This window comes from Ochotona princeps, chromosome 27 (genome assembly GCF_030435755.1).
Source record: "Ochotona princeps isolate mOchPri1 chromosome 27, mOchPri1.hap1, whole genome shotgun sequence".
Lineage (NCBI taxonomy): Eukaryota > Metazoa > Chordata > Mammalia > Lagomorpha > Ochotonidae > Ochotona > Ochotona princeps.
In genome coordinates this window covers 19,251,449-19,322,000 of record NC_080858.1, presented here as the reverse complement: position 1 = coordinate 19,322,000, position 70,552 = coordinate 19,251,449, and the positions used below count along the sequence as shown (strand labels likewise).

Below are 70,552 nucleotides of genomic sequence, written 5' to 3'. Positions count from 1 at the left end.
TCTTCCTTCTGCTGACTCACTCAAATGCCTGCGACAGCAGTCCTGGACAGGCCAGGACCAGGCGCCTGGGACCTGATATCTGGATTTGCTGGGGTAGGGGGGCGGTGAGTGTGGGGTGGCAGGGAACCAAGATCTTGAGCATCACCTGTTGCCCCCCAGGGTGCACACTAGAAGAGGAACAATGACTTGAAGTGGGCATTCTGATACAGAGCACAGGCATTCCAAGTGGTAATGTAACTGCTGTGTCAAATGCTTGCCCTTGTTTTTATTATTTAATAGCTGTATAGCTGTTTGAATTTTGTTTGTGGTATAAGAAATCACCAAGACTTAGGGGGATAGGCAAATGTGAATATTTAATATTATTTATTGTTTTATAGTTTAGAGGTCTATGGATTTCACAGGGCTAAAACAAAAGTGCTGGCAGGGCTCTATAGGAGAATGGGTTGTAGAGAAGTATTTATTGCTTTCCCTGGCTCTTGGTCCCTGCCCCCTTCTTCAGTGCCAACAGGACAACATTTTCAAGTGCTTCCTTGGCCACAGTACCCTCCATCCTCCTAGCTGCCTGTGCTTCATTGGGAAGACCTAGACAATCAAGGCTGATTTCCTTGTCCCGAAATCCTTAATTTAACAACATCTTCAAAGTAGTTTTGGGCATGTAAGGTAATATTAACGGATTTCAGGGATTTAGACACAAGCGTCTTGGACTGGGGTGTTATGCAGTCAATGAATATATCTAGAGTTGAGAGAAAGAGGGGAGAGAGAGAGAGCGGTTCCATCTCCTAGTCCACAGCCCAGCTTTCTGCAACACCAGGGCTGGGCCAGACTGAAGTTGGTACCCAGGAGTTCACTCGCCTCGCAGGTGGCAGGGGCCTAATTACTCGCATAACCACCTGCTGCCTTTCAGGTGTGTAATATCAGAAAGTCATATTTGAAGTTGAGGAAATAGGACTCAAACCAGACACTACACTATGGGATGCGGGTTTCCCTAGTAATGTCTTAACTGCAGTACCGTAGTTTGTCCTTTAAAGATACATTTTGTGCCCGGTGTCATGGCATAGTTGGCTAAAGCCTCCTCCTTTGGGGGTTGGCATTCTGTAAGAGCCCCAGTTTGTGTCCCAGCTGCTCCACTTCCGACTCAGCTTCCAGCTGATGGCCTGGGAAAGCAGCAGAAGATGATTTGAGACCTTAGGACCCTGCACCCATGCAGGAGGCCCAGAACAAGCTCCTGGTTTCCCATCAGCTCAGTTTCTGCTGTTGTAGCCATTTGATGACTGATCCAGTGGATGGAGGATCTTTCCCTCTCTTTCTCTGTGTAAATATGACCTTCCAGCAAAAATAAATAAACCCTTAAAAAAGTTTGTATCTATTTTTTTCTCTGACTAGTGTTAGGTATATGAAAAAAAAATCACACATTCCTGACTTTTTATTCTTGGAGAATAAAGTAAATGGGAAAATTATTCCAAATGCCAAACTGTGTATTTAAAAGAGAATATTTTTGAATGAATTGTGTTCAAGTGACACTGAAAAGTGGAGCAAAGTGAGGTGGTTTTCTTGCTCACAGTAAAGAGCTTACCAGCTGTTTGTCCTTAACCCTCAAATGTTGCTGTGACACCTACACAAGCGTGAGAGGAGCATCCTATCAAATCTGTTAATTTTGCATTTTCCAATGTTTGTTAGCATGTCAGAGAGTTTAAGCGAAAGTTCCCCTTTTCCTCTGCTACGAAGTTAAAAAGTCCAAGTCTCAACAGTTCCTAACTCCCAATGTTGATTCCTTCTTCCCTTCAGTTTCATCTCATCACTACCTCATGCTCTTCTACTCTCTCTAACTCAATTTTAATGTCCCTATTCCATGTTTAGGAGCATGGCATGTTGTAATGGTGATTTTGTGTATTTCCTGCATGGGATTATTAGCAACATCCATCTTCTTGGGCGTCAAATGTAAGTACAAAAGTTTATCTTCCAAATAACCTAGTTCTCTACATATGTTAGTAACTACATCTAGCTGTATCTACAAGGTGAAATACTCATATCGCTATATTATATCTGCACAATCTATACATAGATGAGGAATAATTTAGGAAGTATCTGAGTGCTTATAGATGATATGGAATAATGGATTCCTAATTTAAATTACGAGACACTTAATTGCTGTAACTGAACACTTTGATGCCCTTAACAGCTTGCAACGATTAATTGCCTATTACTGAACTCTAACGCTCTAAGTCTCTTTGGAAAATACATCCCAAGTAACTAATTTTTTTCTGACTTAATTTTGTGAGTCATGTTAGAGCGCAGCTGTATACAATTTGAAAGACTTTTGATTATACTCTTCTGCTTTTAATTTACCTTTGTTTTAAACTTGACTTTACAGATCATTTTAATCTCACTTTGCATTAGGCAAGATCCAATTTAAATTATTTATTGCAACCTAGAGAGCTTTACTTGATCAGAGCACAACTGTAACATGGGGGGGGGAGGGAATCTAAGTACCATCACTCATGCTGATACTAAGCAAATGTGACTGTAAAGACAGAAATGGAAGTTATTGTCTGTGTACCTTTTTGTACTGCTTGGCAAGTCACATCGTGTCTGGGATCCATCAGCCTCAGAGGAGGACTATGACCCTTGTGAAGGAGGGAGGGAGGGTACAGATTTGCTCCCATAAAGGAAAGGAATCTTGACCTGACTCCCAGAATGCCAGAGCTTCGTTTCACTGGCGGTTCGCCAAGCAATGGTTGAAGAATTACTGAGAACTCAATCAGTAATTGTTAACCTTGTCCATCTTCTCCAGTGAAATTTCACAGCCTCCTCAGAAAGGCGAGAGCTTCCTGAAAGCTTTCTGCATCCCTCACTACATGCCCCAGCCATCTGATAGTTCACTCTCCAAAGGCTGGAGGCTGGACCAAGGAGAAGCCAGGGAACTCCATCAGGTGTCTCACAGGAGTGACAGGGAGCCGCTCACTGGAGCCATCACTGCTGCCTTCCTGCACACAAGCAGGAAGCTGGGACCAGGAGCAGAGCCGGGACTCCAACCCAGGCACTCAGTGTAGGATGTGGGCATCTTAACTACAAAAGCCAAACACTGGCTCCCAAACTGGAGCCTTTTCATGAATATTGCCAAGCTCCATCCACACTCCATAATATATAAATCCATATGTAAGGCACACTGCAAATAGTTGAAGACATGATTAAAATGTTAAGTTCTGTGTAATTAATTTCAGTGTTGTTTAACAGATATTAGCTCATCGAGGCAAGGAGATAAATAAATATTTAAAAATTTCACTTAAAAACAAAATTAAAGAGACAAAATTAACAGGAGAGGTGCCATCTTGAAGCACTAAGGCCAAGTAAATGTATAATTTTTTAATGTAAATGTAAATGTATAGTATTCAATTGCAAACTATTATATAGCCAGAAATTATGTAATACACACAAAAGATGTTTATAAGCTTATGATCATGCATTATCTATGTCCTCAAAAATACTTGCTGTTCAATGTGTACATATTTTGTCTTTTTTGTCTAGCACATGAACTCAGTTTGGTTAAACCATTAAGTCTGTCTGGATAAATGTGGTCTGTTTCTGTAACACTCTCAGTGATTTTGAGCTGGATTAATTAATTTTGACCCAGCAATACCACTTTCAGAAGTTTCTCCTTAAGATAAACTTACATGAGGAGCAGTACAAAAAGAAAAAAAGACTGGAAGAAACCCAAATGTCCTTCAATAGATCAGCTAGACAAGCAGTGGTTCAGTGGAAGGCCTTGAAGCTGAGAAGGAGGGGGAGAGGAAGGAGGATGGGTAGGGGAGGGTGGAGTTGGGTAGGGGGAGAGGAAGGAGGATGGGTAGGGGAGGGTGGAGTTGGGTAGGGGGAGAGGAAGGAGGATGGGTAGCGGGAGGGTGGAGTGGAGTGGAGTGGGAAAGCGGACGTTCTTTATGGACCTAGAAATGTCTTTGTTACATGCTGCTTAGTTAAAACAAAAACACTCAAAATAACATATACACTATACCAAAATTTCAGAGGGAATATTTTCTTGAATACACACAAAGAAATAACCAGAAATGAAGGCAGGAGGCATGATCTGGAGAGTAACAATGGTGAGAACAAAAATCTTAGGGTTCACTTTTTGTGGGTGATTTTGTAATTTAATCCCATGAATCTACGAAGTATTTTTTGCAATTATTTTATTTTGATAATCTTTGCTTAGTTGATTAGGGCACAAAGGGTCAAGGGCTACAGGAAAGTGGGTAAGACTATTGTTTCCACATTATTATTATTATTATTATTATTATTATTATTATTATTATTTCTGTACCTGGGGTAACGGGGAAGATAAAGGGAGAAGCCCCACCCAGCCTCCCACCCAGCCTCCCACCCAGCCTCCCACCCATCCCAGGTCCCCGATGTGGGGCACGTTTCAAGGGTCATGCTCAAGTGATTTTGATAGTTCAACAATTCTGAATTGCTGCTAGTCTCGCCATTCCAAGCACGATGAAATCGCTGCAGAATCCACTGGCTGACATAATCCATCTTAGAGTCTCCGTTTGCCCAGATTTTCACTGCCAACACATGGCTTTGGTAGTGGATTGATTTGTTCTGTCCTCCACCCTCTGTTGCGTCCTCCGCAGGTTCCATGGACTGCCATATCCTCCATGTGCACCTGGATATGCTGTCCACTGCTCTGTCTGAGCCTCTGAGGAGGCTTAACTTTGACACTTGAACTCCGTGGTTAGACCATGGAACCTGCACTTCTCTTCATGGTTGGGGTTCTGAGATCAGCACTTTGATTGGAGGGATCCCCAAAGACTTTGAGGTGATCCCAGACCAGATTCTCCTGTGTGCATGCCTGTACAGGGTCCGGCACAGTCCGTCGTGCCAATCAGCTTATGTATATGCTGGTGGTTGCAATTGCGGGTCAGCTCTGTTTCCAGCCCTGTCTTCCACAAGAACCAATGGGTGTTGCAGTCCAGCCTGATTCTGCCCCTCACACAAACCAGTGGGAGCTGCAGACTAGTCGGAGTGACCCACAATAACCCCCACCAGGCCCGCCCCTTGCCCTGGTTCCCATGCTTGCCAGTATGTATAGCAGATTTGTCTAGGATGTATTTTAAACATTCTAACTTACACAGCAAATAATTGTGAGGGAAAAAAGTGCTACTTTATGAGGGTAATTAGAACCTAGCTTTATTTTTAAATTTTTTTAAATTGTATTTTTGACAATCTTTACATAGTTAATTAGGGTAAAAAAGTTCAAGGGCTATAGGAAAGTGGGTAAGACTATTATTTCCATATTGATTGTTTCCAGAAACTAGCTTTAAAAGAATATGTTGGAGACAGTATTTTGGGGAAAATTATTACAAGTAAAAAATTCTGCTGTCTTTGTCTTAATAATATCTACACACATGTACTAATAAAATTTGAACATTGATATACAAATGTAAAATACTTCCTCCTGTAGTTTTACTGAAGTGTAGTGGCTTTTATATTGTGCTACGATTGTTATTACTTTCTCATTTATCTCAGTTTTTTTAAACACATTTTTTAGCACTTTGGCTCTAAAAAAAAATAATAACCTCATCACCATGACAAAACAGTTGTGTAAGCAAAAAGCAGCTTCATATATTCACCAGGTAACTATGTGCTTGTCCCCAGTTCCAGCCTCTGTCTTCTGTCTTTTCTACCATATTATTTATAACAATTGAGTTTTTACTTAAACAATTTTAGGGTGCAAAACAATTTCTATAAATTCACTTGTTTGTGCTCTACTGTTCATTTTCATTTGTAGTTCATCAAACAGATCTGACATGTATAACATAGTATGTGCATTTAGTTAGGGGACCTTAAAAGTATTTTACTAAATCTCCCTAGGTAATTATATTGCTTAGTTTTATTCCACACTTCTTGAAAATTGATTAAAGCCTTAACAGTATCCCCCCAAAAGAGACAGTATTTTACTCCTCATTTAGGGTGAAACTCTAAGGAGAGTTCTCACTTCCCTTCTTCAGTTTTGTTACAGATTTACATATTAAGATATAGTTAATCTGGAATAAGCTCATCTAAATGTAAAATTTAAATTTAGACTTCAAATACCAAAGAGGAAACATCATTTTTCAGTGTCTGAAGGTACCAGATTGTTAGTAGCATAAAAGGAATGTTTCTGGCCTGTTGCCTATTTCAACCTTTGGCTCAGAAGGAGCATGTTGGTAGCTTGGGTTTCGTAGGGGACGGGCAGAAACATCTGCTTTCTTTCATCTGTGTCTCTGGATTGTGGTCACATGTCACAACCCTCAACCCAGAACCAAGGTCTGTGGTCCACAACCTCACATGCTTGTGGATTGGAAAAGGCAACATTCAAGAGGTGTTATTTTCCTCAAATTACTATGCACATTAATGCAATTTCTATAAAGATTCCGGCAAGATTTACTCTAGAGACAAGATTACTAGAAGATTTGAAATAATTTTAAAAACAAGAATAAATTGGAAGGATTCAAACTACCTGATTTCAAAGCTTATAGCTATATGAACCATGGCTATGTGGGCAGATAAAGTAGTAAAATGTAGCAACATTGAAATAAACTTATACACAGGTATCACATTGATTTTTGACATAGATGCACAATTAATTCTAGGGAGAGAGTGGCTTTTTCAGTAAACAACGTTCAGAGAAATTAGACAGTTACAGTAAAAAGTTAGCTTACATCTCAGATCTCACCATAGCATTAGCATCCTACATGGGCACTGGTTAAACTCCTGGTTGCTCCTCTTCTAAGCCAGCTCCCTGCCGATGCACCAGAGAAAGCTGCAGAGGATTGTCCAAGTGCGTAGGTCCCTACATCCATGTGGGAGACCCAGAAGAAGCTTCTGGATTCAGACTGACCCAGTTCCTGCTGTTTTGATCATTTGGGGGAGTGAAGCAGGAGATGAAAGAACTGTCTATTTCACATTCTCTCTGTGTAATTCCTTCAAATAAATAAATAAACAAGCAAATAATGAAATAGTTTTGAAAAATCAACTCTACCTGGGTCACAGTCTTACATGTAAAACTGTATGTCGTTTAGGAAATGTAGGGAAAAGTTTTCAGCACCTCGTGGAGGGTAGGCTAGAGTTTGTGGCCTTGACACAAAAAGCAAAACCCGAAGATTAATAAAAGCAAAATAACAAAGCTTCAGGGATTCCGGTACAATGGTTAAGCTGCCAGCTGGGATGCCTGAATCCTGCATCAGAGTGTCTGGATTTGAATCGTGTCTCTGCTGCTGACCCCGCTTCTGGCTAACGCACATCCTTAAATATTCTGCCGGTCACATGGGAAACCCAGATGGAGTTCTTGGCTCCTGTCTTCCGCCTGGTCCGATCCCAACTGTTGAGGCTGTTTGGGGGAATAAACCAATGATCTCTCATTTCTGTCTCTCTCTCCTGGCTTTGGCCTAATTTGATTATTACAGCCATTTAGAGAGTAACCAGTGGAAGGAAGATCTCTCTCTCTCTCTCTGCTTTTTAAGTTAATACAGATAAATAAACAATAAAAATATTTAATTGTTTACTCTGTCAAAGACACCAAGAAGATGAAAAAGGTTATTGGTGAACTGGGAGTAAATACTCGCAAACTAACAACTGATGAGGAATTAAAATCTAGAATATGTAAAGAATTCTTAAAAGTCAACAGTTTAAAAAAATACCAAACCATTGAATCAGAAAATGGGAAAAATAAAGATATTTTACCAAGGAGAATTTAAATATACAAACTAAGTATAATAAAAGGTGCTCTATGTCTTTAGTCATTAAGGATCTGCAAGTCAATCACAGTGGGATACTGCAATGGCTGAAATGAAGGTGGTGACTTGAAATGCTTGTAGGACAACAGAGGAGTTGAATCACTCTTGTGTTCCTGATAAGAATATAAACACAGACCTACTCTGGAAAATAGTGTAGCAGTTTCTTTCAAAAAATTCTAAATGCCGTATTACAACAGGAATTACACCTATGTTCACACAAACACCTGCTGGTGGATATTTATGGAAGCTTCATCATTGAGAAAGAGAATATGAAAAAAAAATCCAGATATCTTTTTGTGAGTAAATAGTCAGCAAATTCTAATAGTCCATATCATAACAACAGAAAATGGATAAGCATGTTAGTTATACAACAATCTGGGAGCTAGTCTAATATGACCCTGCACCTATGTGGGGGACCCAGAAGAAGCTCCTGGCTGCTGGCTTTAGATTGGCTCAGTTCCAACCATCATTGCAGCCACTTGGGGAGTGAACCAGCAGATGGAAGGAAGATCTTTCTCTCTGTCCTTCTGTTTGTAAATCTGATCTGCCTTTCCAATTAAAAAAAAATCTTAAAAAATGTAATCAGGAACTTGTAGTTATCTTTGGTCTGTGTCAGGATCTCATGAGGGATGACTGTTGTGTTTGAAGTGTTCCAGGTATCCAGCATGGCTATGAAGCAGCAAGAAAAACTCAACCAGCAGGACAAAGCCCTGTTAAACTTCACTCGGTGGCAAAGGAACTATGTGCTTCAGACACGACATTGCCAGCCTTCGATGGCAACCTTTTCCAGCCCAGGTAACTGACAGAAAGCCAATTTCTAAGGTGCAGTTCCAAATGCATGTCCCTAATCCTTAATGGAGCAGTGGCATACACTTAAGTCTTTGCAAGTTTGTTGGGATTTTATAATAGGGGAGACTTAATTTTGGTATCCCTTCCGTCTTCTTTGTATTTCCTGACATGTGAGTAACAATGAGTTTCCCAAAATGAAGATTTTAAAAAAAGTTCCGTTAAATGCCAAGTGAAATGTGTTATCTGAAACTTATCATAAGTGACAGTTCTTGCACAATTTTAAGTCATTATGTGTCCTATATATAAGAGGAAAAGACATAACTGTTAATTAGCATTTGATAATATTTGCACACATAACTGAAATAATTCCCCTGTAGGGAATCATGAGAAAATACAGTTAAATACGCATCTCTGTAGACTTTGCATCTTTGTATTAAACCAATCACTAGTAGAAAATATTTGGAAAAATTCCAGGAAAGCTCAAAAATGCAAAACCTAAAATTAGCATCTGCTGGATACTAGGCGGAATCCATGTGAAGAAAGTGGAGTGTATGCACTGTATTAAGTACTAAACATAATTTACAGGTGATTTAAAGTATGCAGGAGGGCCTGTACCTTGGTGTGGCACACTAACCTCCTGCCTGAGGTGCTGGCATCCCATGTGGATGCTAGTTCATATCCCAGATGCTTGACTTCCAATCCAGCTCCCTGCTAATTACCTGGGAGGGCAGTAGAGGATGCCTCAAATCCTTGGGCCCCTGCATCTATGTGGGAGACCTGGAAGCAATTCCTGGCACCAGGCTTCAGTTTGGTCCAGCTCTGGTCATTGCAGTCATTTGGGGAGTGAACCAGTGAATGGAAGATCTCGGTCTCCCTTTCTCTGTAACTTGGCTTTCAAATAAAATAAAATAAAATAAATAAAATAAAATAAAATAAAATAATTTTTTCTTAAAGTATGTAGAAGGATGGGTGAAGGTCATGTGTAACTAGTATGTCATTTTATTGAAGGGATGGGGGATCTTTAGATTGCATTGTTTCTAGCGGTGCTGAAAGAAAAGGTTGAGGGGCCAACATTGTGGCATAGTGGGTTAAGTTGCCACCCATGATATCAGCGTCCCTGTTGTGGCTGCAGTTCCCTGCTTAGGGCCTGGGAAAGCAGTGGAGGACGGCCCCAGTGCTTGAGCCCCACGTGGGAGCACTGGATGAAGCTCCTGGCTTCTGGCTTTGGCCTTGCCCATCTCTGGCCACCATAGCCACTTGGGGAGCGAACCAGAGAATGGGAATTCCTTCTTTGTCTCTCTAACTCTGTCTTTTACAATAATTTTTTTGAAAGACTGATAAAACTGAAATCACCAGATGAGGTTTTATAAACGGGGAAGGAATTTGTAAACATGCCTCTAAATCAATTTTATCTTAAGTTGATTCTAACAGATCTACTGAAGGTAGAACTGATGAACTCAAGCTTTCAAAGTGTCACTGCTAAGCGTTGTGTTAGATGCGCTGCTGGGGTCGACTGTTCAGCTGGCCTGGGGATGAGGCAGGATTATTGGGAGGGGTATGCTTCTAATGCTTTACAATGATGATAATAAAGTAAAATTATTCAAAGATCATTATTGCAGACCTTGTCCAGACAACTGGATTCAGAATGGAGAAAGCTGTTACTATGTCTCTGATAAGTGGCAAACTTGGGATGCTGGTAAAGAGGCTTGTCTGAAGGAATGTTCCAGGCTCCTGCAGATAGACAGCCAAGAAGAGAGGGTAAGTACTATTTTATAGCCTCCCATCATTCCAGAAATACCATGTTTCTTATTAAAACAAAGATTCCCTATAAGATAACCACCTTTATTATTTTATAATGGTAGTATATTTGTTAAAATATAGGTTTTTTTAAAAAGGCAAAGAAGGACATGTATGATCTGTTTAAACAAACAGAAATACTCTTGGTTGATTATCCACATATGATGATCTCTCAGTTGTCTGCCCTTAATTTAAAAGGGGAGAGGGGCCTTGGTGTGATGACTGGATCCTTGCCTTGCCTGTGCCAGGATCCTGTGTTGGTGCCAGTTTGTGTGCCAGCTACTCCACTTCTTGTCCAGATCCCTGCTTGTGGCCTGGGAAGGCAGTAAAAGATGGCCCAGGGCCTTGGGACCCATGTGAGAGGTCTGGAGGAAGCTCCTGGCTCCTGGCTTCGGATCGGCTTAGCTCTTGTTGTGGCCACTTGGGGAATGAACCAGTGGATGGAAGATCTTTCTCTATGTATTTCTGTATCTCTGTAAAATTTCCTTTCCAATAGAAATAGAATGGATCTTTGAAAAAAAGAAAAAAGAAAAATAAAAAGTTTTCTCTGTCCATTTCTTAAGCTCCCTTTAATTTCCAGCTAGGCAAAATGCCATACTTGGTATTTCTCAGTAGATAAGTAGAATATTGAGTGTGTGTCTGCTTGCTTGTTCTTCTCCACTCACAGTTCAGGTCTTGTTTTTTTCACAGGATTTTATCATCAGCAGCTTGAGGAAGATCAAAAAGGACTATGATTACTGGGTGGGCCTGTCAAGGGATGAACTCAACAGAACTTGGCTTTGGCAGGATGGCTCCTCACCTTTCCCTGATCTGTAAGTTACAAGGCAAACAAACAAAACCTGGAAACATGAAAAACTTAGAAACTTTATTTTGTCTTATACCTTGGATTTCCTCTGGGAAACATACGCAATGCAATTGCATAAACTCCTGCTTGGAATGAAAGTTAATATAGTTAACAGTAGCTAGAAAGCTTTCGATTCTTCCTCCTTCTGAGCCCTGCTTTCTCTGCCCTGTGGAAACTCACAGCAAAATGTGAGTGCATGAACAATGGCATTGTTAAGTGCATTTCTTTGTGACACTTGATGTTTGAAGGATGCTATCAGGAAAAGCTATAATAGCTAAAGCAATTTCTACATTAAGGTTTTCAGATAGAACTGGGGAGAACTGTGAGTAGTTTGAGAAGTCAGCAGGGGAGAGTGTCTGGATTGTCTGGTTGAGTCTGGCTCTTCCGATTTCCAGCCCAGCTTCCTGCTAATGCACATGATGGGAGGCTGATGGTTGTTGGTGACTGAAATACTTCTGTTCCTGACACCCATGGGGAGGCCTGAACTGAACTTTGGGATCATGGCCTCAGCTCTGGCTGTTACATACATTTGGGAAGTGAACCAGCACATGGGAAATGTCTGTCTTTCTCTTTGCCTTTCAAAGAAAATAGGAATAAATAAATAAAAGAAATCTTAGAAAGATAGTCAGGAGAGAGCTTTGAATCTGGAAGCCATTTGTATATACACAGCATTGTTTTTTTTCTTAGGTGTTGTTCAAATTATATTAACATATTTTGTACTGACAGAAAACAGCTGTCCTTGAAGTAGAAATGAAACCACCACAGGAGGGTGCCATAGGAGAACAAAATAAGGCAAAACTCCACACACTTTGTGAGCATCATTGCATCATTGTAAACCTCCAGTCTAATCTTGGATATAATGACTTGCCTTTCCAGGTTGCCAGGAGAGACATCCCAATCAACCAGTCAGGTCTGTGGATACCTCAGAAATAAATCTCTTTTTTCAGCAAACTGCAGCAATTGGAAATTTTTTATCTGTGAGAAGTACGCATTAAGATCCTCCATCTGAAAGAAGTGGTACTTAAAATGACTTCTCTGTTTTATATTGAACCAGCCGTGGAAGAACCTGTTATCAAAATCTAAGAGCGAATAGAGAAGTGAGACCAGCTACCTGGGACCCAACATTTGCTCTTGCATTTGCACTTGGTGGTGTTCGTCAGTACCTTCCAGATTTCATTTGACAGTATTTCAATTACCAAGGATAAAATTAAGACAGAGCTATGGAGGGCAGAACCCTCTAGCCCTGAGGACAAATTGAGGAAATTCTTCCTACTTTAAAAATTTTTAAGTCTAAGTTGAGTGTAAACTCCGCCTAGAAGTCTGTAAGTCATTTGAGGAGCTGGTACTGTTATGGCTGACTGGCATTTTTTCAATAAATGAGTAAGCTTGGCCTTTTATGCTCATAGTCTACCAGGTATTCCAGGCCTTATGCTATTGGACTGACGGGATGGGAGAACAGAGATCCGGATTTGCCATCTGCAGCATGTGCAACAAGACTCTAGGGTTTGCAGAATTCAACTGGGGAAGTGAACTGCGAGAACTTCACGTAAGGGCAAGGGATGGTCGGGACATCTGTGTCAGTGTGTCCTCTGTGCAAGGGCCCTTGGGAGCTTTCTTCCTCCTCTCCTGGCCTTCCCTATCACTTCAAGTTGATAGACTCACAGTGGGGACCCTCATCTGTCGTACTTACTACTTGTGACTGAATCTCTCAAAACTTCAGTTTCCTCACTGCGAAAACAAGAAGAGGGCTTGCTTCAGAATGCTGTCTGCTTTCAGTCGTAGCTCAGTGCAAGCTGTTGGGGCGTGTCTTGCTTAGAATTGAACACTTTGTCAGTGCTTGCTATAGCTTCCTGGAATAAACTGCCATTCATCTTCGGGCAGGAAGCTTATTCATATGTTGCAGGTTGAAATGATCTCTTTTTTTTGTTCCTATTGCAAGAATATTGAGATAGCAAGATTCCTGCACAAAGTATCAATAACTCTGGAGACAAAATCAATTCTAAAGTTAAAAAGTCCTATAAATCTGTAGTCAATCTTTGCCCTGGTTGTTGATGCATGGACTCTGGTGTTCCCGGGAGAGTTTGTGCGAAGGTACCTTGTGATCTGTAGAAAGGGAATGTTCACCATCTTAACGTTACTTTTAACCATTTACCATTCCGGGACTGTCTTACCACACTGTAGTTCTCAATGCATGCTTGCTAAATTCAATAGAACTTCACACAATCCTTTATTTCTCACAGGAAGTAGGTAGGACTCATCAGATCCCCATCCTTTCTTCCTTTTAACACAGGCTTCATGTAAATAATAAAATAAGGTCTAGTTTGCTGAGGTGCTAGGAAGCACGTGGACTTAACTAAGATTGCGTTTACTGAAGGCTCTTTTACAATGGAGCACGGTCCCGGAAGGAAAGGAAGAGGGTGTCTTTGTTTCTGCTTTTCTATGTTCATCTTTGACCTGGACTTTAAATGGCAGGTGTTGCAACAGAAAACATCTTGTCCAGTCTTCCACTGAATCTGGAAAAGTAGAACAGCCAAGAAAACACAATTCAAGCTCTCTCCTGTGTTTGGCATTCACAGCTGGCAGCTGAATACAATAACCCGCGCTAGAGGAGACACAATGGCCATTCTCAGTAGTAGAGGCTGTTTGAGTCTTGAAAGTATTGTCAGGGAGCTATGTTTAGAGCAAGGATGGGAAGCCCGATAGTCCTGCTTAGGAAAAACACGAGGAGGCCGACCCCCAAACATCCTCCAGCTGATGGCATCCCCGCCCCGCCCCACCGTCCGTCACACTAGAACAACAGTGGCAGCTGACATCAACGCCTACCAATTTCCTCAGCAGTAAAACCGCCTTCCACACAGGTGCTTGGGGTGGGAGATTTGCTCTTACTGCCTGTTTTTAGTCCAGTACTAACTGTACTGACAGCCAACATTTTGATATACTGGAAGAACTGGATACCTGAGCCAACTCCTTGAGTTAAAAGTCAGTTTTATTTAAAAAGAATTATAAAATATTGCTCTACAGATGCTAAGGGGTTTTGTCCCATGAGATGATTAAAGTATAACACATAGACAAAAAAAATTAGGATAACGATATTGATGGGACAATAACAAATAGTATTTGAGTCAAAAAGATAAAAATCAACTCTTAGAGTGACTCTACCTGTGGAGTTTAAATCAGGTGATGTTGACTCTTGGATTCTGTAACACCACGTGAATCCCCAGTAGAGTGCTTGATTCCCAAATGTTAAGGGTGGCTCTGTTGCAATCTGATAGATTCTTGGACCTAGTTCATAATCTGCTGGCATTCCCCACCATGAGAGCTCCCCATTAGCTTCCTCACACTTCCTGCTATTACAGGGCCTATGACCTGCTTCCTGTTGATAAGTCCTTCGAGCTAGTTCAATATCCTCAGGAAAAGAAATAGCTCATTGTGTCCCCTGGGGAAATCGGCTCTACCAGGAAAGGCTGGTGCCTCTTCCAACTTGTCCTTAGAAAATCATATTGTCAAAATCAACTAGTGATTTTTTTTTTAAAATTACAAGAGCATTAACAGAATATTGCTTTTCTGCTCCCCAGCCCCAAAGATTTATCTATCTATCTGAAAATGTAGAATTACTGAGAGAGGGAGAGACAGAACGATCTTCTTTGAATTAGTTCACCCCCCCCCCAAATGGCCGTAACAATCGGGCTGGGCCAAGCACAAGTTGGGAGCTTCTTCTGGGTCTCCCATGTGGGTGTGGGACCCCAAGCACTTGGGCCATGGTCCACAGCTTTCCAGGTACATTAGCAGGGAGTTGGCTCTGAAGTGGAGCAGCGAGAACCCACATTGGCACCTCTCTGGGTGGCCTAACCCAATAAGCCACAATGCTAGCCGTTGATTATCTTCTATTTTTAAATTTTTAAAAATTTGTTTGTAGAGAAAATACTGTGCTATACTCATTTTCTGTTCTTCTGAAATGTGTGCTCAATGCTGCTTAACAATATTTTGAATTTTGTTACACACACAAAGGAATGAGGGAAAGAGGAAGAGAAATAAGCTCAAGACAAGGAAGCATATCGAAGGCTTTTTTTCTTTTCACTTTCTAAAGTGACTGTTGTCCTTAGGTCCCAGACTTGGAGTATAAGCACCAGTCAGCATACACTCTCCAGGCAGTGACTCCTTCAGGCAATGGCATTTGAAGAGAAACTTAACATCTATTCCTGAATATAGGATACCAAGTGTCAAAACTTCAATGTACCATTTCCTTGTTTTACAACTTCATCCAAAAAGTCATTTGGTTTTCTCACATCAACTGCATTTTCTTTCTGTAGTCACAAGGCTTCAAGAACAATTGCTTGTCTACAGGTTTAATCCTTTCTTCTTGTTATGTACCTGTAGTAACCACTTGAATTGAAAAGTGGCTTCATTATGGAAAAGATTTAGTGAAAATCTCCACCTCTGGGCCCAATATGGTAGCCTAGTTGTTAAAGTCCTCATCTTGCACATGCTGGGATCCCATATGGGTGCTGGCTCATGTCCTGGCTGCCCCACTTCCCATCCAGTTCCCTGCTTGTGGCCTGGGAAAGCAATTGAGAATTGGTCAAATACTTGGCCCATGTGAGAGATCCAAAAGGAACTCCTGGCTCTTGGCATCAGCTCAGCTCAGTTCTTGCAGCCATTTAGGGAGTGAATCAGTAGATGAAAGAGCTTTCTCAATATCTCTTTTTCTTTCTGTAAATCTGCCTTTCCAACAAAAATAAATAAATCTTTTCAAAAAAGAAATGAAACCACACGAAGACAGAGGTCTAATGCTATGATTTCACTGTCAGATAAATGTTTGCCGAAAAAACTGAAGTGCCCTAGCTATCACTGTTGAGAAATCAGGATTTGTAGCAGACGATCCCTAAACTGACTTTTCTGTAAGTCAACAATGATGTCAATGGGTATGTATTTTAAAAGATCCCTGTAGGATTTAGTCATCTTGAGAAAGAAGTGTATAATAGGAAATCCATGCAGCTGCTACTGCCTGCCATTCACTTCCCACGGCCTGACCAAAATTCCAAGAATCGCTCAACTGCAATTAAGTTTGCAAGCTTGTCTTCAAAGATCTCACTCTAGAAAGATGTTAGAACCATGATCTTGAAGACAACATGAATTCCAAAGACTTAGTCCTCTCAAATGATTACATAAGCAGCACTTGCCTATAGTTCTCACAAACCCTCAAGGAGGCACAACTAAGACAACAATGGCAGTTGTGTTGTGGAGCAACCTGCCAGGCCACATCCCATTCGGAAGCACTGGTTCGAGTCCCAGCTGTTCCTCTTCCCAATCAGCTCTCTGCTAATGCACCGGGAAAGCAGCAGAATGGAGTCCTAGTCCTTTGGCTCCTGCCACCCATGTGGGATTTTGGGATAGAATTCCATGCTTCCGGCTGCGTTCTGGACCAGCTCTGATCATCACAGCCATTTGGGGACTAAACCGGAAGATGAAAGACCTGTTTCTTGTCCTGTCTCTCTTGCTCTCTCTATTACTCTGCCTTTCAAGTAAATGAAATTTTAATGTCAGTAACAACCTTTACTACATTTTGAAAAGCATTTCCACACTGGATCACAGAATTTTTTTTTTCTCAAATTACAAATCCATTCCAAAGTCATATGCATGTCATGTTATTCACATTTATTATTAACTCTTCAGTACCTGCAAGATGAGAAATGGAAAGAGATGGGACCCAAAATCTTTTGTGCACAAAAAGATTGACAGGTTTTTTTTCCCCCCTGTTTTTCAACCTCTCCAAAGAGATGATCAGGAACTATAATTCTCATATGGAATTGAGTTGATCATATGTCCTGCCTGGGAAAAATCCTTGGGGGAAGGAGGCACTCTGGAATCTTGGTGGTCAGGGGAGGGATATTTACAAGAAGGTTGTCCTACGGAGAAGTGTCCCAGTTTGAAAGCAGGCCATGTGTGCACGTGGCAGGCAGTCTTTATTGAGAGGTAGAGAAAGAAAGAAGGCTGAACTGAAACAAAATCAGCACTTGACAGCTGGTAACAATGCGGAATGGACTCCTTTGGGGGCGAACAACGTTATTTCTGTTGAAATCTTCTACTTTGCTAGTTTTCTTCTTGCTTTGCAAAATACAAAAAGAACGTGGAAATAGGGAGATAGGAAATGCTCAGAAAGAAGAAAGCAAGAACCTTATCTCCAAGAAGGTCAATGATGGTTTTATGAGTTTCTAGGGCTGGGTGGTGGTTCATAAAGAGTCTTGTGACTGGTAAACACGTGACTAAAATGGCATTCAGAAATGCCGGTGACCCTGAGAAGGAAACATGAGGAGCCTCCTGGCGCTGGGCGGAGGGGCAGATTTTTCTGTTGTGTCTCTGCCAATGCTGCAAACCTCCCTTGCATTGCTTTTGCTTGGCTCATTTCTGATGCCCGTCATTGTGGCTGGAGGAAAGAGGGCCTCACTCCCGTCAGGTGCTCCAGGAATTCTGCAGCAGCTTCTCTGGCCTCACCACCTCGGCCGGCCTCTCGCACGCACAGCGCCTCAGCTCCCTGCAGTCCTTCGAGAATGCCTTCCCGTTGAGAATGGTCACGCAGTCCCTGCTCCTTAAGTTAGTCACGTCGATTGCAACCTCAAACCTGAGACAGAAAAGAAAACGTTTAGACACAGCTTATTTCTAAAATCCAATGTCAAGTAACCCCAAAGAACATAAGAGTTCTAGCATGATAAAATGATATGACAGCCCTTAGTAAATGAAATTTACAAAGTGAAATGAAGAGAGGCTTCTTTGCGTGTTAAAACCTTCTGAAATCCACACATGCTTTTTTCATAATACACGTTTTGCATAAACTTTACAAAGACCTCTGGTGCACACCAAGAACGAATTTAACTGGGAAGTAGGGGGTCCACTGAGCTCTTCATATTCCCCATTATACACATTCTTATTATACCCGTTCTTAAAAGCAGCAGGATACCCCCAAACCAACAAGAACTATTTCTAACTAAAACCAAGACACGTCTGCCAGTGTAAGCTTATTGTCTCATTTTACCACCATTTAGACTCTACTTTCTGTGACTCCATTTACTTACAAATGATTGAATTGAGTCTGTCCAGCTTCCTGGAAGAGTCAATTCTACAGAGTATTCATGGAAGAAAGGTATCTGCCCAAACGTGACTTTGAATATAACTTATTTTGACATAGAAACTACATTTTCCTATTCTAAATGATGCAGTGCATACCCTTAATGCTCACATAAAGCATTAGGATTGTCAGCAATCCTATTCCCAGAGTGTATTTGGCTAAAATTATTTTAATAGAAGTGTTCCCTACTTCACTGCCTGAAATACCAGGGCACTTCAAGTCTTATCCTGTATAGATGTGGGCTTCGGCAAGCTGTGTGACCCTAGGCAGCCACCCGGGCTCCCACAGTTGAGTTTATTCATCCAGAAAGTCTTCACTCTCCTGTCTCTCAGTCACAATGAGTCCCAGAAGCACCTTCTGAGAACGGCCAGGGCACCGCCCTGATAGTTACCCACGCTGTGCATGTCTCCCTCCCTGCTTCACAGTCGGGCACTGCGTGTCAAGCATGTTTGCTCCTACAAGCACTCTCCAGTAGGAAGGGACTTCGGATGGATGCCTGCTAAACCAAACTGCGGAACTGCATCGCGCGCTCTCTCTCTCTCTCTCTCTCTCTGAAATGCCTCTCCCATGTAATGAGGCAAAGAAGGCTTACAGTTGAAAGTTGAAAGGTGCTCCATCTGTCCACAGCCAGGCCTCGCCACTGCTGTTGCGGGAGAGCCCTGTCCAATAAGAGTAGAAAAACTCAGAGTAGCTCTGAGGCATGGCAAACTCCTGTGAAAGGCACACAAGAAAACCTTGAGCTTAGTGGTGTGATGACGTAGGCAGGGTCTCCACGAAGAGCAAGGAAGAAGTAAAGGGGAAAAAACTATGTCAAAAATGTGTAGTATGAGAACCTAGGCACGGGTATCAAACTTACCTTTTACCTCTATTTTCCACAAACTTTTTGGAGTATACACACACACATACGCACATGTAACATACATGACAATTCCTCCCCATAGTGAAATTTTAAAAGTTATTTATTTCCATCTAGTTTCACTCTACTTTCTTAGCATCTTTAACATGGAAATTGACTGAAATTAATGATTCATTTTTATACTCTTCCATTCTACCATGAGCGGAATGAGTTCTTTCAGAGCATGATCTTTGCCTTAGTGATAGTTACAAACTTAATTTTAATTGTTACAAACTTGCTTTTAATTGTTATCAACTTAATCTGTCAGATAATTAACGACACATATTGATTCACTAAGGGACTATTGGAAATACAAGGGCAACAACTGTAGCGCAGTAGTCAGAGCAAGCATATGAAAAGAACTGCGTTTAAACATACTGTTTCTAGGAAAATGGAGGCCCATTCAAATTAAAAACTATGAAAATCACTCAGATGAAAGTATTTTAAATATAGACAATGCATGACAGGTATTTATTTATAAAAATATGCTGCTCCTTTTTACTCAAAACCCAAAGAGACAAGAAATGAAAACATTTCCCATTTTCTATGTGGCTGAGAGCGTGGTTTGAAGAGACATCTCTGAGATTTCTATGGAGAGTGCGTTATTAGAGCCAGAACTCTTTTTATATTTTTCAGAGCATCATCTAAAGCAGTCGGAATTTGTGGCTTTGATTGCATCAGCTGAGACAGTTGGTGGATACCAGTTCCGACTCCGACTCCTCTCTTCCTGCTAGCTCACCTAAATGCCTCTACTTGAGGGGGTCTCAACTAGTGCAGTCAGGATCTTACCAGCACTTCTTGCGTGTTTATCTTCAGCATGGTAGAGTTCTCAGAGAAGCAGAAAGACTTGCAGCCCTGCCAGCTTCTGCCCTCTGTGTAGAACTGATAACATCTGTCCTCATGCCACCTCCATTTTTCTGGACAAGGGCTGCACCTGTGTCCTTGGGAAGAAATCAAACTTGACACGTCAATTCCTACCTGAGTCTGCTGAGTTTCCTCTCTTTAAATTATAAAGTATTTTGGGCCTGGCACAGAAGCCTAGCGGCTCAAGTCCTCTCTTTGCATGCTCTGGGATCCCATATGGGTGCTGGCTCATATAATGACAGCCCCGCTTCCCATCCAGCTCCCTGCTTGTGGCATGGGAAAGCAATGGAGGATGGCCCAAACTTTGGGATCCTATACCCATGTGGGAGACCCAGAAACTCCTGGCTCCTGGCTTTGGAACGGCTCAGTTCCAGTCACTGTGGCCACTTGGGGAGTGCATTACTGGACAGAAGATCTTCCTCTCTGTCTCTCCTCCTCTCTGTCTCTCCTCCTCTCTGACTTTCCAATAAAAATAAATATTTTAAAAAATTATACAGCATTTGATGTCACAAGATAGAATTAATTGCTTCCCTCCTAGATTCTTCATTGCTCAGTTAATGACAACTACAAATAGCTACTGAACACCTCCCATATGCTGGGAGTTAGAGTGAGAATTTGGAATCTGGTAATGATTGGAACTTCCTTGCCTCTTGTGTAGGCAACTCAGCACACAGACAGCATATTCACTCATGGGAAGCTGCTCATACATTCAGAGACTCAAAATGCATTGTATCCATAAAGCAAAGTTTCTATAAATATCACTCTTACACTTTTCTTATGTAATGGTGAAAGAATCATGTCTGTGTATATATACATTTATGTGTGTATAGATACACACACATACACACCAATATGACATAAGATGTTTTCTCACACTAAATCAAAATGAAGCATGGTGCAAGGGGGGAGTTACAACTGTGAATGCAGAATGGTAAATTTCCATGTATCATAAATCATGGTGGACCTTTATGCCAGAGAAGTAAGGATACAAGTTGAGGGTGAGCCAGACTACATGTGTGGTGTTTGCAAATACAGGTGTAGAAAGGCAGGCACCGAGAATCATGGTGTTAACACCTATCTGGATACTTGGCCTTGGGCCTTTAAGAGTCAGGGACTTGAAACTGAGCACCTTGAGGGTGTATGGTGGAGTGGCAATTTAATCCTATCCATAATCATTTAATTTAATAACCTTCTTGTGTCAAAACATTTTTAAAGCTTTACTTATTCTTTATTGATTTTGAAAATCAGAATTACAGAGGGGCGGGGTAGAAAAAGAGATCTTCCTTTTGCTGGTTCACTTCCCAGATGGCCACAATGGCCACTGCTAGACCAGCCCAAAGCCAGGAGCTTCATCTGGGTCCCATGAGGGCTATGTTGTCTCTCCCTTCTTTTCCCAGGCCGTTGGCAGGGTACTGGATCAGAAGCAGAGTACCTGGGAATCAAAGCAGCATCCACATGGGATGTTGGTGCTCCAGGTGATAGTTTAACACACTGTGCCAGAACACTGGCCCCCTCGTGTCACAATATTAGCCTGTTGAATTTGGAACCTATTTTTGGCGCAGTGTTTAAGATACCATCTGGGATGCCTCAGCCCATTACCAAATGTCTGGCTTTGAGTCCTGCCCTCTCTTTCAATTCCAGTGTTTTTACTGATACACACTTGAGGATGTAGTGTTTATGGCTCAAGCAGCTGGATCCCTGCCATTCAAATGGAAGACCCAGATTGAATTTTTGCCTCTTGGCTTTGATCTCGTTTGTCCCAGGCTGTTAGATGCATCTGAGAATAAACTGATAGATGGAAGATCTTTATAATCTGTCTCTCTCTTTTTTTTCAAATAGGTAAGAACAAGTACATTTAAGATTTCCTGAATAATGATTCTCTTACCTTGTCATCCTTCATAGGATTGATGACTCTTTCCTAAAACATATTTAAGTGGACCAATCATTCCTGCATGGTTGAGGCCTAGAGTTTCCCAGAATCTGAGATTTTTAACATTAACACTGGGAAAACTGTAGAAAACCTGTGATACATAAATCACCTTTACTTTGATGTTTTAAATATACTTATTTCTGCCACTCCAATACAGTAAGTAGAGCTTGAAGTAAGCTAAATGTGGTGTATTTTTGTAGCTTTTCTATTTTTATAAAGCCAGATGGAAATCTCAAAAATCATCCATTTCAGAGAAACCCATCTTTCTGATGCCATAGCACCCTACAAGGAAAAGTACACCCACTGGGTTAACAGAAAAATATGAAAAGGAAGACAATGACAACTATTGAGATCACAGTCATGTGGGGAGGAATCATTTACAGAAGTGAAAGTGTGTCTATGAGAGTATTTACTGGGTATTCATATGATCATCATGTCTGCCTAGGGTAGGAAATGTCTAAGGATAAACGCAAGATGAGGAGACTCCGTTCTTCCTTTGAGGTTCTTGAGAACTTAGACTTTTCAAGAAATGAACACAAAGTAAAGGCTCGAAAACATTCATGGCTTCCTATGCAAGAATGAAAACAGAGTGAAAGGGATGGCTTACTTAAATGAAGTGAATCCTCATGAAACACAAAAACAGAAGACTAGTAAAATACACACGCATACACACATACAGAGAGAAAGAGAGAGAGAAAGTCTCTATCTTATCCCTCAGTATTTCTATCCAATTTGGTTTGCCTACCATTGACATTCTCATCATCTAAGGTCCTTATTAAAAAAGCACATATTTTGATACCCATCCAAGTCATACTGAATTAAAATATGGAGTCTGAATCAGCTTATCTGCATTTTATTTGATCCTTGTAAAATAGTTGTACCAGTGGACATTGAAACAGAATTTTGTATTGTATGTATTTGTAATAACATGCTACTAATCCCATTAATTGTTTTAAGCATCTCTTTATGTATCATAACATATTCTTACCTGAACTCCATGATACCAACAACTAGTTGTCCAATCCCTTTACTGACTTTGTCAGATAATCAGTTCAATAATACATGGTTCACAGTTGCATCAATGGAAATTGACAGATGTCCTGGGGGCGGGTTGCCGTGCACTGCTTACCTCCCGTCTTGTTATAGAGTTCCCGACACAGTTTTTCAGCCACACGCAGCAGAGTTTCTGCAAGCTTCCTGTTCTGGGCCTGGAGAGATTGCGTCTCCCGGGAGAGATTCCCCAGTCGTTCCTCCTTCTCAGCGAGGCGGTCTTGCTGTGTGTCAGAGAGCTGGTAGTACTGAAAAACTAACCCAAGTGCCCAAGTCAGACAGGAAAGCTCATTTCTTCATTTCTGTTTCTGACATCTTGGGGAAGATAAAACATTATACAAATTGTTTAAGATACCAGGTGCTGAGATCTCATATGACTTGTATTCAAATATGAACTCATCACCTTGGACAAATTTAATTTCTCTAAATCTATCTGAAAGTGAAAAGTCTTGTCTGTTCTTAATCTCAGAAATAAATTCTCGAAATATAGTTGCTGCTCATTAGAGATTTTTGTGTAGATTTAAACCACTTCTAAGTCTAAAACCAAAACCCATTTCTGTCAATCATTGTCATGAGTGATGACAGTGTGCCATGAACTATTAAAGAAGCCACATTATCATATTTATATTTTATGAATCTGTAACCACAATAAGTGCAAACAAGTAACTTCCTTAATGTCATTTCACCAGAAGATTTCAACATAGGTTTGAACTTTTGGTTTTTAATCTAAATAAAGAAATCCCCCATGATTCCTGACAGTGGCTTCATAGTGCTAAGATGATGATCATTGCAGAACCAGAGCTATGTCAAACTGAAGGACACATTTTGGAGACAGATAGAAACTTACACACAAGGCCCAGAGCTGCCAGGCCCACCAACAACACCAAGCACAGAGCCAGCAGAGTCAGGGCCGCTGGACGCCAAGCTGACGAGGGAGTCCTCCTGGGCTCTGCCGGGAACAAAAGAGTAAGCCAGGGTTGCCAGTTTCTCAGCTTCAAGTCAGCAACAAATACAAGGGAGAGAGGGAATTGGTTCCAGAAAGGAACACATTCTGCAGGAGGGTGGTACTCAGGGCTAGATAAGGGGCCTTCTGTCCTCAGACGCAGGGTCAGGAGGCTCAGTACCAAGCCTCACTCGTCCCAGCGAGATTCTCTCACAAGCCTTGCCCATTCCCAGCCCTAACACCAAATCCCCCGCGGCACTGAATCACGTTATGTATTATCATTCTCTTCATAATCCTCTGTTGGTCAAAATTCTAACCACGAAGGACTGAAACAAAATCTGAGGATCCCCGCGTCCTTATTTCCTTGTTTCCTCATGAAACAACCAAGCACAACCAGCTCCCCATATGTCCTTCAGCAACGAAACGCACCAATGACGGACAGCTGTCATTCACCGCCTACTGCAAGCTTAACTTGCAATTCTGTAACAGCTGCTAAAACGCTGCCAAGTGGGAGCAGGTGTTTCGCTTAGTGATGAAGCTATCCTCTGGGATTCCCACATCCTGTATGGCATGTGGGTTTGACTCCCAACTCTGGCTCCGAACCCCAGCTTCCTGCTAATATGTAACCTGGGAGCAGTGCAATGGCTCAAGCAGTTGCATTCTTGAAACTTGGATTGAGTACACAAAGCCTTGTAGTCTTTGTGGGCATTTTTGGGAAATGGGAGGTTTCTTTCTTTTCCTGTGTGTCTGTCTCTTTGGCTCTCTCTCTCTCTGCCTTGAAAATAATCAGGGTAATTATCATAAAATCTGCTGTGCTCTTTCTAAGCTCCTCAATAGAAATAGATTGAGCTGCCGCCTAGGTTGTCACTGGAACTTTGAAGGAGCGAGTCAGAACAACTGAAGGTGGATTAGGGCAATGGTCTAGAGGGTTGTAGACTGAATTTTAAAGTCTCCTTGAGTTTTTCAGCAATAACATTGCTGGCAAAGCCCAGACTCAGCTGAATACAGCTCCTGGCCACACGGATTTACTTGTGTTGACCAGGTAAGATTCTGTATCATAAATAAATGTGAGATTTTGTATCCTTCAGTCAGCTGGCCTATGTGGCTTAGTCTATGCTTTCTGGGAAAAGGATGGTTGCTTCACGGCCCTAATCATGAGAATATGTTAGATCAGCAGAATGCAAAAGAACAAGATTAGAAGCAAAATGTGGGTTAGATTATCCATCCTCTCTGAATTCCGGAGTATATTTAAAGTCTACACAGTCCAGGAAAAGTGACCATTTGTATGTTTACTGTTACTAGGACTAGACGTCTGGCCTGGTGGTAACCTTACTGGTTAGGATACTGGCATCCCATTTTAGGATGCTGCACATCTGGTTTGAATCTTACTTCTACAGGAAGTAAGCTCTATCACAAAAAAGATGATCATTTGTTTAGCCAGAATTTATAGCCCAGCACCTAGAATAACAGTTGAAATGAGCATAATGAATATTAATGTATAAATGTATATGCATATTTTGCATAAATATTCCTGTTAGATGCCTCCTACATAAGCCTACTCAGATCCATTTATATTGATATGCATCTCAAAGACATTAGTATTTTAAAACATACAATTTCTTGAATCATTGATTTTTCCTAACCATAATCAGAAAGGATTATTTTAATTTTTAAAAAAATCTTCCTTCTTTTTTATAATATCGAGGATAAGTAAGATTCTGGTATTCTCAAAAGACCAAAAAGAGTGAACTAAAATATTTATTCTGAAGTAAGGGTCTGCTCACTAATTAAACATTATTCAACAATAACAACATTCACACACACAAAATCTCAAATAGATCGTTCTGCTGGGGACCCCCTTTAAGGTAGAAAAAGAAAGAAGTGCAGTGTGCCTTCTGCTAAGAAAAAAAGAATCAAGTTTTGAAAATTCCACTCCAAGGATGGTCTTTCTCTCTCTCTTTCGCTACTCTGTCTCCAACCCCTCCCTTTATATAAAGTCCCAAAGAAATGCTACCCACTGGTTTCTACAGGAGATTTGGTCATTTCCAAGGAAACCAAACTTCCCTTTGGGAAAGACTGTGGACTTGGCAGTCTCACTGTTTGGCTTTGCCTCTCCTTTTCTCTGGAGGTCTAATGCGCTGGAGTTTTCTTCCAAGTGTTCCTAATCACAAGGAAGTCTCTTGGGATCATCTCCACCCGAGGATCAGTCAGATTTCCACAACATTAAGATGCTCTGGAGATGCCTGAGTTTGGCTTGGCTTGGTTGTGGTTTCATTATTTGGAAGACAATCCTTCTATGCTGTCTCCTGGGGCATGTGCAGAAAGAGGTGTGGACAGGCCAGGCAATGATGTAAACATCCTTAGGAAGATGAGGATATATATATAGAAAACAAACACTGCTTTCCTGGATCCTCTTACTATGACTGTTACTATAATAGGCTACAGTTCCAGGGTCAAGTTGTAAATGCAAATGCTTTTGCAGTTACCTAAAACTTGGGGGATGAAGGGATCTGTCCTACTTGACCAGTTAATTCTCATCAGAAATCAGGGAGGAAAAACCTCACAGGGCTCCAGGCTCAGGGTGAATAAGAAATTCAACACAAGTGATCTAACTCAGGCTCTTATGTTACCTCTGAAATGCAGATGGTCTTAAAAGCTGGAAAAGATGCAGTCTAAATAATGTGTCCACAACCACAGTGCACACTGGTGGCAGAACAGGAGTGAAGCTGTCACCGCCCATGCCACGCTTCTGAATCATCGCAGAGACGCAGAGACAAAACTGGTGACGATATACGTACATGATATTCGTTACAGAGGCTTCTTTCTGTCATGAATCTATTTCGAAGGTGTGCTGGTTTCTTCTCTCTAAAGGCAAGTGTGTGCTGCCCTTCTTGTTATTTGAAACATGTGAAAGTCTGAGAATATACAGGCGCTCTCCAGATAGCCATGGTTTCTGATTCGTAATAAGTAGAAACTCAATTATATTTTTCCTCTTGAATAAAATTTAGATGAGTCCATTTTATATCTCAGATTGATTTAATTTCCTGGGATATAGTTCAAGAATAACACGACCATTTGTTGAAACTGCTAAAGTTCCTTGAGTTGATGAGATGAATGCCCTCCAGAACTGTCTCATTCAGGCTCACAAACACTCTGTAAGGTAGACATTACTTACAGGTGGGTAACTGAGGCCCAGAAGGGTCAGACACTTTACTCAGGAATGCATAGCCATTGCTTATGCTGCTTACTGTGTTATAGGGAGTGTCTTATTTCAATGGAAGCTCCCAAAAGATTTTCAAGAGAACAATTACTTTTATCTTGTCTTGGATAAGAAAATTGAATTATCAAGGAGGCATTTGCTTAAGGTTGTACAGTTAGTAAGTGATGGAGGGCACAGTATACGTTGGGAGCAGAGTGGAGTTCCAGCCTTTTGGCTTCAGTTTGGCCCAGACCTGGCTGTTGTGGCTGTTTGAGGAGTGAGCCAGAAGATGGGTGCTCTGTTTCTTCCTCTCTCTGTATTGCTCTTCCTTTCAAATAAATAAATATTTTAAAAATATAAAATGCACAGAACTAATTTAAAAAATCATAAATTTTGTAAATGTCTGCTCCATGATTTTTCATAGCAAAGGTACATCCGATACATTTCCCCAAGAAACCATCAGATGACTGTAGCCACTTCCTCTAGGTGTTTGTAGGATTCTGAGATGAAAACAAGAATGCAGGGTGAGATAACTATTTCCAGATGTTGGCCAGATGTTGGCTCTTGAACCTCCACTCCTGCTGTTTTCATTTCACACAAGAGCTCGCCAGATGCTGCTATTGGTTGGTTTATTTCACTCCCTCTCCCTGTCCAGTCTCCAGCCTCAGCAGAAGGCATTTCTATTTGCTCTTCCTGCCGGTGCTGATTGCTGTTCCTGGGAGTTCCTGCATCCAGTCTAAGGTGAAAAATGAAGCTATACCCGGAGGCACATGCCTTGGATTGACTTGCAGGAGTCGCTGGAGTAGAACCTGTCCTATCCCATTACACACATCCTGTGCTGTTCAGACTAATGTCCCTCCTTTTAGCTTCGCGTGCAGCCTGGAAATCCCCACTGTTCCTGATCTGGGGAGTGACTGAGCAGGCAGTTCAGCTGAAGAAAAGAAAAAAAGAAAAGCCCTACCAGTGAGTCTCAGGTGCAGCAGTGGAAAGGCCGAGTAGGGGAAGGAAGAAAAACTGAAAGGTATTTGGAGAAGGAGGAGAGGAAGAGTAGAGGGACAAAGGCTGTGCCGGCATACCGTGGTCAAGAGCTGGCTAAGGTCAGAGAGGAAGGGGTATTAAGATCAGACACAAAATTCCTACCTCTCTGACGTAGACAGACACAAAAAATGCTAAGCAAAACTCTCTGGGAATCTCTCCAGGAATGGGATATGGACAGGAAAGTCAGTTTTGGAGTGTCTGTGATTGCTTGTCACCCCTAGGACACATTAGCTGCCCTCTAAGCGAGGTTTCACTTCTCTTTTAACATTTAACGTAGTATGAATTAACACGCATAAGGTGCTCAACACAGTTCCAGGCATACAAGAAATTCCATACACGTGGTTACTAATGCATGTTTTATAAAGGAAGAACTCATCTCCTTAAATCCCAGTACCTTGTCCAAGATGACAGAGACTCAAAGGGCGAGCCGGCGGTGGGAGGGCGTCAAAACCAACAACCTAGTCCTGTCTGTAGTGCAGAGTGAAGTCCTTTCCTCAGAATCAAGCTGTATTTGCACTTTAAAAAAAAGTATTTGAAAGACAAAGAAAGTGATTTCCCACTCGCTGGTTCAGGTCCTAAACCGCCTGCAGCAGCTAGGGCTGGGCCAGGCTGATGCTAGGAATCGGGAGCTCAATCCAGATATCCCCTGAGGGTAATTACTGTCACTTGCTGCCTGTTAGAGCCCCATTAGCAGGCGCTGGAATCCAGAGTACAGCTAGGACTGTATCCTAGGAGCCCAGGTATCCCAATATGGGATGTGGGTGTCCCGAGTGGCTTTATAACAGCTATTCAGAAACGCCCAGGCCACATTTCTGCTTCAGGCTCAAGTGGTTGAGGAAATCAGATCCTTCTTGATGTGTGTGAATTACGGAATTGTCAATGGAACTGGCAAAAACATCATTACTATGTCATAGGATGAATAATTATAAGTGAAATAAGATGGGGCTAAATGTAAAATTAAATACTTTCTTATTTTGACTTATTTTTCCCAATAGTCTTCCGAGATCTGTAAAGCAAAAGGAGAAAGAAACTGCATGTAACTGCATGAGTCCCGGGCCGACAGATGATGGAATCACAGGACTTGAGTGTCCACGAGATGTCAGAAAGCTTGAACCCCCTCCCCATTTCATAGCTATCAAACCCAGCACCTGGCATTCATGAAGACATGTCCAAGGTCTTGTAGTGTTAAGATGACACCTATTTACAGAAAAATGCCAGGGCTAATTTGTTCACTTTGAAATCTTCTCAAGTCAGGAGTTCAAAACCAGCCAAAAGGTAGCTTTTCCAAATCTAAATTTCCAAATCAAATCACAGACAGAAAATAAAGCAACACCTGATCTGGTCTTCAAGGAAAGGCAAAGAAGAGAAGATATGTGTATTACCTGTACAAACAATCTCACCTTGGCATTGGACAAACCAACACACTCTCCATGCAAACTGTCTGAAAATGTAAACTACACACACACACACACACACACCACACGCACACGTTTGTTATTTCTGAGATCCCATTGCAAATGTGTTAGTGTAAGAAGTTCACACTTTCAGAATGGTCCTACATGGTCTACCTGGCATGTGAACTTATCTCTGTGAATAGAGGGCATATTCGCTACCTCCCGGTTGTTTGTCCCTGGGAGAGCGCATCTCCCTTGGGTCTGCTGGGAGTCTGGGAGACCAGGTACCTGTTGGCCTGGGCTCTGGCCGCCGGGATTCGGTGGAGACTTGAGAATGCAGGCTCAGCGTGGTGTCACAGTCATCATCCCACATGTCGCTGGTGCTCCTGTACTTGGCTTGCATTCTGGCTTCTGCAGGGGTCAGGGTGCCCCGGGCTCCTTACTGCCCCTGGCCGCCGGGCTGCTGTGAAGGAGTTCAGGAAGCGAGGCGGGGAAAGGCATTCCTAACGTTCTCTGCCGACTAGTAGCAGCGGCAGCCTCTGACTCCAGTTCCTGCCTGGAGGGGCCCAGCCCCTCCCCTGTGAACTTGTAAACGGGGCGCCAGATCACTCAGACTGGAGGAAAACAGCCTGCGTTTTCTATCTGGGCGGGTCTCTCTGAACTTTATTGGGAGGGCTGCCTTTTGAATCCCTTTAGCTCGCTGTGTAAACAAGAAAGGGAGAGCTTACAATAGCTCCTTCAAACTCCACGGACCCATACTGGGACGCATCTCCCAGTTTCTTCTCCAGCGCGCGCGCGCACACACACACACACACACACACGCACACTGAGTCGTTTTAGTGAAGTGGTTGTGCCTTTGTGGAAAGAGACTGGTCTCTAACTTCTAAAATATGTATTGGACGTAATGACATATTTATGGGGTATAAACGACATTTTGATACAAGATATGGTGTGTGATTGGCATATCCAGCGTCTAAAACGTTGATTTTCTTCGTGGTTACGGACACTTGCAATCCTCCCTCATGGCTTTTTTGAAGTATAAACTACAGGATTGTTTGCGTCAGTCAGCTGCTTACAACAGTAGGGAACCAGAATGCATGCTTTCTGTCTAACTGCTTTGTTGGATAATTGTCTCCCCACCCCTCCTGTGCTCCCAGATGCTCCAGCCTCTAGTTTAATCTCACCTTCTAGAAGATTCACCTTTTAAGGTTCTGTATGTGAGTGAGACCCTGTAGAATTTCTTTCTTTCTTAGCTTAGCATACTCAACATTGTCCTCCAAGTTCATTCAAGTTGCTACAAGTGATAGGATTTCTTCCTTTTTAACATTGCCACTATATATTACATATCTTTTTATCCAGGCTTCTGTTGATGGGTGCTCAGGATGATTCTATAGTTTGGCTACTGTGACTGGTACTGCAATGAACAGGGAAGTGCAGTTAGGTCTTAAGCAGGCTAGTTTTATGTCCTTTAGGATACACAAACATGCTTAGCAGTAGAATTACTGCCTCAGATGGTAGTTCTATTTTTAATATTTTGAAGAACTTCCATATTGTTAGTGACAGCAGTTATAATTAATTTACAGTCACACTCACAGTGTGCTGAAGGGCCCTGTTCACTACATCGCTCTCAACAGCACCTGCTGTCTTCTGTTGTTTTGGTAATAGCCGTTTAAGTGAGATAATGTCTCATTATTATTATTATTGACGATAGGATTTAGATTTCCAGCTCAAGCAGAAGTTTAAGGCCCAAAGTCATGGATCTGTGATGCGTACAGGGTGGAGGCCCGGCACGTAAGGCTCTGGGAAGTGGTTAACCTGGCTTAGGTTGCAGGGATGGTACGCATGCCTGAATCCAAGTGGCTCCATCAGGAGGGAGTAGGCTCCAGTTCCCTCACTGCTTCCCACCTCATCATGGGACCATCCTTCCACCAATATTCTGACTCCCACCATTCTCATTAAAAACACACACACAAATGGCTAGTAGACACATTGAGGAAAAAGAACTTAGCATCATTAGTCCTAAGGAAAACGCATATAAAAGAAACTTCAATGAATGTGTTAGTCATATTTTCGTTCCTGAGAAACATACCAAAATGATGGGGTCACTCAGTCTTGAACTAGGAACTTGCAAAAAATGTAACCTAAAATAAACTTCCTTCTTTAAGAAACTCCTTTCTCAGGTATTCATCATTTTTGTATTTTTGATGTTAGTTGCTTCTCAGATGTGCATTTTATAAAACAATCCTTCCTAAGTTGTCTTTTCACTCTATTGTTTACTGTGTAGAGCTTTTTAACTTGGTGTAATCTTGTTTGTCTAGTTTTGCTCTTGTTGCCTGTACGTATGAGGTCTTAGCCTAACATGTTCCCACCTGGATCGAGAACATTTCTACTAGTCAGAGACCGGACGGGCACATTCTCTGGGTTATTTAATTGAGAAAAAGTAGGAATTTCCGCTTTGTTGATGCTGATGTTGATGAACGTAACGAGAAACTCCGACTGGGGTGAAGCTGTGGTTTCCCTTCTCTTAGATTCCTTCATTGCATTGCTGAGAAGCATATTCTGCCTTCTACCCACGTCTGCTCTATACTACTGGAAATGAAGAAAAAACTCATGGGAACAGAGGGGTGTATTGGATGACACTTTCTGAGGATGAAAACCAAGTCTGGGAGAGCTGGAGATGAAGTCTGCTTTGAAACACCAAGGACATCCAGGTGAGTACCAGGTCAAAGCCAAATGAAATGTCAGCATCTATTTTGGCCATTGATAGCGCTCTGTTCTGTGCTGTTCTCTGCCCTCCTTCCTATCTCGCCCACCTCTCTCTGCCACCCTCGCTACAGAGACAGCTTCTTCTCACAGATACTGTAAGAGGGCACGTGGCAGAGCTGATCGTACACGACTGACATGTGAATCCAAGCACAATTGTGCGATGAGTTTTCCTGCGTAGCTGTGCTTCTGACTTCAAATCTGTTAAAATAAGAGACAGGAAGTTATTTGGGACGCGCATAAGGAATTCTGTTTACCTGATGCTGAAATAAACCAATAGGATTCAAGGCTGAATATGGCAGTTTCTTTAAACTGAAGGAAAATGGCTTGCCATGTAAGGCACGAGAAGTAGAAACATTCTGGCACAGCTAAGCTGCTGCCTGAGACTTCAGCACCTGTAATGGAGTGCTGGCTTGAGCTCCAGATGCTCTGCTTGGGATCCAGCTCACTGATGCAGGTACCTGAGAAGGCAGTAGAAGATGCTTAGCCTACTTGGGCCCTGCCACCCGTGTGGGAGACCAGGATGCAGGCCCAGGCTCTTGGTTGTAGTCTGGGCCAGATCTTTCTGTTGTGGTCACTTGGAGAATAAATCAGAAACTAGAAGACTCTATCTATCTATCTATCTATCTATCTATCTATCTATCTATTTATCTATCTATCTATCTATCTCTATTTCCCTCTGTTTTTCTGCCTTTAAAATAAGTGAATGAAAAAATAAACAATAAAAGCCATCAGCATATGAATGAATCTAAATGAACATTGACTACGTACCATGACTCCCCAACAGAGCTAGCCTTTTAAAGGAGTGTAGTTTTGACTACATTGCATGTTGTACCATTTACTTGATCTAATAGCATGTAATGAAATTCATTCCAGATGCAGAATTCACTAGTAAACACCACAAAAGTTGGAAAGCAGAGTTCTTTTTAGTGTGCCAGCAAATGAAAAAATAAAATTGTAGAACAGAAAGGAACATAGAAACAGGCCTGTCTCAATCTTGTTATCAGATGAAAGTGACAGGAGATAAAAATGGCCAATTGAAGTACAACCTGGAACCTGTATAGTTCTTCTGTCTTAATCCACAATATCAATTTTTTCTACCTCAATGGAGTAATTGAAAGAAATCTCAAGTCTGTGACACCATTCTTTCATTGACAGAAACAAATGAAAATTCTTGACAGAGCTCAAATGTAATCCAAATCTATAAGGAATACGAAAGACCATCACATATGAGATGCTTACTGTTTTTATGGTATTAAAATGTGGAAAAATGGGCCTGGGGCACCGTGGCTTAGCGGCTAAAGTCCTCGCTTTGAACGCGCCAGGATCCCATGTGGGTGCTAGTTCTAATCCTGGCAGTCCCACTTCCCATCCAGCTCCCTGCTTGTGGCCTGGGAAAGCAGTGGAGAATGGCCCAAAGCCTTGGGACCCTGCACCCACGTGGGAAACCTAGAAGAGTATCCTGGCTCCCAGCTTCGGATCGGCACAGCACCAGCCCTTGCGGTCACTTGGGGAGTGAATCATCGGATGAAAGATCTTTCTCTCTACGCAAACCAATGCATACTGCATACTTGGCCATGTAAACCAGTGGGCGCTGCAGCCTAGTTGGGGTGACTCCCAAAAACCCTTACCAGGCCCGCTCCCTGCTCTGGTTTCCATGCTTGCCAGTATGTACAGCTGACTGGTCCAGTCCGTCCACATTGGATCTAGCTCTCATACATGTCAATGGGCATTGGAGCCTAATTCAACCCAACCAGCCCCACTACCCATCCCATACACATGCTAGTGGGTGCCGTTCTGTCTAGCCATGCCTGCTCCAATCCTGGTTTTCGTGCTATCCAGTGGGAGTGGTAATCCAAGAGGGAGGTGCCCACTATTTCCATACTGGGCCTATGCCCACTCCCGGATAATGTACTCTAAAGGTGGTTCTGCAGTTTAACTTGACAGAATTAGCTCCCAGTGCTAGTATCTGCCAGCTGATGCTGTGACAAAGCTCCACCAACCCTACCCACTCTGAGTTGTGTTTGCACCAGTAGGTATAGTCAGCCCAGGCTGATCTAGCTCACATGAAGCCCACAGGTATTGTAGCCCTCCCCAGTCTGGTGTGCCTCATCCCAACTCACACTCTCCAGTAGGAGTGGTGTTCCAGCAGGGGGGCCCTCCACATTCTCCCTACCAGTTTTGCCTCCCCCCTTTCTAGTTCTCACATGTGCTGGTTGGGTGCTTGGAAACTAGTTAGCTTTCAACAGAGTTCTTCTGCAAGCACATGGCAACAGTTGCCTTTACTGAGTGGCTGTTTCTACCTCTCAGATTACAGTTCATGTTGTAGCGGCAGTCAGCCCCTTCCTGTCTTTCTTCCCCGTTGCTTCCTTGTAGTGTGCTCAATTAATCTAGCTCTGCACACACACACACACACATACACACACACCCAAAATATCATCACATAGGCTATTTCTCTGATCACAATGCAGATAGATCTGAACTTTAAGACAAAAGGAAAGCTAAGCATGCACGTATGTTTGTAAATTAAGAAATACACTCCCACATAATTCATGGGTCAAAGAACAATGCACATTGGAAAGTATTCTGACCCGAATGGCCATGGAAATATTTTAGAATCACAGCCTTAACTGCACATATCTGAGAATAATGAAAAAGCTAAAGTTCTTGGGTTAAGCATCCACTGTGAGAAGTTGAGATCAAATAGAAATTTGAATAATGAAAACTTAAAAGGAAGATCCACTTTAGTATTCTGCTGATTTAAAAAGAAAATATGTGGCAATTATAAGTAAAACTTTAATACACAATGAGAAAGATGTGAAATGCATTTACAATAATTTTATTAAATATGTGGTTATTTCTTGATAATAGTGTACTTCACAGATTAACTCTGCACAAGGCCCTGTACTGAATGATTTTGTTTCTCTCCCTTTCTCTCACAATCCTGAGAGGTAGGGTCTCCTTTCATTCTCATTGGTGGATAAGGAAAGTGGGATTCAGAGAAGTAAAGTGACTTATCCAATGTCACACCGTCAGTGAGTGGGTAATGATGAACTCAACCTGAGGTTTGACTTCCAAGTCCATGGTCTGTCATGGTGGTGTACAAGAGATAGCGACTGCTACTTGAGTGGACAATTTTAAGCCAATGCGATGTGGCACACTGTAAGGAAATTAACGGAACACCTTTACTGACGGCACCAGGTAGCCTTGCAGCTCCTTTCTCCTCCAACCTCTTCTCTCATCCCCACCACTGTGTACTTTTCTTTGTCTCTTTCTCTCCCACACACAGTTGCCAAACCAGGCTCTGACAGGAATGAAGTTCTTCTATCTCTCTGAGGAAAAAGATGGCATTTCCAGGATACTTACAGGTGAGGAGAGAACATCGATCCATCCTCCCAGAGCCATGGTTCCTCACTTTGGGAACGAGAAAGCCCTATCCAAAATGAGTGGGCAGCTTGGGAAGACACTTCTCTGTTTATGAATCCCTGTAGAGGAACAGAATCGATTACAAAAAACACATCAGACAGAGAGGTAGGGAGCTGGAGATAAGAGATGACAGGTGATAGCCTTGTTGTAGCCATTTTGAAAACTGTGATTAAATCATTTTGGTGAAGAAGACGCATGTAAGCTGACAACCACAGAGAGAGGGGCTCTTTCGTGAAAGTCTTGTAAGGTGAATTGTACCTCTTTGAAGTAATTATCATTTAATTTCCAGTAAAGAATAGTTTCCTAGTGTCAGCGTCTTCTTTCAATAAACAGGACAAGATGTGCAGATGACAAATTCTCAAGGTGATTTCCACGGGTGAGAGACCACTATTGACTCCCCAAGTTGGAAATATAAATTGATACTCTTTGTCAAGATACATTTCTTAGCCTTGGAGAGTGATTTTGAAATAATTAGATCCATTGTCCAACTGATGAAAACCAATCTGAGGTTCATGAAAGAATTTGAATTCTTCACCAGTAGAGGACAATTTATTGTCACTTACAGGCTGGCCTAAAAGTGCCATGGTCTTTCTTTGCCATATGTCCACTAATTTTAACGAGAAATTGGACAAGATATTACAGAAACAAAAGGTAGAGTGCAGGGAAGGTGGATGTGGAAGGTATAGATTCGTTTTGATGTTTTGAGTAAATTGCTTCCTGACTATATTCCTTGTCACGGTTTATCTGTGTTCTGTTTTCTGTTCAACATAAATAGAAAGTTCGATTTTTCTGTAAAACTGCTTTTATCTGTAAAGATCTTTCTAAACTCTCCTGTTATTTGTTTCTAATACCAGATATTTCATTTGTAACAGCTGAACTGTATCTTTCTTCTGAAGAAATTATGATCCCCTGCAATAGTGAGGAAGCTTTTGATTCATAACTGGTGAACTATTAAAACCATTTGAGCAAGGATCTCAGAGCATGCCCCACATCCGGGACTTGGGGAAGGTGGGAAACTGGGTGGGGCTTCTCCCTCAATATCCCCCTTTACCTCAGATACAAGAAGGAAACAATATGGACATAATAGTCTTACCCACTTCCCTATAGCCCCTGAACCTTTTTACCGTAAGTAACTATGTAAAGATTGTCAAAACTATAAATAAAAAATTAAAAAAATAAAAAAAAATAGTGAGGAAGCTTTTTAAATCTCTTTGGCTTGCCTGGTATTTTACAAAGAGTATGTGATTTCTAAATTAGCATTGTTTCCATTTAAATTTTTTTAGATTTAATTAATTATTTGAAAGGAAGAGTGACACAGAGAGAAGATATCTTTCATTTATTAGTTCACTTCCCAAACACCAGCAACAGCCAGGACTGCACCATGCCGAGGCTAAGAGCCAAGAACTCTGTCCGATCCCTCTACTGGATGGCAGGGATCCAAAGTACCTGGTTCATCCTCTGCTAACTGCCCCAGCAGACTCAGGATGTTATGTGGGATGCAGAGGTATGCCTAGGTGGGATGTGAGTCGCAGGCCAGAGCTTAGCCCTCTGTGCCACAACACAGGTTCCAGGTTCTATCTTTTCTTGACAATCACGATGACCAAGGGTAGAGTTTTCTACTTTATTTCACTAAATTAAAAAATGGAAACTGTAAATTTATTAAAATGAGCAATGGTTTCATTATTGTATTGCAGAGATGAGGTGTACTTGAAATGTACTTGTTTTAAGGTGAAACACTGTTATTGAAAAAAATTAAAAATAAATACATAATGCATTGTTACATTCTATTATTGTGATGACAGAGAAATTGAAAATGACTTTCTCTTAGGGAAAATTGCCCTTACGTGAACTTGCCCTTGATTTTTCTGTTTAATATAGACCACAGGTGGTTAGAGCAGAGGTCTACACTTACCAGTTCTTTTGAGCTGTCTATCTTCAGGAGATTGGAGTCCAGCTGAGAGCATCGTCTCCTACTTTCATTCCAGGAATCTAGAGACGTGCTGAATAAATAACAGCTTGTCTCATGCATGATCCAGTTAGGGGGACAAGAACTGGGGAAAAACCCTAGAAATAGACAATAGGTGCTATGAATTTCATAGCATTAAGTGTAAGCACCACTCCTTTTTAAAAAAGAGACACTTTATTTTTTGTTTTTATTTGAGAGGCAGAGTGAGAGAGGGACACACACACACACACACACACACACACACACACAGATATCTATCTTCCATCCACTAGTTCACTCCCCAAATGGTTGCAATAGTGGCCAGTACTGGGCCAGGTGGAAGCTATATTGCTGAAACTTCATCTGTGCTCCCACATGGGTGCAGGGGCCCAGGCTGTTGGGTGTGCTAGCGGGGAATTGTATTGGAAATAGAGAAGCTGAAAATCAAGGTGATGCCTACATGGGATGTCTGTGTTGCAAGAGTCTGCTTAACTCACTATGCCACAATGCCCACCCTGCACCATTCATCTTAAGGGCATTTGATAAGCAATCAGTGAGTTACCATTAATAGATATCATTTCCAAGTTAAATTATAGGGCTAAGACAATCTACATCATTTTACAGAAGATAATACATTCAAATTCCTTTATCCAGTTAAAACTTAATAACTAATTAATTATAAACAGGTGAGGAAGTGACCTATCTTTCCTCTTGACCTGTGTTCCATTCTTTCAAATTCAGCCTAGGACTCTCTCCATATAACTTGCTAAAATAAACCTACCCACAGCCAATCGTTGGGGTACAACATAATTTCATATTACTTAACATATTTTCTATTGTGCAATTCATTTCAAAAATATGCCTTTCCAAATTAGAAAAGTTTGAGGGCAATTATTCACATTATACAGTACTTCAAATACTTAACTAGGCAATAAAAATAGGCACTGTAGATTCAGAGATGGAAAATGAAATGGAAAGATTAAGCTGTAGTCAATTGTGATGAAATTCAGGTCAAGTCAACCGTGTCTAAACTGTGAGAGGAGCGAGCATGCCAGCTCAGCAGTTAGGGCGCAGTTTTGGAATCCTGTGTTAGAGGGACTGGGCTCAAGTTCTGGTTCTGCTTCCAATTGCAGATTCCTGCTAATATGTACCTTCAGAGCACTCACATGGGAAGCCAGCATTGAGTTCCTGGCTCTTGGCTTTGGTCTTTTCAGCCCTGGCTGCTGTGGACATTTGGAAAGTGAATCAGCAGATGAAAGATCTCTGCATCTCTCTTTCTCTGCCCTTCAAATTAATTAATGTTAGATTGTTTTAAAAATGAACATAAGAAACAAAAGCATACATGTAATGAAACTGTATGGTTAAAAGAAAAATTTCACCACAGTTTTTAAGAGTATCTGCATTAGTTCTATCTCCTTTGTATGCTTTTTAAATTAGGTTTTAAAATCTCTGCAATATTTATTCTTCTTTCCTTTTCCTCTACCGTTCTTACTTTATAATTTTTATTTCCTATTCTAATTATATCACTTAAAATATCCCTCCTTTGTTAAAGGAAGGAACACTTTTATTTCCTGTATGTCTAGCTGTATAATCTCCTGCATACACATAGAGCCAACAAGAAAGCAGCTACTGATTTGGGGGAAAAAAAATCCAACTTCAAACTACTCTCTCATGTTCACAGAATATTAACAATATCACTTTAAAAAAAGTTTCCAGGGCACATTATTTTTATTAGTAATAAAGGTCCTTCCTTGAATATCTAGTCCTTGAATCTAAGCATAGCCTCTTCCTTGCCACATCCCATGCCTTAACACCGAGGATTCAACCCTCCTGAGTCAAGGAATTAATCAGGTCTTTAATTCTGCCCTTGCCTGTGGTTTTGAGAGCCTTGGTAGGAGCCACTTTCTCTTCTAAAGATGACTTTGTGGGTTGATTGTGATTCTCTTTATTTCTTGATGGGAAGTTGTCATTCTCCAATGGCTGGCTGCCTGAATTGGATCTCTGAAAAGCTTCATACACCAACAACAATAATAGTGGCAAAAAGTCATCATGCTATGTTTGCAAATTAAAATCCCCAAACCCATGTGCTATTGGACTAGAATAGGACTCAATCCTGCATAAACTGGTGGTATATTATTGCTGGGGAGGTAAGGATGATAAATGGCAATAGATAATTAGCAGATGAAATAGATGAAAAAGCAATTTCCAAAAAAGAATTGCAGTTAAAAAGAGAAAAATGAGTTGCGTAGAGAAGAAAAAGAATGAAAAATGAAGTAGGAGGCAAGTGACAGAATCAATTGGCATTATGACAGATTTGAAATAACATAAATTCTTTTCTATTCTTTAAAAACAACAGCTGCTCTTTGAGAACCTGCAATCGTACCTACAGTATCAAAAGTACTCAATAAACAATTGGCTAAATAAAAAAATTCTCAAGACACAGTAAGCCTTTATTACTATTGAGAGATGTAAAATCTAAGTAACTGCATTTATTCATCACAAAACAGTTTTTGGTACATTCAAAGATGTCTATATGAAAGATCATATGTAAAGCAATTTCCAAATGTCATGAGATTCATCAAAGTCCCTTTAGCGAAATTATGCCATCAGTAGGATGGAATCATGGTGAATTTCCTTTTCCACTTCATTGAGTTTCCCTTCATCAGTCCAACCTTCAAATTCCACAGCTTTAAAACCAGCTCTTCAATAGCAGAGCCCTGTAGTTAAAAGTATGCGTTTTTCTAGACAGATCAGCTGAATGTCTAATTATAGTTCTGCTACCTAACTTAAGACCCTGGAAAAGGAAAGAAACCTCCTACTCTCCTATGCCCCTTCTATGTAAAATGAGACTTAATAACACTGAATAGGGTTGATATACAGATTCAATCAGATTACGCTACCCAAAACCTAAAAAGATTGACTGGTACATATAAGATGGCTATAAAATGTGTGTAGTTAACCTATCCAACCAGTACTCACTCAGAGCAGCCAGGACCACTGCTACCACCAGTATCACCAAACACAGGACTCCGAAAATCACAGCAATGAGACGCCAACAAGGGGGTGCAGTACGCTGGGTTCCTGAGGAATGAGAGAGTGCATGAAGTGAAGGCAGAAAGAAGATGAAGGATCGTGGAGAACTTTACTTCCATTGTCGTTACAAGCTGGTAAATTCTAAAGTGCACCATCCACACTGGTGCCTAGGTAGTCCCACCACTCAGAATTAGCCGGTGATTCCCGTCTCTGTTAGGATGCGCCTTCTTCAGTTACTGATGCTGTAACTTCTGCATTGCTGGAGCAGCTCTACACTCCTCTACACTTAGAGACAAGTCCGCGCAATTGTCTCTAAGTCCTGACCCTCCTAAGTTCTCTGATATTTCCCTTCATTTTTGGAGGAAACATCTCAAAGTTTGAGAAATAGCATTGATGGGGGGGGGGGGCTTGCACTGTGCTGTGGCAGGTAAGGCCATTGCTCCTGTGGTGCCAGCATTCCATACAGGCATTGGTTCAAGTCCCAGCTGTTCTGCTTCCGATTCAGCTTTCTGCTAACAAACCTGGGAAAGTAACAGAAGATGGCCCAAATGTTTGGACCCCTGCATCAACGTGGGAAGCCTGAACGAAGTTTCTGGATCCTGGTTTGGGCCTGGCTTAGCACTGGCCATTAACTCATGACCTTCAAATAAATCAAACAAATAACACGGAAAAACTAAGGATAACCTTCCCCTTTGATTTATTTGATGCCTGACCTTGGTTAAGTTACTTTCTATTTTTATTTTTCATTTTTCTTTGTGACCTTCGGATACTACTATTTCCAATTCTTGTGGGAATTAAATGGGCTGATACATAAAAGCATCCTGCTTAGAGATGACCAACACATTACAGGCCACCCACTATCATACACATACCTGGATATTTTATCTCCCTCAACCGCTTATTCTATCTGGAAACCCAATGTGTTGCCCAAGAAAAGGATTGCTTAAGTGGTGGTACGAGGAAAACAATTGTGTAACGTGAACTACAAAAAAGCAGAAGAAAACATATTCTAATGTCAAGACCTGTGAATAATTTTCCCCTGGAAGACAACAGGAAACCGATTTTCTGTTACCCTCACCACACCAAGAACACCTGTCTGCTTCTTACTGAGAATAAGTAAGAGGGGCATTTCATGGATTTTTCTGGGAGACTCATAAAAAAAAAGGTGAAATCACTCAGAAAGAGATCTCTGGATGTCTGTTTTAGAGTTCATGTCATTTGCATTTCAAATCTTATATCCAGCTAATGAAGTCTTTTCATCGGAGACATATAGTTTCTTTCACCAGAATACTATGCCTTGCATTTAAAAAGAAAAATTCAAATCAATCTCCTACCATAAAACGAATGTCAGATTCAGAAATCTAAACTCCACCACTGGGGTGAATGTTTGGCTTGGTGGTCAAGATGCAGCTTTGGTTGCAGGAGCAGGGGTCTAGCAAGATGGCTAAATTGGTTAATCCTCCCCCTTCAAGTACAAAGATCTCATATGACTGCTGGTTCGTGTCCCAGTTGCTCCACATTCCATCCAGCTTCCTGCTTTAGGCCTGGAAAGGCAGTAGAGGACGGCCCAAAGCCTTGGGACTCTGCACCCATGTGGGAGACCTGCAGGAGGTTCCTGGTTCCTGCCTTCAGCTCGACTCAGCTCTGGATGTTGTGGTCATTTTGGGAGTAAACCAACGGATGGAAGATCTTTGTTTCTGTCTCTTCTTATCTCTGTAAGTCTGCCTTTCTGATAAAAATAAATAAATCTGTAAAAATAATGCATCTTAGGACAGTCACATGTACGTCAGAGTCTGACTTCCAGTCCCGGCTCTGCCTCAGTTCCAGCTTCCTATATTTGTACACAGTAGCAAGGAGCAGGTGATGGCTCCTGTGCTTTGGTTTCTGCAACCATGTGCGGGATTGGTTTGCATCCTCTGCTCCTGGCTTTGCCTGGGCCAACCCTGACTACTGCAGGCATTTGGAAAGTCAACTGGCAGGTGGACGATTGCTTTCTATCCCTGTCTCTCTCTGCCTTTCAAAAAACATGTTTACATTTTAATAAGTTTTCAAAAGACACTAGTGCTCCTGGCGTCTCTTTGCTCTATGTAACAAGATTAGATTATCAATTTACTATTTTTTGTTTTAAAAGTCGCTTTTCACTCATTGGTTATTGTAGAATCAGAGACAGAAAAATTTCCCATCTGCTGAAAATGCATCAATAGCCAGAGGTGGGCCAGGCTGAAGCTGGGCTCTTGGAACTTAATCTGGGACTTCCATGTGGTGATGGGACCTGAGTCACACCTGCTTTTCATGGTGTACCCATGAGTAGGCTGCTGGGATTGGCAGCAGAGCAGAGATCCCCATTCACACACTTTGATATGGGATGTGGGCATTCCACTGTCTTGAAACACTAGGTCCAATGCCCACCCTCACATTCTTCTCTTTCTTATCTCCTGATATTGCTCATACACATGTCTCTAAATTTGCTCGACCTCTACTCCATGATCTAGTTCTTTCTAGCAAGCAAGCAGCAAGTTGTCCCTGTTGAAATTCCTTCATACTTAGTGCCAACTCTTCTGAGATGAAATGATTACTTCCGTAGAATAGAGAAATTATATTTTCTGCCATCATACATCATTAAATATTAAAACTGATAATAATCAACCGATAGCTTCATTAAATAACGGCATAGTACAAATCAAATTATCTTCAGTGACTTCTAAAAATATTTTTAAAATAAGGAAATCATGCGCACCGTGTCTACAGTTTTCTCCACTGAAGTCTTTGGACTGAGAATGAGAGTGCTGAAGGCAGAAAGAAAGCAAGAAATACCTTTCTGTGGTAACACATGTGTTCTGTTGGTGACCCGAGAGTGGAAGTTTAACTGAGTGTATCCATCTTCATCCACATTCTCTAAGCTGGAATGGCACTCCATTGTTCTGCAGAGTCCCTCTGTGGTTGTAGCATTGGAGAGCTCTCTTCCTTCTCCTAAGCCGAATGCCCACGGACAAAAGAGGATGTAAAAGTCAAATCATGTGGGATAGTTTACTGAGTTCTAACAAGCCCAAGTAGCCAACCAGACGCAAAAGCAGGAAATGAAAACTGTGCTGTGGCAATTTCCCATTTTTACCTTGAGATCCTGTTTCAAGGAAATCAAAAGGCTGCAAAATGTCTAACTTAAAATTCGGATTATGCACAGGAAATGGGCATAGAGAGTGCCTTTACTGATCTCTGAATGGAATTTGATGTCATGAGTCAATGTAGCCTGTGAAAGTATTTTTTACATTGAGCTTACCATCACTTTGTCAGAACTCTTAATTCATGCCTTTATTCACGTGCTTATTCATTCCCCAAACATTTATTGATTGCTCAGCTTTCCTACTGGGAGGAGAACGTGAGAACTGTGAAAAGCTCACTGGCAGTCTGTGGTTCACTATCTGGAAGGTTCCACAAGGAACCATATTGCTGAAACAACACAGAGAGGATGTATAAAACAAACGAGTCATTACTTGTTGAACAACTGCCGTGAGCTAGCTTCTGCCCTTTATGTATGTTTTCAAATCCAATCTCAATTCTCCAACAAAGACCATGTGGGAGGTATTATTATTCCTGCTTTTTAAAAAAGATTTGTTTTATTTTTATTGGAAATTCTGATATACAGAGAGGAGGGGAAACAGAGAGGAAGATCTTCCGTCCATTGGTTCACTCCACAATGGCTGGAGCTGAGCCAATTCAAAGCCAGGACCCCAGAGCCTCCTCCAGGTCTCCCACATGGGAGCAGGGTCCTAAGGCCTTGGACCACAAACAGGGAGCTGGATGGGAAGTGGAGCAACTGGGACACAAACTGGTTGCCATATGGCGTTCCAGTGCGTGCAAGGCAAGGACTTTAGCTGCTAGGCTACTGCATCGAGCTTTATTCCTATTTTCAGATAGAGAAAGTAAGACTTTTAAAACTTAGTCCCTGGGGTTGCTGGCATGGTGGCACAATGGGCTAAGCCACTGCTTGTGGCATTGACATCCATGTCAGAGCAACAGGTTGGAGTTCCAACTGCTCAGCTTCCAATATGACTTTCTGATAATGTGCATGGGAAAAGCATTGAAGAGTACTTGGGTCGCTGCTACCCATGTAAAACAAGTGACACCTGTGAACAGGACCATGAAAGCAGAAAGAAGTAAGTAGGAATAATGGACCAGAATCGGTGTAAAGTGCAATCTTCTATCTGTCTTGTGTAGAACTTTTTAGTGAAAAGTGGAATAAAGGTAACTAGGCAGCAATTGTGTTCTTGTTTAGAGGTTATTTGTGAATACAACCCTTGTTTCCCCGATGAAGGGACACTAGAAACTGCATTTAAGGATTGTGCCCAGAAAAATGGTGAAAAGACCCCAAGCATAGAAGATATTCATGTTAGTTTTTGGATCACATGAGCTTTCATTGAAGTTATCATTTCAAAGGAGAACTTGCAAGAGGTCCATCTAAGACAAAACATCACCAAAATGTGGCTAAAAAGGAAATGTCTCGTAGTACAAATGAGAAAGAAAGAGAAAGGGAACCCATGAGAGCTCCCCCTAACAGGAAAGGCCATCACAATGTGGCTAAAAAAGGAATTCCTTATTACTACAGACAAGGAAGATGAAAAAGCGGAACGTGTGAGAGAGCCTCCTAATGGGAGACGCCACCGTAACACAGCTAAAGGAGAAATGCCTCATTCTAGGGATGAATACAAAGACAACTCAGGAGAGACGCCCCTAACAGGAGATGCCACTGTAATGTAACCAGAAAAGGAATGAAAACTTCTTATGTTAAAACAGCAAAATCTCTGGGTTTTCCACATGGATGCAGGGTCCCAAGCCTTTGGACCACCCTCTACTGCTTTCCCAGGGTACAAATAGGAAGCCAGATGGGAAGTGGAGCAGCTGGGACACAAACTGGCGCCCATATGGGATTCTGGAGCATGTAAGGCCATCTGCTACGGGGCCTGAGAATGAGGTAACAGCCGTTGCATGGGGCCTGAGAATTTCTATTTCTATGAAACACTTCAGGAGAGAGGGGCGGGGTTAAGGTCAGAGAATATTCTCTGCAATTTCTCAACTTTTCCTAGCACAAAATATTGTCTTTGTTTGTTTGTTTGTTTTTAGCAAGCTCACCCTGACACTGACCTTGTTTCCCCATGACCGTCTCTTCTTTATCAAACCTAAACATAGAAATACAGGGTCCCCTGTTTCTTTGGGTCTTCATGTCTTTATGAAAACCCTGGTTCCATATAAAACTTTTATTAAATAAACTTGCATGCTTTTCTCTTGCTAGCCAGTGTTTGTTACAGATATTTCAGCCATGAGCCTGGCAATGGGTGAGGAAAAGCAGCTTTCCTTTCCTACAAAGGGTGCCATGGATTAGCATGTGAACAAATGAGCTCAGAAACAGAGCTGGGAGCACAAAACCACCTGTTGTGCTGCTTAGGTAGAACAGAGTCTCTGAATTTATAAGCTCTATCATGGCTTAAAATGATTTCTTCCTTATACAACTCAGTTCTCATATCTTGGATCATCTTTAATTTAAAAAAAGACCAGACAGACAGACAGACAGGGAGAGAGAAATCTTTCATTGACTGGTTCGCTCCCCAAATGGCTGCCATGACTGGGAATGGGCCAAGCTGAAGCCAAGAATCAAGTTGCTCATTTGAGTCTCCCATGCGAGTGACAGGAACTCAAGCACTTGAGACATCACCCCCACTTCCCAGGCACCTTAGCCAGCAACTGGATCCTGACCGGAGTAGCTGGGACTTGAAGGGGTACCCCAATGTGGAATGCGGCGATCCCACGTGGTGGCTAAACCTGCTGTGCAAATACCCTCCCCTGTAAAGGTCACAGTAACAGGGACAACACAGCTGTCGTCAGTAGGAATGCCCACGTCCTGTTTTTGAGAGCCTGGCTTTGCAGATGCTGAGAGGCAGCCGGATGGCTCAAGCAGGTGGCACGGTTCCTGGCACCAATGTGGGAGACTTAAACTGAATCCAAAGCTCTTGGCTTTTATCTCGCCCAGAGCCAACGGATGGGAGATACCTGTCTCTGTTTTTCAAACAGAATAAATAAAAATTATTTCTAAAAGAAGAACCTGTTAGCAAATGGTATGTGTTGGTGGAGCCTTAAATCAGGTTTTACAAAATGCTATGACCCCTTGAAAACGGCATACTGACTCAAATTTGGAGAGCTTGGAAGTTTACAGAATTTGTGGACATGGAGGGAAGTGAAGCTTATGTAAGTTGGAGGGAGGCCTTGTTAATGAACCAAAGAGATTTACAAGTTCACGACCAGTAGTTTGCCCTGCGGTGCCTAAGAAGGGGCTATTGGCAAGCCCTGAACCAGAAGACAATAAAATGCAAAGAAAATAGTAGGCGATCCAGATTGAATCCCTGGTCCCTGTATTCAGCCTTGTCCAAACCTGGCAACTGGGGTCATTTGGGAAGTGAATCATTAGATGGGAGATCTCTGTCTCTGTTTCTGCCCTTCAAATAACTAATATATAACAAGGTACATATAAAAATACACACACACTTGGTGTGGATTTAGGCTAGCATGGCAAGGTGGACTTCTAATTTCAGCTTCATGTTTGTGAAAAGGCTCTGAGGAAAACAGATAAAAAATAATGGCATTTCTTATGAAAGACCTCAAAGGAAGCCCTAGCAGTTAATAACTGATCCTATACCACAACCGAGTGTCTCTAAATTGCATTTGGAGGGCAAGGGAAAGTGGGAAGCAGATTTTAAATGTACAAGTGGTCTTCAAAAAAGTACATGGGGACCCGGTGCGGTAGCCTAGTGCCTGGGATATTTGCCTTGCATGTTCTAGGAGCCCATATGGGCCCCAGTTCACGCCCCGGCCGCTCCACTTCCCTTCCAGCTCCTTGTTTGTGGCCTGGGAAAGCAGCTGAGGACAGCCCAAAGCCTTGGGACCCTGTCCCCACATGGCAGACCCAGAAGAAGCTCCTGGCTCCTGGCTTTGGATTGGCTCAGATTCTACCCATTGCGCCCACTTGGGGAGTGAACTAGGAGATGGCAGATCTTTCTGTCTCTCCTCTCTGTAAATCTGTGTAATAAAAAATGAATAAATCTTTTTTAAAAGTACATGGAAAAATATGCATTACGAAGGACTTATGGATACATTTCAAAAAAAGTTTGCAGCAAAAAAGCAAAAACAAAAGCAAAAACCACCCCGCCCACACACAAACTCTTACCATTCTTCCATGAGCTTTTTGCAATTGCTGAACATAAGTGTTTGCGTTAGAGTACTTATTGTATAACCCTCCTTTTACCCACCATGGTTCTTTCTTCATAAGCTTGACTTTGGCCGCTTTTTCTGGTCAACCATGTTTTGTTCCTGTATCCTTTAACGGAGCATCGTCTTTAGCAGAAATCCACAGCAGCATGCAAAGCAGATCATATGAAAGAAGCTTCTGGATGGTTCCAGCACTGCTTCAGCTAGGGCGTCTCTCATGGGGCTTGTTTCATATTTGGCAATTACATATACAGTTTCATTTATTTAGAAAATGAGCAAAGGTAAAGAAAAAATATTTGGAAGCTATTTACCTGGCACATTCTATTTTTTTTTTTTTTTTTAAGAAAGGGAGTAATTCAAGATATGTGAATCGAGTTGCATAAGGAAGGAGGAAATTCGGGTTACTGGTATAACTGTCAAAGTCTGAATCCACATTCTATCCAGTAAATGCAGAGTGTCCTTGTAGCTCTTAACCCTGTCACTGACCTGCTGAGTGACCACAGGTACGCAAGTTTGTGGGCTTGCTTCCTAGCTAGTACAGTGATGCTAGGTGTTAAGCTTCTTTTGGTATCCTTGTAGGTTGAATAAGTGGGGTGTAAGAAAACAAAAAGATGCAAATAGATTCCCATGGAGCAAGACTAGTGTAAATTAATCAAAATGAGTCCGCAAAATCAGGCAGCAATGAATGAGGTGATGGTGCCCTCTGCTGCCCTGTTTTAGGAATTTCAAGGCAAGTTAGAGAAAGTGTATGCTTTATTCACTGGATAGTGAAGGCGAAGAACTTACAGGCTGGATCTGACACATGAGAACAATGCCAAGTTCATTCTGTTTAAAGGCCCATATATTCTTTTGAAAAAGATTTATTTACAAAGCAGAGAGAGAGAGAGAGGGAGGGAGGGGGAGAGAGAGAGAGAGAGAGAGATTGTCTCCGATGGTTCTTCAAATGATAGATTGAAGTCAGGAACCAGGAGTTTCATCTGAATCTCCCATCTGAGTGCAGGGGCCCAAGAACTTGGGTCATTGTCCTCTGCTTTCCCAGACTTATTAGCAGGGAGCTGTATTAGAAGCGGAGCAGCAGGGACTTGAACATATGGGACGCGGGTGTAGAAGCTTCCAACCTTCTGTGCCACAATGATGCCTCAAGGCACCTCTGCTTCTTCATCCCTAAGGAATTGTGATGTGATGGTGAAAAGTCAGTTTTCTGTAATGGATTCTTTCCATAATTATCATATATTTTAATTTGCTTTTAAATTTCTGCCATGTAATATAAATTTCCAGAGGGAAGTAACTTGTTTAATATTAATTCCTATTGCCTAGAATAGTGTTTCACTGTATTGAATAAACAATCAAACATATATAATTATGTTAAATGTATCTATGTTCTAATTCCTACCAGATCGAAAGCACCATGAGAACAGGCAGTGTGTAGATTCATTGCCGTTTACTATTTATGTTAAAGAAAACGTTTTCTAACAAGTTGTTACAGATGAACAAATAGATTATCAAATGAGGAAAACATTTCTAATACACATCTTTGTCAAAGAAAGTTAGATTAACTAGGAGAAATCAGTATGTCTGAAAGTATCCCTTTGGTGTCCAGATTACTGAAGAATCTAGTCATCCTTTCAAAAGGCATGTAGTAAGGGGAGGGGTGGAGTGGTGGGTGAGCCGCCATCTGTGGTGCCTGCAACCCACATGCGCACTGGTTCGTGTCCCAGCTGCTCCACTTCCCATCCAGCTCTCGGCCTACGGCCTGGACTAGCAGCAGAGGATGGACCAAGGCCTTGGGTCCCCGCACTCTTGAAGGAGACCCAGAAGAAGCCCCTGCTCCTGGCTTCAGATCAGCTCAGCTCCAGCCTGTGCAACCATGTGGGGAATGAACCAGCGAATGGAAGATTTCCCCCTCTATAACTCTGCCTTTCCAATAAAAATAAATAGATCTTTTTTTTTAAATCAGCTTCAAAAATTCTAGAGAGACCTACATCATTTCCAAAACATGAGACACTTAAATATGATTGATAGACATAAGATTTAAGAAAAATTGTTCATGAAAACACTTAACTTTTGTTTTTGAATGACATTGATTGATTTGAAAGGCAAAGCGACAGAGAGAGGAATAGGGGAAAGAGAAAGATCTTCTATCTGTTGGCTCACTTCCCAAATGCTTGTATCCACTGGGGCAAGGCCATACCAAATTCAGGCACCAAAAACCCCACCTGGATCTCCCAGGTGAATGATGGGATCCCAGGAGCCAGCATCCACTGCCTCTTAGCTGCGCCCACTCTGGCATAGGAGGCAAGTGTCCCAAAGGGTGTCTCCATCGGCTGTGCCACAACACACACCTCTGATGTTTATTTTCTAATATTTCTAATATCTGGGATTTGATGTGAATAAATAAGATGATACTGTATAAGATACCTTAGACATCAGGTTACCAAGGACAAAAGATGTGATGTGTGTAAATTGACTGAGGAAGATTCGTGCTGTCGGTATCACAAGAAGTTTTACTGAACTTAAAGTATTTGTTACTACTGAGCTTTTTTTTTTTTTTTTTTTTGTTCTGGAAGGGCTGAATGACAACTAACCTGCCAATTGTGCACTTACTGGAAGGAGAGGAGATGAGGCGTGTGACTGTTTGCCAGGTCACATCACGCACCACTGACTTTCAATATGCTGTAACCAGGGGCCAATTTAATCATTACCGAGACCCTCAGGTCTCCTGAGAGTCCAGGCGCAAGCCAGGGAGATACCACTTCCACCCAGAATTCCGAGTTTTCTAGCTGTACCAGTGTTATGACTCCTCACTCTTTAATCCCTTTGTAAAATTTGCAAAACAACAAAAATAGTAGAAGAAAACTTGATCTCAGGAAACCAGTGACCCATCTGTGCTTTGGTTTATGATATCCTTCACGGCTGAGGTTATGTCCACGGTGGGACAAGAAGGGTCGTGGGAGGAGTGGATTTGAGAGGTTTCGGTGAGTAAATACAAGTGTGAAGGAGGTACTACAGGTTTACAGGTCACTTGCGGCATTTTAAAAACTTGAACCATTGAAATCAACCATGGGTTCCGCCCCAAGACAGAGCAGGAGGGGTTCTGGGTTCTTTGCATGACCTTTGGGCTTCCTCGATCTCAAGTGAGATAAGGACACCCCAAAGACGGGAGGCAGCACATGGCTGGCTGCTTATGCAGCGCTATCAGTGAGCGTGAGCCAATGAGGCTGAGCCCCAGCAAACAGAAAACTCTCATTTGGGATGTGGGTGTTCCAAGCAGTGGCCTCCCATGCTGTTCCATAAGGTCTGCCCCAGATTGTGGGATCAGCAGAAAATAACCAAGTCACTGACCAAGGAAAAAGGTCAGTCAGCAGAGGGGCGAGCGGGCGACAGGCCAACAGCAGGGGGACACTGAGTCCGAGGGAGTGGGGCTGGAATGAAAGACACACAGCACCGGTCGGAGAGGGAGTTCCAGGCCCTCAGACGCAGGCCAGGTACGGATTCTAGGGTGCTGGAACTGACTGCTCCCATGCTGCCCTGCTGGCTTCCAGCTTAACCTCAGGGCCCCAGCGCTCTAAGACCAGGATGGGTATCCCGGAGGATCCAGCCTTCACCCCTGGGAGAATTAACAGAGTCGACAGAATTTGCCTAGTAAAAGTCAGTTTAGCACCTTTCTGTCTTGGAGCTAGCAACACTCCAGCAAGGGCCCAGGAGAGGCTCTGGCTGGGTTTTGTGCCTTGCTGGATGTAATGCAATGTTGAACCAGATTTTTTTTTTTCAAACCAAGGATATCTGTTGAAATGAAAACAGGCAGATAAGCAAACAGACAACAATGGCAGAATTGAACCACAGGGTTAGGAATGTGCATATGTGTTACCAAAGAGGCCAAGACAGAATAGCCCAAAGTCATGAGTAGTCTAAGGGCATAACTTACCGACAGGAGTCAGTGAATTTGTTTATAAAAGGGGTGGGAGTTCAGGTTTTGCAGAGACAAGGCTTGCTGCATTTATTTTTTTAAAATGACTCTTAAAAATCCATGAAAGCCAGTCTTAGCTCACAGGGCATACACAAAGAGGCTGCAGGCAAAAGCTGTAGTTCCAGTCCTGTTTTCAATAATAAAGGGGCCAGTGTTGAGGTGCAGGGAGTTAAGCTGCCACCTTTGACACCAGTAGCCCATGTGGGCCCGGGTTCCAGTCCTATCTGCTTCACTCCTGATCCAGCTCCTGGTATGAGCCTGGGAAAGCAGCAGAAGACGGCCCAACGTGCTTGGATCCCTGCCACCAATGTGGGAGACCTGGATGGAGTTCCAGGCTTTTGGCTTCTTGCTGACCAGCCTCGGCCTTGGTGGCAACAGGCTGGCAGTCTAAGGAGTGATCCAGTGGGTGGAAGAACTCTGTCTCTCCCACTCTATGTTACTCTGCCTTTCAAATAAATTAGTACATCTCGAAGCATAAACAAGATCAAGCATGGGAATATTTATCTATTTGGGTGTATGTAGACTATTAGAAAGAGTTATCCCTTGGACAAGTCAGATCAGAAAAATTGCCTGTAAACCTAAGGCTTGGGAAAAACAGTGCAGTGTTTGGAACTCCTGGAGACATAAATAACGATGGGGAGTGGCTAATGAGTCACACACACTGTTGGCTCAACTGAAGCAGATAACTCAGCTCTTTGGAACAGTAATTCTGCTACACTCGGGGTCAACAGCGTGATCTTCTTGGACTAGAATTTTTTAGTTTTTTTTGTGGAGATGCTTTCAGTCCAACACACCTTGGATGCTCTCAGTTGTTTTGGCAGAATGAGAAGTTTAAGCACCTGTTTATGAAATACTTCCGCTTAAAGGCAAGATGGACTAATAACGACTGGATTTGCCTTTCAACCCAAACAAACAGAAACAGACACATTGTGCAAAGCAACAGTTTCCAAAACACCAGATCGCCAACAACAGAGGGCCAAGGACTCCTGAGAGGCAGAGAACAAGCACAGTGAGCTCCCAGGCTGCCCCACTGCTGACCGTGTTAGGACCTTCCCAGGCCTGTCCAGAGACAGAATCCCCCAGCAGGGCTGACCCTGGTCAGCTCCCAGAGTCAGGAAACTGCAGCTGAGTGCCTGGAGCTCTCTGCGGCATGTGAGCCAGGCAGGGAACTGTCAGGGATCTGCAGAGGAAGCCCCCTGAGGTGATCAGCCTAACACAGAGCTGTGCACAGCTGTGAGAAAACTGCCAGGCAGGCTATGGGAAGGACCACCAAAGAGGGTTAGAAGCAACAGTGTTACCTGGTGCTCACAGAATGCTTCCCAGCAGGGAAGGGAGGGCAGGAGAGGCGTGGGGAGGAGAGGGCAGGGAAAGAGAAAAGCCGAAGGAGAAGGATGGGAGAAGGGAGAAGGGAGAAAGACACCTTAAGATGCTGGTTCACTCCGTGCTGAACCAGGGATGAAGCTGGGAACACAACCTGGTCTACTACAAGAGTATTAGGAATTTGCCTCCCATGGTTAGGGGTCAGCAGGAAGCTGAAGTTAGCAGCACAGCCAAGCCTTGAGCCCAAGGCTCCAAGGCAGCATGTGGGAGAATCAACCGCTAGATTAAATGCCCACCTACGCAATTAGCTCCTTCTATCTCTTGTGTGCCCATTATTCAACTTCCTTTTGTCACCCCTGGCTCACCCCCAGTTTCTAGTAATCACTACTCTAAGGTGAGATGCACTATTTTTTTTTAAACTGTGAGATAAAGGAGTTCGTAGAAATTGATAGACTAGGGGTTTGCATTGTAATATATAGGTACAGCCGCTGCCTGCAATGCTGGTAGCCCAAATGATTAATGGTTTAGTCCTGGCTGCTACACTTCCAATTCCGCTCTCTGCTAACCTCCTGGTAAAGACGATCCAAGTGTTTGGACCCTTGATTCCCACATGGGAGACCTGGAGGAAGCTCCTGGCTCCTGGTTTGGGCCTGGCCCAATCCCTGCCACTGGAGCCATCTGGAGAGTAAACCAATACATAAAAGATCTTTATTCCTCCCTCTCTCTGTCTCTTTCCCTCCCTTCTCTATATAACTCTTACTTTCAAAGGAATAATTTTTTTTTTACAAAAAAGCACATAAAAGATGTCCAAAACAATTTATTTTGAAAAAGCAAATCCATACTACAATGTCAGGCCTGGCGTGGTAGCCTAGTGGCCAAATACTCACCTGACACGTATCAGGATCCCATATGGGTGCAGGTTTGCGTCCCAGCTGCCCCACTTCCCATCCAGCTCCCTGCTTGTGGCCTGGGAAAGAGTCGAGGACGGCCCAAAGCCTTGGGACCTTGCTCCCATGTGGGAGATCTGGGAAGAAGCTCCTGGCTCCTGGCTTTGGTTCGGCTCAGCTCTGGCCATTGCGGCTACTTGGGAAGTGAACCAATGGGTAGACCTTTTTGTCTCTCCTCTCTGTAGATCTGACTTTCCAATAAAAAAAATCTTAAAAAAGGCTAAAATGATGTATCACTGTATATGTAATAGGTATCAGAATGGTTAAATTTGTAAGACTGACCATACTGACTTCTAGCACACTGTGGGCACATGAAGTGGTACAGTTTTAGAAAAGAGTGTGACAGTTTATTTTTATTTTTTACTTTTCAAAATGTACTTACTTATGTAAAGGGGATACATTTAATGTATTTCATATGTATAGTTTTAAGAACATAATGATACTTCCCACTGCTTCCTTCTTGCTTTGTTATTTTTCTTTTAACATTCGCGATGACATACTCTCCGCTTACTTCATCATCACAAGTAAAAAAAAAATATAAACAGGAAGACCTCACTTCCTCAGGAATATAGGCAAGGACTGTAATGAATAACCAAATCTCAAGGTGCCTGTTTCACTCATATACATTCTCTCCGTTTTGGAACTCTGTGTATTAGTTACCACAAATCAGAGGAAACATGATATGTGTTTTTGGGGGCTGGCTTATTCCATCAAGCAGAATGGCAATGCAGAGCTAGCCAAACACTTACTATGTGATCCAGACTCCTAGATGTTTACCTAAGAAATCCTACGTCTATAGAAAGACTTGCCCATGAATATTCATAGCAGCTTTATTAATAATATTTCCAAACTGAAACAACCCCGATGTCATTAACAGACAAGTAGATAATTTGTGGTGCACGCACACTAGGAAATGCCAAACATTTTAAAAAGGAAATATTGATAGAACAAGAAGAAGGAGACATACAAATCAAAGCAACTATGTGAAGTGTGAGAAACTGGACCAAAAAGAAAACAAACAAGCAGGTGTCCTCTGGGATTTCTTTCATGTGACACTGTATAAGCTGCAAGCCGGAAGCGTCCCGGCTGTTGTCTGGGAAGAGGGCACCGGAAGAGCTGTGATGAAATCTTTCCTTGGATACAGGCACGATCATGACAGGAAACACGTTCCCTGGTGAACATCATATCCTTTAAAAAGGCTCCATTTTTCTATACCAGCGACACTCAATAAAGCTGTTCGCAAAAAATAACATCTCATATCTTTCTTGGAAAATCCCAGTTTCGGTTTTCAGAAGACTGGCGCTGGACGGAGTGCTGCAAAAATGGGAAGCAAAACAGGATCCTCGTAAAGTAGGATGGCCCATGGAGGGGGTGAAAATAGAAAGGACATTTTTATTTCTGTCGGATTTTTTCCACAATATTTGGAGAACTGGCTTAACTTGTCCTGGAACTGTGTGTGTTCATTTTTTAATCTTGCATTTTTCTAAACTATACATACCCAACACAGTCTGACGGGAGGCACCCATGATGGACATGTATTTTAGGATTAAAAAAAAAGCTACAAGTTTTTGTCTCTGGGCTTAAAGCTGCTAAGCTGTTTTTTGATAGAGACAAGATGAAGAAGTAACAGGTTCAGAAAGTGATCATATGCAGTGGATTAGTTCACAGAAAAGACCCTCCAACTAGTATTTCCTTCTTGGGATGCCTTCACGTTCCCAAAACAAGCAGTGTTAAGTGTGTGTAGTGTGAACATGGACCACAATGCCAAAGACTAACGATCAATGATTTTGAAGTTGAGAACACAAGCTCAATTTCCGTGTGGCCTTTCCCCTGTCACGGTTCTTCATGTTGCACTTTTTCCCGGGCATAGTTCCCCTTTTCTGCCTGCTGCCTGCTGTTGGGCAAGCTGTCCTTGTTGTTTTCCATGCAGCTTCAGGAGGGGGAGGGGGAGGTACACTGAGGTAGAGAAGACTAAATCAAGAGGGCTCCCAAGCTTGGAGAGGAGCCACATCTTAAATACAAATGGTCGATAATGAGATACAGATGATGATACAGCTGGACACATAAATGACAGATACAGGTAGACAGACACACAAATTAAATAAGAACTTTTGACATAAAGATATCAGGCAGCCAGATTCCCCAGTCCTTGTCTCTGATAATTTGTTGAACAGCGGGCTGATAACTGGCAGCTCCAAGAGCTCTCATGGTTTGACAAGAAATAGCTTAAATTCCAAACTCAAGCTCAGTGTCCTTCTTTTCTGCTGGGGTATTCAAATTCACTTGATGTCAGCAGCTCTGCCTTCTTCTGACAAATACTGTATGCGACTAAAATGCAATTTTCAGCAAAAATGTTTCCCCTCTGTATATATGCACAGGTGCCTGAAGGGTACCTCTGGGAAACAGCACCTTGGAATCTGAACCTGCAGGTAAGGAAAAAGAAAAGTTAGATGGGCAGGCAGCTTGGGCTGGGAAGTTAACGCTTTCTTCCCATTACAAATCAATTGCCAATGTGCTCAGAAAAACTCAAGAGCAGATCTCACGGGATACATGGGCAAATGGGAAAATCCCTTTGTGAGAGAGGTGAGAAGCAGGGCTTTCAGAAATCCCCTAAGCTTTCCTTGGAGGATGAAGGGGACCCTGGTGGAATGCGACAGCAACTTCACTAGCAGGTTCTGCAAGGGATGGGGAACTTACAAGTGAGGCATCAGAGGAGAACCATCTTCCCAGAGCCATGAGTAGTTGGGTTTCCTTTGAGACAACCCCAGCCAGAAGGGGAAATTGGAGTGGGAGATTGTTTGCTGGATGAAGTCCTGTCGAAAGTCAAGTTTCTGAGTGAATGGTGGAATCAATGTGGTGGTTTTAGGATCTAAAAGTCATTTAGTCTAGATTCCCATGATGGATTTCTTTAAAAATTTAAAACATTATTTTCTATATATTTGAAAGAGAAAGAGAATCTTACAGCTACTGGTTCCTTCCCCAGATGCTTATACAGCTGGGACTGGACCAGGAGTTGGATCTCGTCTCCCATATGGGTGATAGGTATCTAACCCTGAGCTATCATTTTCTGCCTCCCAGGGTACGCGTTAGCAGGAAGCTGGAATTGAGAGCAGAGCTAGAACTTGAATTGATGTTTTCTGATATGGGAGGCACTAGGATAAATGGCTTCCCATCTTACATGATGGTTTTTATAGATATGTTTGCTAGAACCTTGAGATAACCTGTCTTTCAAGATCATGCACAATTGGTGACCAGGCTGGTCTCAAAAACAGATCTTTATGCTCTCAAACCAGGACACCTCCTCCGAGAACCTAACCACAGTCACTCCCACATTCATACTCACCAGATCTTCTGTGCTGTTTATTGTCAATAACTGGGCATCCAAAGACAAGCATCTCTCTTTACTCTTTTCCCAATTATATGATCCAGAGGAAAATAGATAACAGTTTTTTTCATGCCAGAGCCAATCTTGGGGACAAGGACCTGGTAAACATCACACGTTTAATCAGTGAGTTATGTTTCAATAAAAGTGTTTCTACTGTCTTAAACCACTTCTTCCCAAGCCCTCTTAGGTGGGTTACATTTCTCCTTAGACCCTTACAGGCTTAGAGTCTTTTTTTTTTCCCCTCTGAAGAAAGCAAAGCATTTCTTTTTGAAAGAAAAAACATTCTGATTTAAATAAACAAAATTCACTTCCTATTTAGCATTTTCATTTCACTAGTTACAAGCAAGACAAACTGTGATGTAATTTCAGAATATGAGCTATTTTTTGGTTATGTTTGGAAAAATGGAGAGCTAGGAGGGGCAACTATTTAATAGACATTCTGGTATGAAAAATTTGTTGCTTATGTATTTTAAAACTTCACATCTTTGAATAATGTTTTGATGATTACATATTGTGTCTCCTGCTTGCAAACACAGGCTGAAGAGTGCAGTAGCCATGTGGGATTACTGAATTCTTGAAATTTGGCTAGTATGGATTAGGATGTTTTATAAGTAGAATATATACACTTGATATTGAAAACTTGGAAAAAATTCAAAATACTCTATTAATTTTAATGCTGGTTATTGATGAAATAATATTAGAAATAAATGAGGCTAAACAACATGTGTTATTAAAAATTGGACCTTTTTCATTTTTCAGTGTTTACTGGAACATGTGGCGTTACACAGTGGCATACACTATATTTCATTTGGACAGAGTTGTTGTGGGGGGAACAATATATTGGTGTAAAATAAGCAACACTATTCCAGAAAATAGGGAGTTTTTTGGTCCAACAGTAAAATTCACAGATACTTCACCTGAACTGGGCTTAGGCAATAGACAAATACACCAATCTATCTGGTCATGTATGTTTTCCCTAACCCTCAAATCCTCATCCCCATGCTTATCTATGTTTGTTCCATTGTGTTAGTAACACTTGGCATCTCTCTGTGCAGATGCATAGTTCTTGGGTCTATATGTATGACCCAGAAGTGGCAAAAACCAGTCGATGGCTTGTACGAGTTGGCTTTGTCAGAAAGGGGAACGTAGGAGGGTTGTTAACAATAAAAGATGAGTGTGAAGGAGAGAATACCCAAAAGACCAAGCTGCAAACAACATAGGCAATGTTCACACATCTTAGTTTGCCTTGCAGCATCACATTACATAATGTAGGAGATACACAGGCTTTCAAACACTAAAGGAACCAGCTAGTCAAGTTTACCAAGTGATGACATAAAAGAAAGACAGATGCCAAAACACGGTATTTAAATGAATTTCATTTCGTGTGTGTGTTTGTGTGAAATTTGACAAACACAAGTGGTCCTTGTTATATGCCAGAAACTATTGGAAATACTTTATGTATGTTAACTCATTTAATCCTACTAACAATCCAGGAGATTGGTACCATCAATGTTTTCTATTTGACAAGCAGAGAAAGTGGGAATTTGAGTCTAGGTGGTTTAACTTGTCTCTTTGTTTAACCATTGTAACATACTGCCTCTCAAACTTGTAAGTTAGACCCATTTGAAGAAACCTATGTGGGTGCCCTTCTTAATGCGTTCATGCAGAATATTGGAGCCCATCCAGAATCTGTCATTGCTAACAAGCAGAGTGAGGAGTGCCAGTAAGTCTGTCACTGGGAACTCCTGGCACCTCATCAGCTCAGTGACCTCAAGCAAACACATGGTAGCTCCTCAGTTCCCTCCTCACACAGCATGTTTCTAGAAGTTTGTGAAAAGTACCATTGAAAGAGAAGTGTATTTTAGTATAGGAAAAATTTGAAATCCATAAATATAAAGGATTCATGGAGAATGTGTATTATGAAAAGCAAACTACGCATCAACTTCAAAATTAACCTATCTTAATTTTTTAAAAAAAATTTTATTTGAAAGAGAGAGAGGCAGGGTTGGTAAAGCAAGAGAGGGGACAGAGATAATGTATTCCCACCTGCTCATTCACTCTTCAAATGCCCACGGTGTGTGAGATTGGGTCAAAGCTGGGCACTGGGGACTCAGTCCTGGCCCACCATAGCCCCCTACATGGGAGGCAGGAGTCCACTAGCTCACTTACTCAAACCGTCACCACTACCTCCCGGGGGCTGTGTCTGCAGAAAGCTGGAATCCATGGCCAGAGCTGCAACTTAAACTGGGACACTCTCATGTGCACCACAATTACCCTGACTGGCATCCGAATTCCTGCCCCAGACTTACTTTTCAATTCGGTGTTTCTCACAACTTTTTGAGGTACCCTTGTACATTGAGGACCACAGGCTTGTAGAAAGATATAACTTGCCCTCATCTTGAGAAAACTGGCATTTTCTCCCTTTGTGGTATATTAAGGAATTTTTTTCTCTTTCTATTTGTTTGGCTTATTCCTCTCTCTCTCTCTCTCTCTCTCTCTCTCTTTTAAACATCTCAAAACTGCTTGATAAAAAGTAGAACTCCATTTGCTATCTCTACCATGGTCTTTATCTGACACTGCCAAGGCGAGGAATATGTTATCTGGCATGTCTGCCAGCAGTTGACACACGATTGACTGATTGATTGATTATTCATGTGTGGTACTGGCGGATGATTCTGAATGGTACTGACATGGATTTCATCCCATACAATTTACAACTGTAAAGAAAAAGGTTTGGACAGCCACGCTGTTCTGTTGGCAGGTAGCTATGTCTGCTCATATAAGCATTCCTATCTTGTAAACATTCCTACTTTTCATACATAAACCTCCTGCCTCCAAGCCTTCATTGAAGTGTTTTGCTTGCAAGTTCTTTCTTAAAGAAACTAAATCCACGTTGGACAGCTGCTAAACATTAGCTTGGCTAAAATTTTGCTTATTTTGGCTGTTTAAATGACCCTGTAAATAGCAAAGGGATTTATAAACTGCAAAACTTTACACAAAACTACTTATCTTCTTATCATTTAACTTTATCTGGGTCTCAGTTTTTTCATCCATAAAATGAAGAGATGGTATCTATGAACTACTATTATATAATTGTTAGATAAAAAATTACATGGCTGAAGGTTAAGTGAGCTGAACCTGCAAGAAACTGGATCAATTCCTATTTATTAATGGCAGTTGGCATCTAATCCTGGGACTGGAACTCTCGTCTGGGCACCTCCAAGGAAACACTGTATTCCTGAAAGCGACTCCATCTCACACCTTCTCTCCCTCCCTGTGGCTGCAAGCTATCCCTAAACTATAAACTAAAGAAAGAATAATATAGGACACTTCAGCCAGTCTTACGGATCTTACCTGACTCCTAGACTCACAGTAGTTTTGGAAAGCTGAGATCAACTCAGTTCGTCTAAAAACAGATTTCCTGCACCCTTCAGAAACACTTCGAAGCCAGCTTACCTCCTCTGATGCTACTGAACTTGAAGTGGTGCCTTCCAAAGGACATTGCCTTAGACGGCAGCCATGATGGAGGTAGAGTGAGGATTCACAGGGACAAGAAATTCTTTTAGAAAAAAATAACAAGAAAGAAAAAGAAACCCCATACTCAATATCACTGGAAGGGTGAGAGAGAAAAATTTCCAACAAGCCATGTGGGTTAGACAGTTCTTCCAGAAAAATCTCCAAACTAGAATTTTAAAAGGAAAATAATAGGCTCTTCTGACAAGGAGGAAGAACTGAAACCCACTAAAAGATGTGCTTAAATCAGACATCTCAAGAATTTAGCATAGGTTAGGATGAGACTGAAAAAATAGAGTATATGGCATAGGATTGGTTGTTTTACAAAAGTATAACCAGAACATATCGATATGTTCATGTTAAGTCAAGAGATGTTTCCAGAAAATAGTTAAGACTGAGCGAAAGCCTGTCACCACATCTCTTCCCACCCCTCACTCTCCCCACCTGAGAAGTTTTCCATTCTCTTCAGAGCCTCTTGGAGAGTCAGGTACTGACGGTTAAGTTCTGTTTCCGCTTCAGTTTTCTCCTGAAGCTGCTTGGCGAGAGTTCCTATCATATTCTTGAGTTCTTTCTGTGACTCTTGGGAAGCTGCTTCTCGCTGCTGTTGGGCTAACAGCTGTTCCTCCAGCATACTTTCCTGGAGAGTCAGGTTTGCTTGCTGTTGCTTCAGGAGATCAGATACCTGCAATACTAAATCACACCCAATTCCATGTTCAATCCCCAGTGAAAATTCTTCCAATGGGTTTTAAGGAAATCAATACACAAACTCAAATAATGCAGCTCGACAACAGACAAGTTCTGGGAAATGATCCAAGTGGAATCCAAAACGTGGAAATTAAGATCAGGAACTGTGATTTAAAAAGAGCCAGAATTTCATTTTTTATTGTGAGCTGAACATAAGAGAAATCATAGAATACATAGCATAACAGTGGGATAAAATATACATAACCTAAAATAGCTGTATACTCATGAGACTCAGTAGTTATTAATAGGGATTGTCTTTAGTGAGTTATTCTATTTGTATCTCAGTTTTTCCATTATAGTTCCTCCTATTCTGTCTGTTTTTTCAGACTTCCTAATTTTATTTAAAAATTGCGGTACACAGAATTATTGCAAACTACTGTGTCATGAGAGTCTCAACCTTTTTTTCTCTTGGTCCATAAAAGGAAGGGTGGAGATAAAATAAAGATTGTGAAATCAAGCATCTGTGCATTTGAGGGTCAAGTACCTCCATTCTGGATTTTTTTTATTAGAAGTATTTATTTGAAAGGGACACATACACACATTGAGACAGAGATACAAAGAGAGAGGGCATTCATTCAATGGTTTACTCTCCACACGCCTGCAACAGATGGAGATATACCAGGGGAAAGTCAGGAGCCAAGAATACTATCTGAGTCTCCCACATGGGCAGCAGGGATCCATCTTCTAGAACAATCACCTGCTGTCTCCCAGGGAACTCACTGACAGGAATCTAGAATCAGGAGCAGAACTGGGATTTGAATCCAGGCACTCCACTCTGGGATGCTGGTGTCGTGGGGTCCCAAGAGGTGTTTCACTGCTGGACCACACTTCCACACCCCCCTCCCACACCAGCTCTGGAATCTTGATGATGTAGGACAAAACAGGCCAGATGTGACCTCGGAGGTTAACCAAAGGACAGGAAGACTCTTCTACTCCTTGACACTGAAGGACACCTCTATCATTAGTCAGGCCCCAGTGGCTACCGATGGAAAGAACAGTGGTTTGTGGGTTTGAACTGAGAAGCCGATAGCAATTCAAAAGCTGTAATAAGCTGGTTCCTATGCAGCTGAAACAGTCTAACGCAACAGCAGGACAGGTGGGTGATGGGCACCACCTCCTTGTCCTCTAAGTCACTCTGGTCTTTCTTTTTTACTTCCTTTTTCCCTCTCAACATCCTCTTTTGCTAAATGGCCGTATCACAAATCTGGCATATTTTTGAAAACACAATACAATTTTTTTTCTAAAACAGACTCATTTACTTTCATTTTATTTGAAAGACAGAGAGAGGGAGAGATGAAGAAGGAGGAGGAGGGGGAGAAGAAGAAGCAGCAGCAGCATCAGTTTATCTGTTGTTGGTTTGGCCCCCAAGTTTCTGCAATGGCTGAGGTTGGGCCAGCCTGAAGCCAGGAGCTTGGAACTCAATCAAGGTCCTCACATGGGTGGCAAGTGCTTGACTACCTGGATTGAAATACTTGTTCGTTTTCTGCTGCTTCTTAGAGTAGGCATTAGCAGAAACCAAGTCAGCAGCGGAAGCTGTGACTGTAATCCAGGCACTCTGACTAGTGCAGATGTCCCAAGTGTCTTAACTTACCAAACCCTGCCCTACATTTTATTTTAAATCTTTTACTAAGTTTAAGGTTCTTTACTTCAAAATAATAATCATCTTTGTAGAAAAATCAATGAAAAGACTAAAATTTATTATGTTTACATCTAAGAAATAACTTTGTGAAATAATAACATCACACTATTTTCTTCTCCATTATTCTAGGATTTGAATCACCACTATTGGGTGCTGGCAATGTGGCAGAGCAGGTTAAGCCAGGGCCGATTCAAGTCTCACTGCTCCACTTCAGATCCAGCTTCCTGCTAATGTGCCTGGGAAAGCAGCGGAGGATAGCCCAAGTGCTTGGACCCTTGTACCATGTGGGAGACCAGGAGGAAGCTCCTGGTTCCTTGCTTCAGCATGGCCCAGCCCTGGCTTTTGTGGTCATTGGGGAAGTGAAGCAGCAAATGAAAGACCCTTCTCCTTCTGTAACTCTGCCTTTCACAAATAAATGAAATAAATCATTAAAAATATATAAATACGCACTAACCATGAGGTTACAAAAGCACAAAGTCAGCCATTCATCATCTTTGTTTCATGTTTCATTTGAGATATAAACACAATTGCTCGTTTTCCTACTCAAAGAGCATTTTGCCTAAAATGAATCTAAATCAAGTTTGCTTTGTAGTTGTTGTTACGAAACAGAAACTTATTCACTCTCATCTTCCCCTCCCACCACACAATTTCCTGATTTCAGTACTTACACTGCATCCCCAGCATTGCAATGGTCACCAGTAATCCCAGACAAACGATCCCAAGAGACACAGCAGCCAGGCACCACCATGGAGACGAAAGACAGCCGAGACCTGGAGGGACAGAGTGTTGGCAAGTCATCAGGTGGTTCTTTGGGTGCTGCGTCTATCGAAAGCTCTGCTTCCCTCACTTTTGGTCCTCTCGCTGGTTCTGAAAATAAGCTTATCTACATATTTACAGATGAACCAAATGGATAGTTCAGGAACTTAAATGACTTATCCAGGCCCACACAACTGATAAATCACAGAACCAGGATTCCACACCAGATGTCTGACTCTATGTTTATAATCTGTCCAATCTCCTGACAGTGACTCTTCAGGAAATTTCCAGTCCAGCTTGACTGGGTCAACTTCACCCACAGTGTGGAGAGCTTGATGTTGGTCCCATAGATCACACATACACATGTGTGCGCGTGCGCACACACACACACACACACACACACACACACACAGAGTGTTTTTTATAGGGGACACAATCTAAACAGATGGTAGACGTCCAAAAATAAGCTTCAGTCAGTTATTGAATTGAAATTTTTCTCAAAGCATCCTATGCATAATTCTATAGTATTTAATTTGTATTCCACTTTTAATGACATCTTGAAATTGTAACCTTTTTGATCAAATACAAATGCAAATGAAATTTCAGGATTCGTTAGGTGTGTATTACCTGCATGTCCTACCTATACTACACCAACTCTGGGCCTATTGGTACAAGAACAAAAGTCACCATTTTTATGAAAACGAACAGATGGTGTAGCTCACAGGTGGAGAATATTCCATTATATGTTCTACCACTAACAAAGCACAAATTTTACTGGATCAGCAGGAAAAAAATCCCATGCATTTGGTTATGTCATCTAATGAAGAAAGCAAGTAAGGCCTCATATTATCATCCTCAATACACAAACAAGAAAATCCAGTATTTCCATGGTATGCTTAAAATCACAGGATTGCAATTGTCACTGGGGCAATGTGACTGGGGACAGCACATCACAAAATTCCCAGTGAAAGCGGATAATTATCTAAGTCAACAACACGGAAATAGAGTCAGAGTTTTCTTGTGTCAAAAAAACACCATTCTAGACTCTACAGATGATAAAAAGAATATAGATATTTTGACAGCGAGGCATATAAACATACTTAAATGCGTGGAAAATGCATGTTGTGAAAAAACTATGCATGGACTGCCACCATTTTTTGCAGCCTGGTAAGCTTACCTTTAATCCCATTTTCTGCTAGGTACCCTCCTGTGGTGTTTGCACTGATTCGGTGGTTACTGTACCCCAGAGTGTGAGTGGGTGGGTGTCAAACTCTGTCTTGCAAAGCCCAAGCCTATCCTCAGAAGCAAATATGGCTGTGGAATCTTTCACCGGCTCTTTTCCTCTGGCAAGTATTTAGCTCATTAGAATGCCAAGTATGCTCACCACTCTCAACTAATGACATTCCTGAATTTTTCGAATGTTTAGGTTAAAAAAGAAAAGTTAGAGGACCTGTGAAAGATTTTTCTACTTTTTATACACCTCCATTGATCCTGTTTCCTTGGTAGGCAGAAATGATTATCTATTCCTTCTGATGATTTGGATCTATCCAGAATTCTGCAAGGATTGATTGACTAATTATGACACAATCAAGCACTCGATTCTCCGCCATGAACAATGAATGAATAAGTAAACAACTATTGTTTCTTTTAGATTGATTTATAAATACTAACACGTTGTCATACCGAGCAATGACGCCATCATCTCAGAGTTTAAGACATGTCATACTCACACTTCTTTTCCCTAGGGAGAGAAAGGTTTTGGCTTGCTTATTGGATACATGACCTGCAATTTCCCTATCCAAGTTTCTGAAAACATCTGTCATGCTTGTCTTTTTTGTTTGTTTTTTTATATTTTGTTCCTTTTTCTCAGAATAGATGTACAATGAAAGCCTACTTATCCAGATTGGTGACCCTGAATTATTAATTAACAAACACCTAAGCAGATTAAATTACTATACTTATCAGATGGAAATTATATGTTTCAGTTGTATTTAATAAAATACAGTGCTGAATATTATCTGATTTGCTTTGGGTAGACCACATTTTAAGTTTTGCAGTACTTCAAAGACATGACAATTATTTGTGCACACATTGAATTAAATTATTTCCTCAGCCCTCTGATTGGATTGTGGATAAATAAATAAATAAAGAAAAACAACACGTTTAAAATGAATAGCATAGAGATAAGCTTCATCACCACCATCATAATGTGTGACTTAGGCTTCTTTTAGGCAAGTGGTGTTAATTCTCCTTCACCGCACTTTCCAACCCTGTTCTTTAATACATTTACGTTTTTGAGCTTACAGGGATACTCTGTTCCTCCACGAGGCTGCCCATCCCAACCACCTTTACCTTTCTTCCGGTTTGACTGCTCATCAGGGTGGTCCTTCATGGGTTTGGCTTTGAGATCCTCAAAAGTCATTTCCAAGTTCACGCCAAGAATGAGAGAGAAAGCGAATCAGTCAAAGACTTGCAGAAACTGACAGTGTGTGAACTTCTGCTGGGGTATTTAAACAACCACAGTTATCTAATAGAATGACTCAATCACTTGGTAGGAGGAAGGGGCGGTTTTTGCCTCATTGTGGGAAGTTGGCTGACGCATTCTTGAGTTATCTCTGTTGCAGGTGGGGGAAAGTTGTGATTGTGAGACTGTTGCAGAATGTTTTAGTAAGTTTCTTGTGGAAGGGTCATTTTCCATAACCATTAGAGGAAAAGCACTGGGAACAAACTCAAAGAGAGTAGGTGGTACTAAGTTTGTGAAAGAGTAAATTGAAACCAATTTGTTTCCAATAGTTACATTTGTTTGTGAATTTCACTGTAGTATCCTGTCTCCTCTGCTCTAAACAATGTCTTCTGTAAGTCAAACATTTTTCTTTATATTTGTTACATTTTCCCCGGTAGGCATCATTTAGCCTAAGATGAGAGATTTTGTTTTCTGATGAGAAAGACAGAGTGAGGACATTCCTAACTGCTAGTTTAGTGTTCCAGATACCAGCAATAACCAGGGGAAGCCAAAGTTAGGTGCTGGGAACTCAGGCCAGCTCTCCCGGTCTATGGGTAGGGACCCATGACCTGAGCTTACCATGGCAGTATCCCAGGGTCTTCATCGGCAGGAAGTTGGAATTAGCCGCCAGAGCCAAGTATCAAATCTAGGCATGCCAATGTAGAATGCGGGCACCCAGGTGAATGCCTGCCCTATTGTCAGTTTTTAAACGGATAATATGCCTTGGGAATTTTGGGGGTGAGTCATGTGTAACTCCCATTTCCTGCAGTGATGTCCTGGATAATTTTAGAACTTAACTAGGACTACCATTTCCCATAGTGAAAAAAGTAATATAGAAACAGAGAGCCCTGTGGAGTTAAAACTAGTTTTAAAACTTTCCCAAGGTTTAGAACCTTAGGGAATGACTCAGCACTCTGAATCTTTGTAAATCAGGATAATGTGCACTTGGTAGTGTTGCTATAAGGATTTAAATCAGATATCCAATGAAAATAACAAACTCTAAACTTGGAGTAAAATGAGAACCCAATTAACATTATGCTTTTTAAACATTGCTGTTGAGCCCAGTTAACCAGTGGAGAGCACACTTTGATCTAACCTGTGGCTAACCTGTAGCACAAAGATTCTTTTTTTTTTTTTAATGAAGATTTATTTATTTCTATGGGAAAGGCAGATTTACAGACAGAAGGAGAGACAGAAAGATCTTCCATCTGCTGGTCTACTCCCCATCTGGCTGCAAGGACTGGAACTAAGCTGATCCGAAGCCAGGAGCCAGGACCTTCTTCTGGGTATCCCTCATTGGTGCAGGGTCCCAAGGGCTTGGGCCATCCTCTACTGCTTCCCTAGGCCACAGACAGAGAGCTGGATGGGAAGTGGAGTGTTCGGGATAAGAACCAGCACACATATGGGACCCACTGGGCTACTGTGCTGGGCCCAGCACAAAGATTCTTTTATGGGTACGCTCTCTGTAGGATTGTCTATTTATATTTGCGCATAGAATTTGTTCCTGTTTTCCTTTCACAATCAGCTAATCTGAAAACAAAACAAAACAAAATAAAAAAACAACAAAACAGCAAAAACTTCCCCCAAAACAAAACCTCACTGATGTTATGTGTCTCCTGAAGTGTTTCTGCACAAAATGATGTGATCTGATATTTAGGATTTGCTTTAAACTTCTCCAGCACAAAAAATAAAAAGGTGAGGATGAGGGTCAAAGCAGATTGGCTAAGAGAAGGAAACCGTTAGATGAGCTCACCAATGCTGACAGCCCGTAGAGACTGCACTTGCCTCCCAGTCCCTAAAACCTGACTGTGTACCTTTTTTTTTTTTCTGAGTATGGTCTCTAGGACCAACTGGAAAACACAGTGCATACACAGAGAGAGCTCGGCCAAACGCCCGAGGTAAGTCAGCTTGTATTGAGTCAGCATTACTTTGTTTTAGAAGGAAGTGTCTGAGTGGATATGTTTCTGCACTCACCATGGTGACTTTCACATCTCGGGAAATTCATGGTGAGTTACTAAATACTGAAATGGTGTTACCATGAACGACGCTTGATCGTTCTGAGGGTTTGCTGCTTCTGCTGTCACTGATATTGCAGAACATCTAATGTTTACCCATTTCATCATTTTCAGATGTCCTGTCCAGTGATGGCCCTGTCCACTGTAGCATCCCCGCTGTTCTACCTCCATAACGATTTCATTTCTTCCAGCGGAAAATGGACCCATTCAGCAGTGGCTCCTGTGACAGAGGTCCACCGTATATATCCTCTTACCCAGGCCAAGGTGTTTTGGGGATGACAGTTACATACCAAGCAGTAGAATCAAGCAAGTTCCCATTATATGACTGGGCCTCATTAAAAAATCAAAGGCCTGAGCAATAAAAAATATTGGCTTTCTCCCAAGTAAAAAATGCTCCAACTCAGGGCCGGTGCCATGGTGCAGTAGGCTAAGTCTCTGCTTGCGGCGCTGGCACTCCATATGGGTACTGGATCATGATCTGACACATCCCACTCTGCTTGTGGCCTGAGAAAGCAGCAGAGAACAGAACAAGTCCCTGGGCCCTCTACCCATGTGGGAGATGTGAAGGAAGCTCCTGAGTCCCAGCTTCAGGTCAGCGCATCTCCAGCCATTGTGGCCATTTAAGGAGTGAATTAGCGAATGGAAGATTTTCTCTCTCCTTCTGGCTGTGTAAATCTACTTTCCAAATAAAAACAAATAAATCTTTAAGAGAAATGATCTGGACTATCTGGGAGACAGAACACAAACAGATTCATGGGAACATTGAGCAACTTTTCCACTAAAAAAAAAAATTCTCTGAACTATCAGCTCTCCCAGGTCTCCTAACACCACTCCCTAATCCTTCTTCTTCCTTCTGGAAGCTCCCATTCTAGTTTCTGCTAGTACCCTAGATAACTCGTGTATGTGGAAGCAATATCTATCCTTTGTGTCTGAATTATTTTACTTGGCATAATGTCTTCAAGGCTCATTCATACGTGCAGTGTGTCAGAATTTCCTTCCTTTGGAAAAACTGTACAATGTCCCTGTTGGGTATCCCCTGGTTTATTTGCCTGTTGATGGAACTTTTGCTTTTCTGATATTTTTAAAAGAATTATTTATTTATTTGAAAGTCAGAGTTAGAGAAAAAGCATAGTTGTACACATACGCACACACACACATTGTTGATTTGCTGGCTTACTCCTCAAGTGGCCGCAATGGCTGGGGCTGGAGCTGGCTGAAACAAGGAACTGGGAACTTCTTCCAAGTCTCCTACCGAGGTCATAGGGTCCCAGGAACTTGGATCATCTTCCACTGTATTCCCAGGTGCGTCAGCAGTGAGTTGGATCAGTGCTGGAGCAGGTGGGTCGCACATGGGATGTTTGTGTTGCAGATGCTATACCATAGTGCTATCCTTTTAATTTTAAAAAAAGATTTATTTATTTTTGTTGCAAAGTACAGAGAGGAAGAGAGACAGAGAGGAAGATCTTCCGTCCGATGGCTTACTCCCTAAGAGGCTGCAACGGCTGGAGCTGAGCCAATATGAAGCCAGGAGCCAAGAGCTTCTTCCAGGTCTCCCACGTGAATGCAGGGTACCAAGGCTTTGGGCTGTCCTCAACTGCTTTCCCAGGCCACAAGCAGGGAGCTGTGTGGTAAATGGGGCTGCTGGGATTAGAACCGGTGCCCATATGGGATCCCAGTGTGTTCAAGGCGAGAACTTTAGCTGCT

The 70,552-nt window shown here is 42.0% G+C and overlaps 4 protein-coding genes across 7 annotated transcripts in view; 1 reads left to right on the top strand and 3 right to left on the bottom strand.

Moving 5' to 3' along the window:
* The window catches only part of CLEC9A (C-type lectin domain containing 9A), a 13,188-nt gene extending 762 nt beyond the window's left edge, over positions 1-12,426 (top strand). Inside the window, exons 2-6 of one of the 2 annotated variants that reach the window (XM_058655964.1) lie at positions 1,858-1,938; positions 8,421-8,567; positions 10,181-10,319; positions 11,049-11,170; positions 12,079-12,426. In XM_058655964.1, the coding sequence (XP_058511947.1) occupies positions 1,858-1,938; positions 8,421-8,567; positions 10,181-10,319; positions 11,049-11,170; positions 12,079-12,211 (622 nt within the window). In that variant the 3' untranslated portion in view covers positions 12,212-12,426. Of the gene's footprint in view, positions 1-1,857; positions 1,939-8,420; positions 8,568-10,167; positions 10,320-11,048; positions 11,171-12,078 lie in introns of both variants that reach the window. The other variant, XM_004596439.2, reaches the window with a different exon arrangement.
* A 4,832-nt stretch (positions 12,427-17,258) lies between these two features.
* On the bottom strand, positions 17,259-30,176 carry CLEC1A (C-type lectin domain family 1 member A). Of its 2 annotated transcripts, none has more exons than XM_004596438.3 (6): positions 29,927-30,176; positions 23,912-24,013; positions 23,144-23,320; positions 20,010-20,161; positions 18,918-19,036; positions 17,259-17,821 (listed from the first exon to the last, which is right to left on the bottom strand). In XM_004596438.3, exons 1-6 carry the CDS (start codon positions 30,039-30,041, stop codon positions 17,653-17,655), a joined length of 834 nt encoding a protein of 277 aa, XP_004596495.2. In that variant the 5' UTR covers positions 30,042-30,176; the 3' UTR covers positions 17,259-17,652. The 2 variants fall into 2 exon arrangements, with proteins under 2 accessions (XP_004596495.2, XP_058512033.1); XM_058656050.1 differs by having other exon boundaries at positions 17,651-17,821; positions 18,918-18,984.
* Positions 30,177-32,030: 1,854 nt separating this feature from the next.
* Positions 32,031-43,796, bottom strand: CLEC7A (C-type lectin domain containing 7A). 2 transcript variants are annotated; one of them, XM_004596330.4, is made up of 6 exons: positions 43,620-43,796; positions 40,752-40,853; positions 39,644-39,781; positions 37,740-37,891; positions 35,768-35,886; positions 32,031-32,602 (listed from the first exon to the last, which is right to left on the bottom strand). In XM_004596330.4, exons 1-6 carry the CDS (start codon positions 43,720-43,722, stop codon positions 32,470-32,472), a joined length of 747 nt encoding a protein of 248 aa, XP_004596387.2. In that variant the 5' UTR covers positions 43,723-43,796; the 3' UTR covers positions 32,031-32,469. The 2 variants fall into 2 exon arrangements, with proteins under 2 accessions (XP_004596387.2, XP_004596388.2); XM_004596331.4 differs by lacking the exon at positions 39,644-39,781.
* Positions 43,797-56,292: 12,496 nt separating this feature from the next.
* Positions 56,293-66,833, bottom strand: OLR1 (oxidized low density lipoprotein receptor 1). The gene is made up of 6 exons (XM_058655965.1): positions 66,683-66,833; positions 64,243-64,344; positions 61,636-61,881; positions 57,637-57,776; positions 56,991-57,106; positions 56,293-56,716 (listed from the first exon to the last, which is right to left on the bottom strand). The coding sequence occupies exons 1-6, from the start codon at positions 66,750-66,752 to the stop codon at positions 56,539-56,541; spliced, it is 852 nt and encodes a 283-aa protein (XP_058511948.1). The 5' UTR covers positions 66,753-66,833; the 3' UTR covers positions 56,293-56,538.
* Positions 66,834-70,552: the final 3,719 nt, after the last annotated feature.

Bases quoted from the DNA above. Each gene is read 5' to 3' on its own strand.
- OLR1 (XM_058655965.1), bottom strand. From the start codon at position 66,752: ATGACTTTTGAGGATCTCAAAGCCAAACCCATGAAGGACCACCCTGAT. The intron at 64,345-66,682 runs GTAAAGGTGGTT...CTGTCCCTCCAG, and splicing joins GCAGTCAAACCGGAAGAAAG to GTCTCGGCTGTCTTTCGTCT. The intron at 57,777-61,635 runs GTGGGGAGAGTG...GATGTTTACCAG, and splicing joins GAGAATGGAAAACTTCTCAG to GTCCTTGTCCCCAAGATTGG.
- CLEC7A (XM_004596330.4), bottom strand. From the start codon at position 43,722: ATGGAGTGCCATTCCAGCTTAGAGAATGTGGATGAAGATGGATACACT. The intron at 39,782-40,751 runs GTGAGTACTGGT...TGGTGTATGAAG, and splicing joins AGTGGTCCTGGCTGCTCTGA to CTTTTCAGAGATCCAATTCA. The intron at 32,603-35,767 runs GTAAGTATCCTG...TTATTTTAACAG, and splicing joins TCGATGTTCTCTCCTCACCT to ATTTGAAGTCAGAAGCACAG.
- CLEC1A (XM_004596438.3), bottom strand. From the start codon at position 30,041: ATGCAAGCCAAGTACAGGAGCACCAGCGACATGTGGGATGATGACTGT. The intron at 24,014-29,926 runs GTACCTGGTCTC...TGTTCCCGGCAG, and splicing joins GCCAGAGCCCAGGCCAACAG to AGCCCAGGAGGACTCCCTCG. The intron at 20,162-23,143 runs GTAAGCAGTGCA...TTTCTTCCCAAG, and splicing joins ACTCTATAACAAGACGGGAG to GACACAGGTGCAGCCCTTGT.